The 62335-nt window shown below is 41.6% G+C and overlaps 1 protein-coding gene across 1 annotated transcript; it reads right to left on the bottom strand.

Moving 5' to 3' along the window:
- Positions 1–8607: 8607 nt before the first annotated feature.
- Positions 8608–60543, bottom strand: LOC144269760 (sodium/hydrogen exchanger 2-like). The gene is made up of 12 exons (XM_077825559.1): positions 60264–60543; positions 57342–57805; positions 52500–52750; positions 43517–43734; positions 35816–36012; positions 28417–28506; positions 22168–22238; positions 17871–18035; positions 16508–16613; positions 15077–15211; positions 10107–10173; positions 8608–8711 (listed from the first exon to the last, which is right to left on the bottom strand). The coding sequence occupies exons 1-12, from the start codon at positions 60541–60543 to the stop codon at positions 8608–8610; spliced, it is 2148 nt and encodes a 715-aa protein (XP_077681685.1).
- Between the last annotated feature and the right edge of the window lie 1792 nt (positions 60544–62335).

Consider the following 62335-nt stretch of genomic DNA (forward strand, 5'->3'; position numbering starts at 1 on the left):
AGATCCTGATTAAATTAAAGCTAAAGTGTCAGCTTCTCATTTGCATTAAGGCCATTTTATATGGATTGGTCAGTGTAAAAAAAGAGCCTTAAAAAGGAAGTAAATTAAGTTTATTTAGTCTGCTTTCAAGCCTTTTTCACTGCCAGATCACTGTGAAAGGGCCTTAGTGTAATGAGAAACAGGCCCCAAATCTTTGAAAAATAATTATAATCAGTAAGGTGTGATTAACTAAAAAATGAATTATGCATCTGGTTTAGTGGTACAGTGTTTCCCAGTGGAATAATACTGTACATGGAGGATAAAGACTGTGAAAGTCCAATTGTGCCACGTAGAAGAGGACTGAGGTCTTTGGTACATTCTTTATAATTCTTTTTCATAAAGGATCTATTTATTTACTTGTGTTTTGTTAAACTCCCCATACCTTCTATTGTGCAGATTAATAGGCAGAGAAGGAAAAGGATTGATGTTAGTGATGGGCGAACCTAACATATTTGGAGATCTGGTTTCATTTGGCAAAGCAAAACTCCAAGTTTGGATGCATATCTGGAGTTTCTAAGAATTGTCCAAAATATCGAGGTTTCCCACTTCATCTATCTTCACACTCTGCCCCTTCAGTTCTCCGCTTAATCTCTGCCTGTGCTATGAGGATATCCCCCTTCCTTCCCTGACAGCAGCACTTTTTAGCAGAGCCTCTGAGGACTACTCTCTTCCAAAAATCTTTTGAGAAGAGCCTCCTCACTCAGGCTTTCTTTGTCCCTAGGCCCGAGTACCAGCAGCAGGAGCGGAAATCTTCTGAGGGAGGCTTTGCTGCCTTTCCTCCAGCAGAAACAGTGCTAGCCTAGACCTTGTCTCTATGTAAGTGATTGTGCTCTGGTATTCTCCTGTTACTGATGCAGGATTTGGAGCTTCCCAGGTGCTATGAATCATTGCTGGGAAGTTACCATGCAGTTACCATGACCAAAAAGGAAGAGGAGGGAGACTTTTCTCAGGGGAATAGTCCAGGTTTTCTTCATGGCATGGACAAACACTCAGATTAGTTCTTATTTCACCTGGAGCAGGTTTTTGGGCCTGTTCTCAGCAGACGTGCAGTGGCTGTGTGGGCAAGAGAACCTCAGTCCAGCAAACTTCTTTCTCTATCTCTCCTTTGTATATATTTCTCTGCAACAAATTGTATATTAAAAAGACTCAGAAGTAAATATAACCAGATTTTTCTGCAGGAAATATTACATTTGATGCCGTAAAGTCCCCTCCCTCCCTGCCCCAAATACATTAGAAAAACAATAAGAATAACTTTGTTCAATTTCAACCCTGTTGTGTTAGATTCCCCTTAATAGTCTGGTGTTTGTGAGACTTGCTAGTCCAGTAAGGCATGGCACCTGACCTTCAGGACACAGCTAGTTTTCAAATGTTCCAGGACTGATTTCCTTATTCCTGAAACATTAAGTACCGATGAGTGGGAAGTGCAATCCCACATCTCATCACTAATAGTGATTGCACTGCCTCCCTTGCCGGCTTGTTCAACTGCCTAATGAAACTCTCCCTGTAGTTATAAAGTTTTTCTTAACATTTAATCTAAATCTTCCCTGCTGCTCATTCTGTCCCCATGGACTCCAGAGAATAATTGATCCCTCTTCTTTTTTTAAATATCAGTTTTTGTACTTGCGGTTACAGCATTTTTCCTCTGCCTTTTTCAGACTAAACATGCTAATTTCTGTTAAGCTTCCCTCTGACTTTTATCTTTCATTGCTGCTGCTCTCCTCTGAATTCTCTGCAGTTTCTTAATGTCCCTTAAAAAATGTGGCATCCAGCAATGAAATCAATGTTCTAACAGAGATCCAGCTGACACAGATCAGTTGCTTCCTCTATATGTAATATACCTATTATTACAGCCCACTATACACATAGTCTTATTTACAACAGCATCACATTGCTGACTCCTTTCTAAACTAAGGTGAACAGATTTTCTTCTACACAGCCAGGGAACAGAGTCAGACCATAGGTAGGCGGCCAGAAACATGTACTCTTACATTTCTGCATGTGACCCTTTTCCTGCTTCTTCTTCATTAACTAATTCAGTGCTGCCAGGCTGTGGAGGTGAGCTGAAGGTCATAGACTTTGATCGGTTGCATTTCATACCTGGTACTTTTTCTGGATTCCCTACTGTGAGAGGAGGAAAAAACAGACTCTGCTGAGAATTTTTTCCATTTGTCAGTCAATGGTAATGAAGAAATATTTAAAGCTAGTTTAAATTATTACCTGTACGCTGGGCTGAACTATCCAGTTACAATGATTATCTTTTAGTTACAGAAACAATTAGCAGGCAAGCAGCACTGTTTTGATAGAAGGAAAAATACAACCTTAAAGCTGCTTTGAATTTTGAAATATGTTATTTAACCAGGAATCAAATACTGTAATTCTTTTGTCAGTCCCCACTGGTAACCACTGAATACTTAGTCAGAGTGTTGTAAGACCCGTCATTCATGACAATGAGCAATTTTTAATAACATTTTAAAGAAACGGATGTTCTGTACAAATCTTATGGCAGAAGAACACTTTATTTTCGGTACCTCCAAAACAAGCCATGTTAATGTGGGCATTTAGATGTACAACTAACGGACTGGATGGATTACATTCTCTTCCAGTTCTGTCAGCAATTGCATGACATCATTTCTCAAATATAACCACCGTGGCTGCATGCGGCCACCAGGTGCTTTTCTTGCGTCCACAGTCTCCTGGACTGTGATGGGGGAGAGGGGTCAAAGTATTGGCCCCTCCGCCTCCCTGATGCTCCTGGATGCACCACCTTGGTATTGGTTGCTGGGCCACCAGCCGGGGTTGGGTGCTGCCCTCTTCTGGAGACACCGGGGGCACAGCACCGGAGAAGCAGGCAGCCAGTGAGTTCCACAACATCCCAGGGGCGGTGGGACTCAGGCTTTGGGCTTCAGCCCTGAGGTGATGGGTCGGCAGGCTCCAGCCGCACGACTTCAGGCTCTGTCCCCGGGCCCCATCTCCTGACTGCGCGGCTTCGGGCTCTGGCCGCGAGGCTTCAGGCTTCAATTCCCCACTGCCTCCCCTTAATCCCCATCCAGGGCTTAATTTGTCCCTAGGCTTGCCAGGGCTGAGTAAGTCTGCTGCAAAAAGTGATACTTATATGTTTGTTAATATCACTTTTCAAAGCAGACTTACTAGCTAGCAATAAATAAATTACAATGATTTGAATGTGCATATGTATTTCTTTTTTCCCAAAGCTAATTAAGTATTTTAGGAAAAAGTGTGAGAGTGGCCACCAGCAAGAGTCGGTGGCTGCACTCTGAGGCCACCAAAAAATTTGTCCTGAGAACCTGACCTAGATCTATTGTGCATATACTTGACTCAATGACAGAGATGGGAACAGAACCTAGGAATTCTAGCTCCTACCTCTCTGCTCTGATCACTAGGCCACATCCACATTTTTTCTGGGGAACAACAATGCTGCTTGAATAACTAAAATAAACTACAAGTTAAAATGCCTACAGGATATAATGTGTGCACATTTTGATGACTACATTATGGACTCACAAATGTCACACAACTGACTACATTCCTTTCAGCCCCTCTTGCAACATCCCAGAACACAGTGCTAGTAGGTCTGGTTACGATGTGGATGACTACCATATCATCAGCTTGTTTTAGTAAACTAAGTTGCTTCAAAATTTTAAATGAAATGGGAGAGGGAAACAGTAGGATAAGGAAAGAAGCAAAGGGTATAAGGAAATATCCTTATTTTGCTTATATTTTTACAGTAGATATTTTGTACAAGAAATACTCTGTATACTAAAACTAGATCCATCCCCTCCCTACAGCACACACTCATTGCGCTGGAAGAAGCGGTCAATAAACACAGAATTTTCCACAGAATTATACAGAAACATTTGTGCTAAATACTTGTGTACCAAGCACTGTGAAAACTCACAGTGTTCAATATCTCACACACAGTATCTGTAGTAGGCCTAGGAACTGAACATTACATTGTGGTTCAAAGCATGAAAGGATACTGCTTCTCTGTATCCTTAAGGATTTCTTTTATACTTCCTCCAGATACAATAAACCTGAGCTTCTTTATGTAGCAATGTAGATTTCTTTAATTCTTCATTAACATTAAAACATTTTAAAAGTGAGAAAAAGAAGGTTTCAGCTCCCTGAGGGCGACAGGTGTGATTGTGAAAACGCACGAAGCCAGCTGCCTCTGGTCTTTCTGTGTTTGCATTCTAAACTGCAAGCCCATCAAGACACGGACTGTCTTGGTATTGGTAACTTGTAAAGAACACGTTGGCACTTTGCAAAAATAAACAACGATACAGGAAAGCACTTAAGTAGCCGCTTAACTTTAAGCATATATTTAAGTTCCATTGATTTCAATAGAACTTAAGCATGTGCTTAAAATCAAACACAAGCATAAGTGCTTTGCTGAATAGTGATGGTTTCCTGATTCAAGACCATAACTAATAAGGATTTTTTTTTTTTAATTCTTGTGAAGGGAGAAAGCTGCAGTAATGACACAGTTAGCTGTGCCATCGCCAGGAAGTCTTACCTCGAGTTTTTGTGTTACTAAAAGTGTTCCCAATGGAGCTGTAATTTAGTTACCATATTGGGGGTTTTTTCAGGGTAATGGATCAATTAACTTGGCTGACACTGATAAGGCTACCTTTGAGACTGGGCATTTCCTGTATTCATTATAAATGCATTATTAACATTGTACAGGTGGCAGATTAGGTCATAGAGGTGACACAGTAAGTCACAGGACTGTTTTTAAAATATTCCATAGAACCCAATTTCATAGCATTCCTGGTGGAGAGGACCACACAGAAGAATCTACATGCAGACAAGTCCAAGTTCATAAGAATGACAAGTTTCTTACCTGAATATTTTCTTTCTTTCTGTTAGCAACGTCTCTCTGAGTTCATTACTAATGGATTAATGCCCCCACCTATGGAATCTGGAGGTGATCTAATGTTGTTGGAGGGTCCAGAACTAAGCTCTGGCCACTAGAAGAGTTTTTCCGCGGCTGTAGGAACACTGCAGCAACCAATTATTAGCACTAAGACAAATCAATATAAGGTATGAAACTAACCTTAAGACAATATAAGTCTCCCTTTAGAGAAAAATGTCCGTGTCTGTACTAGTCTTTATAGGCTACCAGGGTGGGTTGAATTTGGAGAAAAGCTGCTAACAAAAAAAATTATCAGATAAGAAATTTCTCATTCTGTTGCATAGCTTCTCACCTCATTCATCACTAATGGGAAGTAGAGAGCACTGAGTCACATGGGGTTGCGGGGGAGGGGGGGCGGGAAGGGAAGGATAAGCAGAGATAAATTATTATAGCAAAATAATAGGCAGGGATATAAGTTTTCCACCATATAAAACATGAGTTTTATAAACTAAGGAATTATGTGGGAACCAATCTAGTGGCACCTTCTTACCAAAGGATGCCCCTACAGAGGGACAAAAACTTTGCAAATCTTCCTTAGATGAGGCTCATACATTTTCCCCACAGTGACTCTACGGACTTCTGTGAATAATTTCCCAGGTGCCTAACATGCCAACTCGTGTAGGATTTTTACATTGTGCCTGCAGCAACTTTGAGGCTGTAAGACTCTGGCATTTTGGATTAAATGAAATGAACAGAGTATAATTGGCATATGTACTCCATAGACTTGAGATATATCTTCAGAGCTCTAGAAAGTCCCACTTATGGCACAACCTTCCAAGGGTTAGAACCGTATTATGGGAGAACTATTTCTCAGGAATTGTGGAAAGAGGAACTTACCTTGAACAGAAAGGTTTCTGAAGCTATAAGAATAATTTTTTCCTCATGACGAAGACAGAGTGCTTCTTGTAATGACATGGGAACTAATTCCAAAACTTGCCTTTTGGAGGTAATGGTGATGAGAAAGGCCAGCCACAGGCTTGTCTAATCTGTCACTCTGATTAAACCTGGCACCTGATACTCATATAGAGAATCCAATGTTTCTGTCTACAAAATGTCACTCGGGCTAGTACTCACATTTCTAAGGTGCATGGATGTAGGACTCCAGCCAAGCCTCCTGGAGAAACTCTAATGTGAATGAGATCACCAGAACTTTGGGATTATTATTATATTTGTATTACAATAGCATGTAGAGGTCAAGGCCCCATTGGGCTGGGTACTGCATAAACAAAATGCAATCCGTGCCCCAAAGAGTTTTCTGTTTCCCCTCATACCAGAAATGTAAATTTGACCAGATCAATGAATGAAATATCCTGATTGAGTTTTGTTTGGGTACCAAACTATATCAGAGGTTAATGGAGAATCCATGCTGAACTACACTTCTCTTCCGATGTCCAGGTTGTTAACTGTAGGTGTTCACAGTCTGAGTGAAGGAGTCCCTGCTTCAGGAAGTCTGGTGTTTTCTGCAGGTACAATGTGAGGACCGTGGCTGTCCAAAATGCCTTCTAGGCCAGTGGAGGACAAGAAGGAGGACTTAAACTCTCCACTTTCCACTTTTCTGCATCCTTTATGAGAACTGTCCTGAAAGGTAGGAGATTCTTCTCTACCCAGGACATTATTTCTATTGCCATGAAGAAGCTTTGACCTCGGGTTACTTCCTGGTTTCAGAAGGGATATAAACATTCATGCCTGAATTATAAGACAACCTCTACTGCGAGGTAGGAGGAGACTTCCTCTGCAAGTACCTTAATTGCCTACTTCATGGTTCTTGCAAATTCTACTGACGCAGCTGGTACTGGTTACTGTCATCAAAAAGATATTGAACTTGAAGGACCACTGCTCCAATCCCATATGGCCATGTTTGTGGGGTTTCCTTTTATTTCCTTTAAGACATACCCTGGTAGAGGTTTCAAAATCAATCAAAAGGATGCGTACCATGAGATTTGAACATTTGTCTTCTAAGTATACTTGTTTTCATAGTGAATATACAAAGATCTAGAGTGGACATTGAGCTCACTTTCAGCATGTTGTTTGTACTTACCTGCCCATAAAGTGGAATTCAGAGGTAACCTGAGAATGGCACCTAAATTTGGACTGCATCAAGTGTATACTTCTGTGTCCTCAGAAGGAATTTCTGCAGGTGCACTTTGAGAAACCTCCTTGAGATGCATCAGTAATCCTAGCCATTGGAGATAACTGGATACTGATGACCCCTCAGGCAATTACTTATGCAATGATGGATCTCTGCAAATCTTTACCATTATGGTCAAATAACGGCCAGAACTATGTCTGTTTTGACCACTGCGTGAGCAATTCTCTGCATTGATATCAAAAGCTTTTCTTGATTTTGACGAACTGGTGGCTATAAATCCTTTCCAGCAACTGTCCAGTTATGAATAGGTCTGTATCTCTGGGCAGGGTACTTATCTGTGTGTAGCATGTGACCTGTGCCTTGCTGTGAGAGCTACCAGGTACTGGTAGGGCAGAGGTCAGATCAGAAGGAAGCGTCTTGTACAGGAATTGTGAACTCTCTTACACAAATACTCCATTTGTTTTTGAAATGCTGAGGATTGTTAGTTTGGAGGAAATTTTATCTAGGTTTCCTTGGAAGCTTCTGCTCCAGATTTTTCCTCTCTACCAGGTGATAGCACCTTCTTGAATACCCAGGGTATTGACAGCTACCGATGGATTGCTATGCTAGCTTTGATAATGAGGCTGAGGCTTCTCTGCAATCTCAGTTACTAAACTCTCTAATGTTTCCTCCTATAGCTCCTCACCTGTAAGTTTGGAGGCACAAGATCCCTGTTTAGAATGATCAATGACTATTCATGCGTGTAACATGGCTTCCTTGTAGCCACCAGCTTAGAATCCATTGCTCATCACCAATCACGTCATGGGTTTGTCCAAAGCCAGAGGCAGGGCTGCACAGAAGGGACAGGCTTGTCAGATATGGGAGGGGCCGTGAGCATGACACAGAGCCTTGGGAGAGCTTCTGTACTGGAGAAAAGCCCCAGCAAACCCAGCTTCTGTGCTGGAGAACGCAAAGGAGAAGGGGTGTCACCCTGATTTCACCCCTCTTGTTCAATAACAACAATAATCGCTGCCTTGCAAAGGACACATTTGCTTGTTTTCAGTTTTGGGACCCAGAGTCTCTGGGGTTTGTGGGACTTACTCCTGAGTATCATGAAAATCCCTTGACTCCTAGTGGGAGCAAAGGGGGCTGCTCCTTTCCCCAGGGAGCTGAGGACCAGCTTCAGTTTTGGGGAGAGGGGAGGAGAAGGATTTTGGATCCTTCAGGATTTTCCCCCCTTTCCAGCCCAGGTCTGTTGCGGAACTTACCACCTATGCTGGCTGGATAGCTTCCTCCCCATCTTTAGACTCCCTCTGAAAGCTCAGAAGCTCCTCACTGGGCTTTTCAGTGTTGCAGTGGGAGCTCCTCAGAGCAGGGTAAGGACCCGACATGCTGGTCTAGCTCTGAGCCCCATGCCCTGGCAGTGTGAGGGTCAACTGGCTGGGAACTGGCAGGGAATAATTCACCTTCTGAAGAGCCCATATATGTTGCCTTGTGTAGGGAACACCACTTAGACTTAAGCCAGCTGTTTGCAGGACAACTCTGCCATGCCTGAGTTGGGGCAGAGAACTCAAACAGGGAGGTGCTGCATCAGTAGATCCAGGTGGTTGAAGCCACTGTGCTGCTCTTTATCTGATCCGGGAGGGGTGGAAGAGGAGGAGGAGGAAGTCATAACTGCACAAAAACAATTACAAATAGAGGTTTTAAAACAAAATGGTTGGGAGAAACTGAACCAGCAATTGGTTTCGCCACCAGATGCAGAAAACCTGGTGGCCTGGGCTTGAGGGCAGAGCTTAGTCTTGGAGCCTACAACGATAGCCCTGGACTGTCTCCGACTTCCATAGATGAGGGTATTGACCCATCAGTAATGAATGAGGGGGAAAGCTGTGCAACAGAATATAGCAAGGTGATATCCTACCAGCCTCTGGTTATGAAAAGGACATTGAGCATACAATGCTGAGGAAGATAAAAAGGGAAGAAAATTGAATAAAATGATAATAATGGGTGACTTCAGCGTCCCTCATATCACTGCTTAAATGTCACAAAAGGACACATCTTCTGTCTTGCTTAGCATGTTCATTCATTGACATTTAAGTGCCTAGGTACTAATCTGAGAATCCCTGCACAAGGACTGGGCATCTCATTTTGGTGCCCACATTCGAAACTTGGGTTCCCAGTAACTTTCCAAATCCAAGTCTTCATGTTATTCTCCTACAGATTCGCAGAACTTTTGTTCACCTACAGTTCTTCACTCGGGGCACATTCTCACTCCTCGCCTGTAGACTTTTGCCCCATAATGGAGGGGACAACACAAAGAGTAGTGGGAACTACCTGAACAGTTAGCTGTGAGTGAATACGTGTGTCCCACCCTATTATATCTGCCCTAGCTGTGGACATCAGAAATAGTGTTGCTCCATCTCTATCCTCAACCCCTCTCCTGTAACTCAGAGACAGTGGAAAGCTAGATATCTGGTGTCTGTGTATTTTAGCTGATAGTGCACACATTAAGGCTGCGTATTTTATTTTCCACTCTCTATACGCTAGGACTATTTTACTCTACATATTTACTATATATTTTTACTATATTTACAGCCCCCATTTCGGCTTGTGCGTGCTACAGACTGTGACCAAAAAAGTGGCCATGTTCCCAATTTACCTGTGAAAAACCCAGACTGGCACATACAAATTGGGTAGGTGATTGACTGACAGCCTCATCTGTGTGCACTAATAACTGACTGTGTGTGTGTAAAATAGCTGCCCACCCACTTTACTAAGTGCAATCAGTTCCTCAGGGAAAAGATTTCAGAGTAACAGCCATGTTAGTCTGTATACGCAAAAAGAAAAGGAGTACTTGTGGCACCTTAGAGACTAACCAATTTATTTGAGCATAAGCTTTCGTGAGCTACAGCTCACTTCATCGGAGTGTGCAAAAATGAAAATTTTGCCCCCCGTGCTCCAGTGAATCCCAACAACCCAACTAATGAATCACTGATGTAACACTATTTCTTCTTCTTGAATATACCATAGGGGAAAACATCAGCATGGTCACTCATATGTTTTCCCACTTACCACTTAAGGAACGGCGCAGTTTAGGCTTTGCGTCAGATCCATGATGTGCAGAATAGGAGTCATCCTTCTGTGATTATAAAAGGAAGTAGGTTAGGACTTTTATGGAGATAGCCTGTAAGTCTATAAATGATACTCATATTTCAGACACAAGCCATTCACGATTCCCATGCACTCTGTTTCCATTTGTTTTAATTTTGCCAAGAGAATACAAGAAAAACAAAAAGAAATGCTTCTAAAAATAGATTAAATACCCAGCATAGATTTCTGGGAGGAAATGTTTACCGACACTTATTTGTTTCATGTTGATGAAAGAGGTCTGAACTCTCAGGGAGCAATTTAGCAGATACGATCTGAAAGCAGCAGATCTGGAGCGATGAGGACCCAGCCAAGTGACTGAGCAGAAACTTGGCAAGGCCACATACATTTATTCCCTGGCTTTATGCCAAGTAGCCAGTGGAAAGCTTGCTAGGTAGCGAGCTCATGCTAATGAGCACTCTCTCCTTTTGCTTCCGCACTAATCTGCACTTCTCAGGAATTTCTATTAGCACAATGCAGCTAGAATTCTTTGATATTGTTTTAACAGGAAATAAGTCCTTTATGCAGCCATGATTTGGCTTGTATGTTCAGAAACCCATGCTGCCAAATCACTTCTGGCCACCTCCCAGCCCAGTTTTCAGTTTTGTTTTCTTTCTTTTTTCCCTTTAACCAGGGACCTGATGCCCTCAATCCATTGTTTGCAGTTTTGTTGACTATTTTAATAACAATGGCTTCCAGGGTTGAACAGCAGTGGCCTAGCTCCCTGGAAAGCCATCCCCAAGGATATCCAAGGACTCTCAGAGCGTGCTCCATTCAGTCCCTCTGACACAATTACTAAAGGCAATATGTAATTTATGGCCATGCCTTACAAGCAGCTCCAAATGAGCCATTTAAAGGGGAGAGGGGACTATATGTGTGTTGGCAAAAGAACAGAGGGAAGAGCTAGTACAAATTTCAAGGGCTACAGGTGCAAGTGTTTTCTGGGTGCTGAATAATAATTAGGTATTGTACTAAGGCTCTGAAACCACAACACCTATGAGATTTTGGGTTGGATCATATCCCACATGTGCAGTACAAAGAAACCCAAAACATGCACAGTAATATAGAGCGTGCATTGTGATACATATCTACAGCAAACGGTAATAGGAGACCTTATCCCTGAATGGTCAGCGCTCTTCAATGATTCTTTCCCCTGAGAGAGGGTGAAACTAAGACCTGAAATTGAACTTTTTTGAGAAGAAGGATGGTCTTTGGGTTAAGCCTCTGAACTAGCCCTCAGGAAATCTAGGTTAAATTTTTAGCTCTGCCACAGATGTCCTATGTAACCTCAGATAAATCCATTAATCTCTCTGTGCCTCCATTCCTCACCTGTGAAAATGGGGTGATTAAATTTCCTTTCTTCATCTGACTGGCCTGTTTAGACTGTAAGCTCTCCAGGGCAGGGACTCTTATGTATATGTATAAGTAGAGTGACCAGCACAATGGGGCCTGGCTCATTAATTGTTACTGTAGAACTACTCGAATTAAAAAGCAGAGCTGGTAGAAACTTTTTGCATGAAAAGCGTTTTGCAGGGGAAAAAATGGCCTTTACAAAAAACATGTTGACATTACTGACATTTTACATGAAAATTTCCATGATACTTTAACCAAAATGTTTCCAGAAATTTTTAATGAAATCTGTACAGACATTTTTGTTTATGAAAATCCACATTTTGTTATTGAAAATTGGGCTTTTGGTCAATGAAAATTTTTGAAAATGATTTCAAATACTGTTGTCATAAAAATATTACCAAAAAAATCAGAAAAAAAACAGAAAATGGATCAATTTCAAACCCTGTGAAATAGACACATCTTTGAAAATTTTCATTAAATCATTCACCTGTTTTTTATCTAGCTCTAATGAGTAATAACTTTTAAATGCATCTGCCTTTTATTTTTTCCTGAAAAAAGGTGCCAAGTGGTTGAAGACTCAGGCCCCTAAGTTGTTAAAAGAGTTGAGATATGACTCAAAGTTAATTTTCTCTTATTGGATTCCTCTGCTACATCAGGCAGCACTTTTCTACTAGACTGTAAATGGAAGACCGACATGCAAATTCCACCAGCACTGGATGCGTTAGCGTGATCCCTTGTACTTTGCTCCTACTTCCCTCTTAATTCTTCTGATCAGTCAGAGGGTATATACAAAACAAGTTTGTTTCAGGTTTCTTTTCAGATTTGGTCAGTGAGTATAATTGTAATAGTTCCACCTTGTGGTAAAATGCAGAATAGAATACTGCATGGAACAAGAACACATACTTTTCTCTGGTATAATGGTCCATATCTGTCTCAGATAAAATCCTGAGGGTCAAATTCTTCCCTGGAATCCACATAAAGCACAGTATGTGACCCTTAATTACACTTTAGTGCTCAAAAGTTCCTAGCTAGAGTTCTACAGGGTTTTCAATAATGAATCCTTTCTGCAGGAATATGGACTGTGTGTATCAACTTGACATAAAACTCTAAGCCTAAATGACATAATCTGAAAATATTTGGCTTTTTAAATCTATTTTTATCAATGCATTTTTAATTTAAACCAGCAAAAAAATCATTTGTGTGCAATCAAATGCTATAATTTGTCACTCCATATCATTCCAAGTTAATACACTGAGACTCTTTTAGAACACATATGAGACATCTTCCTAGAATTTTCAGACATTAATCACATTTCTTTCATTTCTGTTTGCTGTAAAAATGACATCAGAAAATTACCAAGAAAAGGCCCTGACTGTGCAAACACACAGGTGAGTAGTCCCATTGACTGCAAAGGATTTCTCTCGTGTGTAAAGTTACTCCATGTGTGTTTCTAGGATCAGGGCCTCAGTATTTATATTTGTTCTAATTACAGAGTCCAAAAATGGTGCAGTTATCACCAAAATGTGGTGACATGACAGTCACTTTAAGCATAACTTTGTTAACTTTAACTTTCTAAATATCAGTGTTAACTTTCAGACAGTTTCATATTACAATTAACATAATGTAAAGAGACGTGTTGCAGTGCTGTATACTACCCTGAAGTATGCTAAGTCCCCTGTCCAGTAATGAACTCTATCTGCATAAATCCTATTGCAGGATCAGTGCCTGGACTGTATCTTGGGGTACCTACTTCCTTCACAAGTTTGCAAAGTGAGCATGAATACAGTACAAGCCATTTTGCTGACTCGACCCATCGCTTACTCACCAGATACAACACAAATGTTCTGGCTTTTGCTCCCTTTACTAAAGGGCATAACAAAGTTCTGTCATCTTAAAGACCAATAGAGTTATTTAGGGAAAGAATCTTCCCGAGTTTAATATCATGTGCACTGCAATATCTAACAGACACAACAGAGGAGGTCTATGACGGTGTGAAAGGGTTAATCGCTGAATGTCCTTACTTAAAATATATAATCTTGCTCACAACATTAGCATTAGTTTAACTTAGCTCTTTTTCAATTTAATTATACCAAATGTTCTACAAGAAAATTCCATGTTGTCTTCTATCTATTTTTAATTATAAGTATCAATCAGCATGTAAATGATCAAATTAAATCTTTTTGGTTGTTTGCTTCTACAGCTGAAACACCTTTCTGTGAATGAAGGACTAGAAGTAGAGGCATTTGGTACATTACTTGATATCTTGATTGGCTCTTCAGTGACTGGATTTTCAACAAAGAAATCTGAGGGGAATAAAGCTCATGGGGGTTTAGAGGGTCTATGCTGTCCGGGAAATCACTAGCTAAATAATCATTAATCATTTAACTACCATACTTTTCTCCTCTGTTATATAATTTTATTCTTATACACATTAACAGCCACAGTTTGCCCTTGGACACTTGACAGCAATTCTGCAATGCATTTAAGCATGTGCTTAGTCCCACTGAGCACATGCTAAAGTGCTTTGTTCAGTAGATATGAACCGCTGAATTGGGGCTTTGGAAGCTAAATATTTTGGTCCTGATCTTGCTCATTTGCTTGAAGTCAATGTAAGTAATGGATGTCATCAAGTAGTCACAGTTGTTTGAATCATGCACAGTAACTAATAGTTAAAGTGAAATATTTCAGAGTAACAGCCGTGTTAGTCTGTATTCGCAAAAAGAAAAGGAGTACTTGTGGCACCTTAGAGACTAACCAATTTATTTGAGCATGAGCTTTCGTGAGGTAGCTCACGAAAGCTCATGCTCAAATAAATTGGTTAGTCTCTAAGGTGCCACAAGTACTCCTTTTCTTAAAGTGAAATAGTTTGTCAGTTTCTTTTTTAATTCAGAATATGTTAATGGTAAATCTGGCCCTAAAGTGGGCTTTTTAGGAATTAGGTATACTATATTTCCTTTGATTTGCTTTTATTTCTTGAAGGCTTCTCAAAACTGTAACTAGTTTAAAAAATAACGTCAAAGTTGTGATATAAAAGCCTTACAAAAATGGCTCTGTCTTTCTGAAAAAGTTGTAAAAAAAATATATATTTACAATACATCTGGATTGATGATAACTTGTGCCCCCAAGTTTCAGCTTGTTATGAAATCTTACCAGATCTCCTCCCCGCATGAAAAACAGGCCCTTATAACAGAAAAGCCAAGTGTCAATTCATTAAAACTGCTAAGTAAATAACTGTCCTAACACTGATAGAATATATGATAACAATTAGCTGAATTGTGCTACTGCTCATTCATTTGCAAGGGATCTGAATTTTTCAGGTAACCCAAGAGTTTTGTACTCACTAATATTCAGATGAAGGTTAATAGACACTTTTATTAAAAGGTACCAGAATCTCTTTTCTTTAAAATAACAACTTCCTGGAGTTTGGTGATAACATGTATATCTGTTAGTATGAGACTCCTCACCACTGAATATACAAGAGAGTGAAAAGGAATCATGCATCATGCCTCTTTACAATTAAAAGATTTCCCAGCCCTCCATACCTCCTTTCTAAAGTGATCAGAGTCACTTCTGTTCATATGGATTCGAAGGCTCCTGTGTCTGAGAATCAGGATCTCCTTTGCCTGCTCTGCTGTCCCACTTTCTCCAGGAAGCGTATGCCTGTTATATGCTGGCACCTGCTCACATAAATCATAAATCATATAGATCCAGCTCCCACTGAAGTCAATGGGAGTTTTTCCATTTAATGGGCTTTGGGTCAGCACCATATGTAACATCACAAAAATAAATTTCCCAGGTGTAAACTTCTATAGCCAAATTCTGCTCTCACTTCCCCTGGTGTAGACCTGGAGTATCTCCGTTGGCTACACTGGCCATACTCCAGCTTCAGACTGGTAGCAAAAACCAGACCTTGATTCTTTTGCGCCCACTTTTTAATGTTTCCCCAAAAGCCTTATCTTGTTGCATCTCTTAGCACAGCAGCAAGACAAAAGGTGGTAGCTCTGTGCCAAGATACCCATATTAGCCACATTCCTAATGATTTGGCATTTCATGCCTAAGCCAAGAAAGCAAAGGCTTTAGTTGCGTTTAAGAGATAAAGCTCCACATACCACCATATAAACAGTTCTTAGATAGTATAGTATACTATAGTATAGTATAGCATAGTGCAATTGTTCTGCAAACAGCAGGATTTCCTATGCACCCAAGGGTAAACATTTCATGGCAAAACTGTTGAATAGCTTTAAAACATTTTTCATTTAATTATTACTATAGGGTCAAACACCTGTTGCTGCTATTGGCCGAACTCTTTGCACACACCAGGAGCACCCTGCAACCCTCCACTCCCCTCTCACCACCCTCCCATCCCCTTCTCTTTCAGGGACTCCCTGAAACCCAACACCTTATCCCTCCATCGCCCCCTCCCCATACCAGGGGTTCTGTATGGCCCCCATTTTCCCCTCCCCCTATGACAGGAGCTCTGTGTGCCTCTCCATTGCCCCTTTGCCATATGCCAAGGGCTATGTGTCCCCCATGCCCTCCTTCCCCCATACCACAGTCTCCAACCCCATGCCGGCGGCTCTGTGTGCCCTCTCATTCCCCCTTTCCTCTCTTTACCTCCCTTGCCCCCAAACCATAGTCCCCCATCCTCCCACCCTGCCAGGGGCTCTGCATGCACATGCAATCCCTCTTCCCCCCACCATTCTCTCTCTCTCTCTTTCAGGGTGTCAACATTTTTAAATTGTATGGGGAGGATGGACAGAGCTAAAGTTACCACATTACAGACAGACAAACAGAGGAACAAGCTGGGTGTTAGTCTTCACTTTGCTTAGTCAACTATTCGCTCTCCATAGAGGGAGACCTTTAGTAGCACATCTAAATAATCCCAATATCTGTGCATGCTGCTGAAAATCATACTAATAATATTTTACAATTCATGTAACTACTGTACTGTAGCTTGAGTGGAAAAACCTTACTGTTCTCCTTATTTTGTATAGGTTCCTTGCCAATATTTTCTGTATATTCTCCAGCACATCTGGATTCAGAGAGTCCGATTCTTTGATCATTGTGGCAGACCTGTGGCTGTCACTGCAAAGAAAACACCTGGGTTCTTCATCAGTGCGTAGTGCATGAGATAAATTGCAAAGGCACTTAATGAAGCTGAAGTTACAATTAACAGCTTGTTTGTTGAGTAGATAGGCTAATACAAGGAGATTGGATTGGTGAACAGCAAGAACCATGAAAGAGCAGAAATGTCAGGGGGAGATGGGATCAGAGTCATGTTACTTTAATTTCTGACATAATTGCCCAAACTTGCCATTATTTTCTCCATAATTTTTCAATGATTTTAAAGTTTGCCACCAAATGCATGTAAGTGTTGATTGTTCAGGTCCAACCTCAGCACAACTCACTGGGAGTTACACACCTACCCCTGCCAGGAGTAGAGACTGAGAGCTTAGCTCCTCTGGCACTGCAATGGGATTGTTCACCAAAAGCATTTTCTTTATATCTGTCTGGGCTACACCATCTCTTCTCACAGAGCAGCCAGCAAGGAGGGGCGAAGGGAGCAGGGAACTCTGCCAGGTTTCCAAGTAACTGTTCCCTCCAGGCAGGGTGGGCTATGTGCGGGTGCAGACTCCCAACCCCACAGATCCTGAGTATCCGCTCGGAAGGGAAGGTTAGTCCTCGTCCAATGGACGCAGAGGCATCTGCAAGGAAACATGATCAACCTGGCCCCCTTATCATCTGCCCACAAGCTGCGCTGCTTAGTCACTCTGCAGCTGCTGCAGCTGCAAAAGGTTGACCTGCAGAAAATGCTGCTTTAAGATTTGATATGTGTGAGGGTCCCTTGCCCATGTCCCATTCCCTGCCTCCAGGTTATGCCTCCTCCACACCTGTAAGCGAGATTAACTATCTGCGTTAACACCCCAAGCAGACAACTAATCAGATCTGGTGACCCAGCTACTCCAAATCATACCACAATTTCCATTAGGATTTTAAAGGGTTCTGATATAAAGTTATTATACAACCATTACGTGCCAGGGGATTGGCTAGCACTTTAATCTTTCAAGGACCCTATCTCACAGTATGGATAAATCAAACATGGATTGACTGAATCTGGTTCAAATGGTTAAACAAGAAAATATCAACCAAATTTTACAATTTAAAAAAATATTTAGTCATTTATATTTTACCTAATGCCACAAACATGCTAATGTCTGTGTTACAAGCAGGGACACAGCCCACCTGCAGTCAGGACTCCCAAGCAGGGAATCAACCTCCCATCAGCCTTTCTGAAGTACTATTTGTGTCATTACACCAGGCTAGGAAAACACTTACAGCAAAGATGTATGGGACGGCTCATGAATTAACTGCCCTGCTTCTACTAGCTCAATGGCATGTTTCCTCTCTAGCTTTTCGTAGAGCAGCACAATACTTGATTTTGGCTGGTCATACTCTCGGAGTAAGAACTTCTGAAGATACTTGCCGTTGAAATATTCCAGTCTGTTCAGGAACAAAAAACAAACAAACACTGCTGTACTGATACTGTGATGCTCATGACTTGAAGAAAACAAAAATGAAACACTGCTGTGCTGAAACTTTGTTTGAACAAAATTGCACTGTCTCATTCTTTCCTCCCCAGGATACAGAACTGGTTCTGGCAGATTGGCTGTTGTTCCTTTAGACATCTGCTTTCCAGCAACTAGTGGGTCAAGAGCCCCGTCCGGCCCACCTTGCTTTGTGGGTGTGCAAAGAGCACAGGGTTGTGCTCTATATTAATTCTATAATGTGGCACATGAAGCAAGTTAGAGCTTCTCAGAATGCAATTTGTAATGCAATAAAATGCCTCCGAAGGGCCAAAATGATTCCGAACTCCATTACCGTTGCTTATTACATTCGATCAAACAGAAGTGACTGGGATCAGTCCAGCAGCTTCCAGAATCCCCTCTCGAAGCAGCTCCCAGCTCAGTACTTGAAGGAGATCTAGTTCACTTCACATACCTGTACAGATACTCAAGTTTGGCCATTGTTTGGCATCATATGTCTCTCTCTAGCCAGCAATTTAGCCTAGGTATTAAGGTTCAGGTACTAGGTACTGTACGTTCAGAAAGAGCCAGTCCTGAGTTGCTTAGCAGACAGCGTTTTCAACACCCTCTAGTGGTCATTCCAAAAACAGTCATTCTTAACAAAAGAAGGATCTGTCAGATTACACATACAAGAATCCTTACCATGAAATTAGGTGTGCATGTTTGTAGAGCAAATAGTAAAACATGGTAAATTATTACCAGTGCACTTTAAAGGTCTTTTTGTTTACAAAAACAAAATGCACACGTATATACAATTTACCTCATGTTTAATGAAAATTTGGCATTTTTGTTATGAAAATCTCAGTGGATGGTCCATGATTTTTCAATACCTCAAAGTAACACAACAGTCTTCAATCACTGTTCCAACCAGCATTGATCTTACATTATTTACAAGAAAAACAAGGAAAAGCTACATTTTCAGATTCATAACCCTTCACTGATCTAAACACAAGGATGACTTACAGCAGGAGCACTGGCAGGAAAGAGGAGAGTTGGACAAGCAAAAGGAAGGAGGAGTAAATATAATTAAACCTTAAATGTAAAGAACAGCTGTAGGTTCAACAAATGCAACTGTACAGATTCCTAATATGAAGTGATAAAAGATAACTAATAACAAATAACAAACAATAATGGTAATAATTAGGGCTGTCGATTAACGGCAGCTAACTCACGCAATTAACTCAAAAAAATTAATTGCGATTAATCGCACTATTAAACAACAGAATACCAATTGAAAATTATTCAATATTTTTGGATGTTCTTCTGTATTTTCAAACATATTGATTTCTATTACAAAACAGAATACAAAGTATACAGTGCTCACTTTATATTATTATTTTTGATTGCAAATATTTGCACTGTAAAAATGATAAACAAAAGAAATAGTATTTTTCAATTCACCTCATTTAAGTACTGTAGTGCAAAATCTCTTTATCGTGAAAGTCAAATTTACAAATGTAGATTTTTTTTGTTACATAGCTGCACTCAAAACCAAAACAATGTAAAACTTTAGAGCCTACAAGTCCACTCAGTCCTATTTCTTGTTCAGCCAATTGTTAAGACAAACAAGTTTGTTTACATTTACGGGAGATACTGCTGCCTGCTTCTTATTTACAATGTCACCTGAAAGTGAGAACAGGTGTTCGCATGGCACTTTCGTAGCCAGTGTTGCAAGGTATTTACATGCCAGATATACTAAACATTTGTATTCCCCTTCATGCTTCAGCCACCATTCCAGAGGACATGCTTCCACGCGGATGATGCTTGTTAATAAAATAATGTGTTGATTAAATTTGTGACTCAACTCCTTCAGGGGAGAATTGTATGTCTCCAGTTCTGTTTTACCTGCATTCTGCCATATATTTCATCTTATAGCAGTCTCGGATGATGACCCAGCACATGTTCGTTTTAAGAACGCTTTCACAGCAGATTTGACAAAACAAAAAGAAGGTACCAATATGAGATTTCTAAGGATTGTTACAGCACTTGACCCAAGGTTTAGGAATCTGAAGTGCCTTCCAAAATCTGAGAGGGACGAGGTGTGGAGATTGCTTTCATATGTCTTAAAAGAGCAACACTCCGATGCGGAAACTACAGAACTCAAACCACCGAAAAAGAAAATCAACCTTCTGCTGGTGGCATCTGATTCAGATGATGAAAATGAACATGCTTTCGTCTTCACTGCTTTGGATTGTTATCGAGCAGAACCCATCATCAGCATGGACGCAGCTTCCTCTGGAATGGTGGTTGAAGCATGAAGGGACATATGAATCTTTAGGGCTTCTGGCACTTAAATACCTTGGGACGCTGGCTACAATAGTGCCATGCGAACACCTGTTCTCACTTTCAGGTGACATTGTAAACAAGACGTAGCCAGCATTATCTCCTGCAAATTGTAACCAAACTTGTTTGTCTGAGCAATTGGCTGAAGTAGGACTGAGTGGACTTGTAGGGGCTAACGTTTTTCATTTTTTAATTTTTGAATGCAGTTTTTTTATACATAATTCTACATTTGTGAGTTCAACTTTCATGATAAAGAATTGCACCACAGTATTTGTATTAGGTTAATTGAAAAATACTATTTCTTTTGTTTTTTACAGTGCAAATATTTGTAATGAAAAATAAATATAAACTGAGCATGGTACACTTTGTATTCTGGGTTGTAATTGAAATCAATATATTTGAAAATATCAAAAACATCCAAAAATATTTAAATACATTGTATTCTATTATTGTTTAACAGCACAGTTAACCATGCAATTAATCGCAATTGATTTTTTTTAATCGCGTGATTAATCGAGATTAATTTTTAATCGCTTGACAGCCCTACTAATAATACCGCTGTATTTGTACCTCCTCATAAAAACACATATCTTTACATTTTATCACATGACTAGCGGTACTAAAATAGCATAGTAGTGACTCTGCTATGGTTAATTCTTTCATATTGCACTTGAGTATGTCAAATACTGGATCTCCAAGTCTGGATAGGGCATCCCATGTTTTCTGTCTTTGCCTTTAGTTTTTATTTTTAAAGGAAATGCATGGTCCATTAAAACCAAAACTAAAATTCTTAACAGGATCAAAAATGAGCTACAGTCTGTGTCCCCACATTCCCAGTAATACAGCAAAAAAAGTGGTCATGAAACACCCATATATATAAAATTAAAATAAAGAAGAAACAAAAATAATACAAATAGCCAAACCAAGAGATACTGAGCACACTGGAAGGACATCAATAGTCTAAGATTTAGCTATTTCTAGTGAGGTAAACCCTGGTTCAGGATAGCATTTTAGTCTTTACTTTGGTGCACGCTAGTCCCTCTTTGTTATTTGGACCATTTAAAACCAAAGTAAATGAGAAATATGATTTTTTGTCGCTTGTCCCAACTTTGTCTCACCAGTGTATGAAAGAGCCCAAGTGGTGAAAGCCCTTTGGCAGAGTCCCTGCTATATCAACCCAGTGCACCCTATCGGGAAGGGCTGGTTCCCTGGAAAGGAAGGGCTATAGCTCCCGCCCTGAAAACTGTTACAGATGTGCTTAATGTTACGCATGTGCATAACCCCTTCAACGTCAATGGGGTTACTCAAATGTGGCGAGTTAAGTATGTGTGTGTTTGCAGGATCAGGGTTCTAATCAGCACAACACAGGAATGTGCCAACAGACCAATCCTTGAAGCAACAAGTGTTATGTAGGGTGTTGACATGACACCTGGGCCCTTCATTTACAACATCTCCATGTTTTTGTTTTGACTGAGGGGAAAGGTTTTGGGAAGAGAAGAAAAGAGCCCTCTGTCAGTGAAGTACCACCATGTATGACATCCAAATTGGGGGAGGATGGGACGAGGAACAGTCTGTTCTGATTTGGTCCCACCTTTTGAGCTTAAAGAAAGAAAAGAAAAGCTGTCCCTCTTTGTTTGTGGCTGTCATCTGCTTTATGACACATGGATGAATGAAGCTCAGCTATCCCCAGTGGAACCGTACAGAAACAGAAACCAGACTCTTTTTTTTCAAACATGTACATAGTTGTATTTTTGGCAAATCCTTACTTGTCTTTCCAGTAATACTGTCCCCAGTGTCCAGATATATCTTCTATGCCAGCCAGCAAATGATCCAAGAACTAAACAGAAGAGAGGATTTTGCTATACACTGGTTTATTATTGCATATATAACGAACTCTGTTGGATAATATCAAAAGCCAGCAGACAAAATGGAGGACATTTTCAGCTAGGTGCAGTAAACAGTAAACAAGAACAGGAGCTGTCTGCATAATTCCCCATTCAATCATCCATGCTTATTCCTTGGTTCTAGAATATGAGTGATTTGGCTTCTTTCTTTCAAGTGTGCGCAAGCAGAGAATAATCACTGAGGGACATGATTTTTATGTTACATGTTTTTTATGATACATGCAGGTTGGCCAATGCCTTGCATGCCCTGCATAGTGCAACTTGAAAAACACTGGAAGTTCATACTGAATGTTTGGAGAGCAACGTGTTTCAGGAGAAAGACATATTTGGTGCATAGGTGCTGACTACACAGGGCTGGAGCTTCTCCTGGAATAATAAATACCCCCATGCTGCAAAATAAAATCAATGACTACATTGCGTCTTAAACACAAGCGGCTTATTTCTATATTAAATATTCTGAACAGGGAAATTTTCAGCCTTAAAAAGTCTCCTGAATGTCCCAAATTGCCTCCCCCGCTGTTGTCACCAGTACAACAGGCAGCAGACTCTGCTATGCCACTGTTCATTACCCCCATCATACAATTGTTCCTGTGCAGCTTCAACCAGCTCTAATTAGAGAAATCTCCTTTTGCACACAGGGATATGCTAAGCTTTCAGCAAGTAGATGTTAATCATGTGACAGTGCTCGCTAAACCAGCCTCCTCCAATCTTTGACTTCCCCTGAGGCTACAACACAGCAACCTAACATGGCTTCAGATGTGTCAGACTGCACCTTACTGGGGCTTCTCAGCGCAGGGGCTTCTCAGCGCAGGTCTACACTACAGAGCTAAGTCGACCTAAGTTACACAATTCCAGCTACGTGAATAACGTAGTTCAATGGTGGGCAATCTGCGACCCACAGGGCGCATGAGGCCCATCAGGGTAATCTGATTGGAGGCCACAAGATGTTTTGCTCACGTTGACCATCCGCAGACAGGTTCTTTGTTCCCAGCCAATGAGAGCTGTGGGAAGCGGCAGACAGCACGTCCCCGCAGCCCGCCGCTTCCCGCAGCTCCCATTGACCAGGAATGGTGAATCACAGCCACTGGGAGTGGTGGGGGGCCATGCCTGTGGGCGGTCAATGTCAGCAAAATGTCTTGCAGTCCGCAATTAGATTACCCTGATGGGCCACTGACATAGCTGGAGTTGACGTACCTTAGGTAGACTTGCTGCGGTGTCTACACCACAGTGGGTAGACGGGAGAAACCCTCCGTCGACTTACCTCATATCTTCTCGGTCAGGTGGAGTACTGGAGTCATGAGAGAACGATCGGCGGTCAATTTAGCAGGTTTTCACTAGACCTGCTATATTCACAGTCAGTGGATCAAGCACCGTACTTCAATCCCCTGGTAATTCTAGACAAACCCTGTCACATTAAACTAACTCAACTGAGCTAACACACCTGAGAGGCACACTTTTTTTGCCCATCAAACCAGGACCTTTAAAAGGTGGTTTGGGAGTGGGAGTCCATGACATTTGATGCCAGAGAAGTTTTCCTTTTCATTTCTCTCCTATTACATTTATAGGGCTTCATTTTTCCCTTTAGCTAGTGGTAGTCAATGCTAACGAGACAATACTTGGTCTCCCAGGCTGAGTTTAGTTTGAGTAACAAATACCCAACCCCACCTCTGTTGGATCATATTAAAGAAGTTCTGTATTAAAATCACAAATGAGTTTGATTCCCCATAGTTTAAATTCCAGGGTATTACTAATTAAGAGGTCTCTTGGTTTTCGGTACTGTTTCTCTCCCTCTATGTGTGATACTTGCAAGCTGCTAATTGTGTTAGTACATTCTAAGACAGAGTCTGTTCTCAAAGCAATTCTCTGTAACAACTACTCACACAGAGAGAGACTCAAAGCAATACTCTGTAACAACAGAAACAGCCCCCAAAGACTTCCCACCCTTTTGTTGTATTCATCTCGCTTTGTTAACAATTGTGATTAAAATAGAGATAGAGGATGTATGTGGATGGATGCTTGGTGTGGATAATAACTGAATGATCAGGGAGGTGCCAGCCTAAGAATCCAGTGTCCAACGGCTGAAGAAGGCGTCAAGTGGAAATAACCAGAGGACCTTTGGGGGCAGACTGGAATCCACCCAACAGCCTCAAGAATGGGAGAACCAAAGAACAAGATAACATCTGGCAGCACGGAGCCGTCAGGAGTGTGCTATCTGCTGATTGATTCAGCAACAGCATGATGAAGCAATTCCCATAGACTGGCATAGGAAGAAATTCCTATAAAAATGGACTCTAGAAAGTGAGAACTTCGGGTCTGATTCTGCAAACCAACTTCCAGGAGCATCAGATGAGCATCTGACAAGGCCCTGCTCCCTTCTCATGTCCAGGCCACTTGGCCAGTGGCTTGGCATGAGCAACTCTAAGGCTGGTAACTATGATAACAACCTTGCAGAACCTGTGTGTGTGTGTGTGTGAATGAATATGTGAATAAATATGAAATTGAATGGAATGTTATAGCTATAACTAACTGCTTACTATGATTCTTTCTGTATTCACAATAAATGTGGTATTTTGCCTTTTCCCCTTTAATAAGATCCTGCTGGTTTTTATTTTATTGGTATAACACCTCCCTCCAGGATTTTTGGATAAGTAAGTGAATTGGGTGAATCATATACCCATTATATCTTAGGGGATGTCAACAGATACTACATCTCTGGCCCGTCTTTACACTTTCTGCCTTCAGATCAGCAAGGATCAGAAGCCAGAATCATTAACAGGAAGGTATTAATTATTATTATTTGTACAGCACCAGCAGTATGGTGCTGACAGGCAACTGATCCCCAGGTGTAGGGTGGCTACAAGACATTCTGTACATTGGCTAGAAAGGTGTTGGGAGGGGAGGAGTGGGCAGGCTGTCAAGAGGGAGTGGCAGTTCTTTCTCAAAGGGTGCTGGCCTGTGGGGAGTTAGAACTAGGGAGAGCTGGCAGCTAGGAAACAGCAAGAAATAGGGATTGGTGGGGAAGGAAAAGTGGAGGTGGGGGAGAGCATGCTGCAACATGAAGGGTGGACAGCTTGCAGGGGAAGCTTTTAGTGAAAAAGGTGAACAATGGGAAGATGCCGGGGCAGCCAGGCCAAGCCAGCAAGGCAGGAATAGGAAGCTCTCCATTTGTGACTGTGCATCACCATTGCTGATGGAGTGAAGTTCACTCGGAGCCACTGTCACAGAGCGGTCACTGATCCACCAAGGCAGCAGATCGGCACATCTACTCATATTTATGGGTATCCATTTCCATTCTTGCATGCAAAAGTTCAGGCTGTCTAAGGACTGCAGAATTAGGCCCGCTTGTTATAACACTAACACTGCAAATATTTCGTTTTAAAAATCCTAAATTGTGTCTTTCAGTCAAAATGGTAAAAAGGGATCCCAGGCAGAGCATTACAATTATCCCCTCTAAAGAAATAAATTAAAGGAAGAAAGCTTCCTCTGGGTTCCTGAATGCCTGCTTTCTAGCTACCTGTATCGTTACCGTGTCTACTTAATTAGCACATAGCTATTTTCAGCTCACATTACCCAATAAACACATCTTTAGAGATGATTTACCATTCATGCTCTAACAAAAGAAGGAAGTGGTTCCTGTTTGCTATAGGAAAAGCCTCTTCAGCCTATTGAACTGTTCCATTAACCTTAGACAAAGCTCTGTAATACATACTAATTGGGAAAATGCCAAGCCTGTTTCCTACAAGTGCTTTCAGAGCAAACACCTGTGTTTTCATTTTATTTGTTGTTGTTGTTATTGTCAAAAAGAGAAAAGAAATATTCCTTAGGAATTAGTACTCAGGTAAAAATGCTTTGCCATAAAAAAATTCTATTCATAACTAATACTTTACCTTTGACAAAATGCTTCAAGGACACTGCCTAGTAAAATATCCCACCAGAGAATGACCAGAGAATGAACAAAGCCTCTCCAGTTTGTTTCATGGGCAAGTTTGGCAGCATTTTGTGTACTTTCACGAGCTGTTTTCCTTGTATACCAATTCCCCTATTTGTTTCATTTGTGTTTGTAATACCATCAGTATTGGCAGTGACACTCAGAAACAAGGGTACTACCTGGAATTGCTACCGACTCAGGTTTTTAAATGGACTAGATTCCAAATGATGTTTAAACATCCTATTTGTTGTGATATGTAGGACACAGTGCGCTAGATTCTGGCCCACACTGCAGACTCTCTGGCTGTTGCAGTGGTACAAAGGTACTCTAAACTATGCTAAATGGGCAGCTGAGCAGTTCCTTGGCATGCTGGAATCCTCTGTCCGAGTAGCTGGTGTAGCCAGTTCTACATCACCCCTACCTGGCCCCTTAGTGTGAGGGCATATCAGAGGTAGTAGGGAGCTTGTCCAAAGCACACTTCATTCGAGCAATCCCCAGCTGGCATAACAACCACATGGGAACTTAGACCAGCCCTGAGATTGGGCCAAGTGTAAAGCCACCATAGTCTCCTCCCCATTCCCTACAGCTGCTCTGAGCTGAAATTTGTCACAGCTGAGGATGTATCCCATTTTGTCCTAGATGCAGTAGATAAAGGAACTGTCCAGGGAGTGTAAACTTATGGGATCTACTGAGGACTCTGCCACTGATCTGCTGCTTGACTATGAGCAAGTCTCTTAGCCTCTCTGTGCCTGTTTCCTCTCTTGTTCATGTAGCTGTTTAAAAGTGACCTCAGGGAGGTTATCTTTATAATTGTAGTGTTTTCACCTCTCACATTTTAGAAACTGTTAATATTACACCAACTCAGATCTACCAGTGCTGAAACACACTAAATAAAGTTTTCCAATTACATAAAGGCTCATAGAAATGGCTGATACTTAACCTCAAATAGGAAGTGAGCCAAGTCCACCAAATTAAATTAGTTTAGAACTCTGTACTGCTGTGTTAGGGAAACGATGTACATTTGGTTTTTCGAGTGTGATAATCCCTTGCAATTTGAAGCTACAAATTAACATCCAATTAGATTTACCACTTCCTCGGGGCCCGGCCTTGCTCTGGGGCTCACGTGACAACTCTTTGCGGGCTATTTGTGCAGAACCTGTGCACACAAGCAGGGCAGCAAACAGCGTGGTAGCTGTTCTGCATAAACCAGATGAAGGGACTTCTCAGCCCCTGCCCAGCCTATGTTTGCAAAGCCTTTAAAGTGGGCATTTCCAATGTATATTTTTGTGTGTGGGGGTGAATATTTGTGCTTATGTGGGCTAAAGCTGACTTACAACAAATGCTGGACATGGAAAATTACTACACAGGAGCCCTTCTTTGTGTCAGGAGTATCTTCATCCCAAGAATAGGATTAATTGCTCTTACTTCTGTGGCATGAATCAAATGAGAGTCTTTTCAATGACTTCAGCGGGCTTTGGAGCAGGCTGCTGCTGAGGGATCGAAGCTGAGAGATGTAATTGCCATGTATACGAATATATCCATATACATTACCACTCGACTTGCTATCATGTCCCAGCCAGTCCCCGCAACTCAGAGCTCTGACCACGTTTGGGGCTGTGTTTTCCTTTGGTGTCAGCTCTTTTCTTTTGCAGGGTGTCCTTCTAGCATGTGGTGATTATTAGTGGCCAGCCAGAACCCCCACAGAAACACAAAAAACAGAGCTACAACTAAGCCTATATGCTAACTTCTTACCACTAGGTCCAGAGCTGGGGCTAGTGCCTGGTGCACAGGGCACCAATGCCGGGTCATTCCCCAACTAGGAAAGCGCCCCCTCCCCCCATTGCCTCCTTGATCCCTTCCAGACAGGCGGAAAGGACCAGGTCAGGTTAGACTGTAAACTCTTTGGGGAAGGTATAGCATCTAGCACAATGGCACCCTGATCAGGTCCCTGTGTGCTACTGCAATACAAATAAAGAATAGCAGAGCTTACTACCTTCATATGACCCTGAGCCTGAAAGGAATCTGCATTCAGAAACCCCCGCTGAACTAAATAAGACTCTGCAAGGGCCGAAGGGTCCTCACAGCCAATTTGCTTGGCAGGATCAGGGCCTATTAGCAAACCAAATTGAAATGCTGCAATCACACCCACCCTTTGGCTAGGCATAAATTGCTGAGCCACTTACCCGGATGTGAATCTGTTCTCCCACTGTCGGCGCACTTTCTCTTTTTCTCTTCACATCTAATAAGTCAACGAGAGGACGGATGGTCATTCCCTGCAGCATAATGACACACACACAAATCAGGCTTTCTTCACAACACAGCAACTTTTCAAAGGACCAGCACGTTTTCTAGTTATATATCTTTTATCCTGTGCTGAAAATTTGCTGTTGAACAGCATCACCCACGTCAACACAAAATTAGCATAGCAACGCAGTTCCCGAGGCACTGAATCCTGACTTGTTTCCAGGGAGAAGAGTTCTTTGGGCCAGTCTCTCTCCTCAGCTTTTTTGCTCTTTTCAATATGTGAAGCCACTGCCTGTGAAAAACTCTGTACCTGTTTGCAGCCCAAAAACTTTATTTACCAACGGACAAGCTATGTTAACGATTCCAGTCCTGTCACATATTCATAGATTTTAAGGCCAAAGGGACCTGCATTTCCTCTTGCATTATACAGGTCACAGAACCTCACCCAGTAATTTCTGCCTCAAGTCTATTAAAAAGCCACAATTAATTGATTTTTTCAGTTTGGTGGCCAAACTGAAAAAATCGGGGGGGGGGACATTTGGAGTCTAATTGAAACTGATTTTTTTATTTTTTTCTCACCTAAAGAATTTTTTAAACACATTTCAGGATAAACAAAATATTTTGTTTGATCCAAAAATATTTTTTTTCATTCTACTATGTTACATTTTCAGGTGGGTTTTTTTGTACCCTTTGCAAATAATTCAAACAAATCTAGCTAAATTTAGAAAGAAAATGTCATTTCCAAATGAACAATCAAAGCATGATATTTCAAAAATGTCAAAACATTTCATTGTGATTTAAAAAATACAATGCATTTTTTCATTTTTCATTCAGCCAAAACTATTTGCCAAATTCAACCTAAATCCATTAAACAGTTTTGGTCACCCTGAAACTTCCTGTTTTGGTGAATAAAGTATTCCAATGACAAATTTCATGCAGCTGTAAAGCCTAAAACTTCCATGTGAGCACTAGCATGTCTTGTAGAAAGAGGTCTAGTCAAAATTTAAACAGGTTAACAGATGACAGTGCTGAGCACTTTGCAGGAGGGACTCCACATCCTGCAGAGCCAAGCTAAGTGTTTGCCTGTTGTGAAGAGGGTCCTGGGTTCGTTAACTTTTTGATTTACTGTGTCATCTGTTATTAATCTTTACTGTCAGCATCTGTGATTTATCTATGACTCTAACTGGTGAGGGAGGGGGAAAAAAGTTTTTAAAAAATCTTTCCCTGGCCTCATGAATGAGAAATTCTGATGTTCTGCTGTGATTACAATCCATTATATCTCTTAAATTTGCCACTTTAAAAAATGGCTTTCCTATGCTATGCCTGCAGCAGAAATGATACAGTCGCTGATGCTCTCTTGAATGTCACAAGAGTTGGCACGGAGGACAGCTTTAATTGCAAGAACAATTAATGTGTCATTTTAACCACTAATGTCAATACAGAATTCATCAACATTCAGTGTAAATAATATAAATCTTACAAATTTAGAAATAACACAGATTGCAGATTAAGCAGCGCCTATGTAATTTGGCCTCTTGTCTTTTGCTGGATAATCAGCTGGGTTTGTTTTCATTTTAAACTGACAGTACTGAGTTCTGTGACCATGACTCCCAACTTCTCACATACACAGAAAGAGATTTCTATGGCTCTGATCCTGAGTGTTGTTTTATACGAGCAGGCCCCTGTGCTTGTGCAGAGCCCCATTGACTTCAACAGAGTTCTGGCGGGGGGGCTGAGGGTAGGGAGACTCCTGCAGCCACATGGATAAACTTGCTGGATCATGGCCTTCGTACAGATTGATGGCTGTATATAACCTGTGTGAAATGTATTACTGGTGTCAATCCAGTTGCTAGTGGACAAGTATCCACATCACACAAAAAAACCAAAACAAAAACCTTCACAATTTAACAGTTCCTCCTTAGCAATTTCACCAGGGAAGTCACGGTCTGAATAGGCAGAGAGAGTGAACTATAAATGGAGAACATGGCATTTAGTTTTTAAATGACATTGAGAGAAAAAACAGTGAAGCTCCTTTGTGGCATTCAGGACAAACCAAAGGCTCTTTTGAGGACTTTATGGTGCAAATGGCATACATCAGGCCAGTCTGGGAGCACCGAGCATCTTTCAATTGCCCAAAAAACTTCACAAAATTACTGATCACTCCTGCTGTGTAAATTTAGGAATGATGAGGATGCACTTGCCACAGGTTCAGACAGACCAAAATAGACATTATGACTGGGTTATATACTGCACCGCTATAACCATGCATGGCCACACCTAACTGCTTACATATAATGTTTTGGGTCTAGTAAAAGCATTGCCAGATAATCAGCTGGGGCTTTCCAAGAGAAAGAAGCAGTTTGTGTTCCCTCAAGATTCCTTGCACATCCTTTTACCCCTCTGCACCAGCATCAAGACCAACTACACTATGCCCTGCCATTTTTACTCAGTCTTTAGTCACACAAAAGCTCTCCCTGAGGTCAGGATTTGCACCATTATTAATACAAGCTGCTGACGTACATCAATAAAGAAAAAGCTTTAAAAACAACAGCACCGTGAATGTTATTTTTTAATAAATCATTTCTTTCTTCCCCCTTCCATCATAGGTGAAATGCATTATGAAAAATGCTGGGACACTGAAGTAATCATTCCAGGCCCAGTTCTGCATCCACTGATGTAACTGGTAACACTCCCATTGACTTCATAGGGTATGGGATCAATTTACACTCGGTGGTTTTTAAAAGGTTTTCTTTAATATCTGATCTATTGTTTTTATATTTTTTTCTATGCTGGGGCATGTCCAGGTTGTTGTTTCTCTAAGCCAGTTTAAATGTTTCTGATTCTTTTGGCTGTCTCTGCTACATGATGCCACAGGTACCAAGAATCTGAATCAAGCTAGTCTTCATGAATACTAAGTTTCTGCTGAATGACTCAAGGTCAAAGGGTCATTCTATTGACACATACCCACAGGGGAGTCCCACCCTTTTCATGGAGATGACATCACCATTTGAGCTCTGAGGTTACACAAAAGCCCTTCCACTATCCTGAGAATTATTTTACGAAGCTTCTGCGGAATGGAACCGCTGCCTTAGAGCAACCTTTGTCAGGGACTCAGTCCCTCTGCAGGAGCAGTCCTGCCAAGTGACCAGATCTTTTCAATTTCTCACCCACATTTGCATCTTAAAACTTGTCAACCTAAACCCAATTCCCCTTTTCCCACCCCCGGCCTCCACTCACTCCATTCAGTCTGCCAGATAGGATTGAAAATTATGTTCCACAATAGAGATCTGGCTGCCTGTCTGACTCAACTCCAGGCCTAGTCACATTGGTATATCAAGATCATTACTGGTTTTGCCCAATTGATCGTGTCAAATATGAGGAGGCACAGAAGCTTTGCTGTGTGGGGTTAATTGTAAAACATACCAGTGTGAATCTTTACCTCGTATGCAGCCTGAGCATGAGCACTGTGCTGGGGTACATGTGGAAGAAATTCTCTCCCACTGGGTGTGGATCAGCAGTGAAGCCACTGTGCATCTCTAAATGTGGCTTCAGAAGCCTCAACAGCTGCTTCACACCTTCTACAGGATGGGACGTGGGTGCGGGGAGGAGGGCAGCCATTGGATTGGTGAATCTGTATGGAGCTTGTGCACACAGGTGCAAGAAACCCCCATGGAGCTGTGTTAAATGGTGCCACCCCTTTCACTGACCTTTTGAATCTTGCCCCATATAGATACATGCAGCAGAACTGCCCTGGGATCTACTGTGCTGCTTTGCTCATCCAACTCTACCAGTGGAACAGGGGAAAGTGAGAAGATAAGTCTATGTTCATTCCAGGAAACAAGAATATCAGCACCATGTGCTTCCCACAAGCAGTTACGCGGAAATAAAGGCCCTAAACCTAACCCTGTACTTTTAAAAACAGGACAGTTTTGGGAATTCCCTGACCAGATAATCCCAAATTTGTACCACACACTCAGCTTGGGCCCTGACCTGACATACCAGTTTTCAAGATGAACTAACTGTGCAAGTGCATTTTAGGGAGGTATAAAATCTGGGCTTTAATCAGGAACCTTGATGCAACCATGGAGTCACTGCTGCTGCAGCATGATGACAACACAGGGTGCAGGACAGCAGAGAATCAGGGCCAAAATCGTTAGCAAACTAAAAGTGTCTAGCAATATTTTAACCACTAGATGGCACTTGAATGCCAAGAGATGTTCATTTTTCCTTAAAGGGAAGCACACAAGTTATAAACGGACCCCACAATCAAAGTAGGTCTTAATGACCTTCAGTATTAGCATACACTAAAATGATGGGAAATCTTTCACCTTCATTTACATATAAGAAAGGGGAATTAGTCATCATTTTAAAATAAAAGTGGGACATTGTAAAAAAGAGAGACCAACATATATTGAAACAGAATTATATAAGCAAGAAATTTCATATAGATAGAAGTATTTTGAAACTAACATTTTAAAAAAGATTGCCATTAGAATCCCAATGTAAAATTATATCATTTAACAGCATACGTGCTGGAACTTGGGGTGTGGGGAGTGCTGCCACACTCCCTGGCTTGAAATGGTTTTCACTATATACAGACTTTACCAATATATACCATACAAATTGTTCCAGCACCCCTGTTTAACAGAAGGGCCATTTAATTACTCTTAAAATTCTAGGGACCCGATCCCCATTCTATTCCAGTCTATAACAAAACCTCCATTGATTTAAATAGGTAGAGCCCTGTCTGGATACAAAATTTGTATCTGCATCCGATCCACAATCCGCAAACAAGGTACGCGGATATCCACAGATTTGCAGAGCTCTAGATATAAAATTTGGATCTGCATCCATCCACAATCTACAAACATGGTCCGCAAATTCAGATATCCACAGCTATAAAGCAGATATCCACAGATTCGGAGGAACAGAAGCAGGACTAACTTCAGTGCATGGCAACTAGTGGCAGATTCTCTAATTTACCTCACTTTAAGTAAACATGGAAACAAATTTTGAACCTTAATCAGAAGCATCTATGAAAAATTACATCATTTGTGAGATACAGAGATTAACAATTGTGCTGTTAGCTCACTGGATCCTTTTTCATAATTCCATTTCTTATCATTACAAAACATCTAGATAAAGTCAGAATGCTTCCAAACTCAGCTTTGTTGGCAAAGTTTCGATCTTTTTATCTTACTAGTAAGATAATATATTCGAGCCACCTTGGGCTGTAAGACAAGAGCATTTGGCTAACGTGTGTGGTATCATCTTATTTGTCATATTATTCTTGAGGAATAATAAACCCCTTAAAAATCCAGTCTTTCCATGAACTGGACTATAATGAACCATTATTTTGTTTGTGTCTGATTTTTCTTAGTTATCTAACTAGCTACACACCCCAATCCTTTTTCAATGCAAGACAATATGGCAATTTAAAGTTATCACAAAGGCAGGGCCTTCTTTCAGTGAAACATCATAAAGTGCTAACACCTCCCTTTTTGTATGTATGTGAAGCTATCTCTGACATATATACTAAAGCCAAGATTTTCCAGTGACTAGTGATTTTGATTGCCCCAGTTGTTGTGTGTATCATAAAGAGACCTGATTTTCAGAAGGTACTGAGCCTCTCAAAATCAGTACCACCCACTCAAAATCAGGCCCCTTTAAGTTGTCTCATGCCAAAAACTGAGATGTTCAAAATCATTAGTTACTTTTAAAAATCTTGCCCTTAGTGTTAAGTGGATTTAGAATGCTTCCCTTCCTTTGTTCTCTCCCCTGGTGTAGTGAGAATTGACCTTGTCTGGAGGAGGGTTTAACTAAAGTTCCATCTTACTACAAATCCAAATATGCCTGTCACAGGACAGCACTGACCTTTTAAGAGGGAAGAGGCTAGTGCACCTGTGACGGTCAGCTGATGCTCAGATGGCTTAAGAGAGGGCACCTGGGCCCTAGAGCAGAGGAGTCTGGGTGAGTCAGGGCAGACAGAGCAGAGGTGGGGCTTTCGCTGCCTGAGAGAATGAATGCAGAGAGCAGAAAGCTCTGCAGGTGCTCCATGAGAATAGGGAGACAGGCCACTAGCTGGATGGCCTGGGGAATGGGAGGAGCCGCTGGAGCAAGAGGGAGCGCTGGGAAGTGCCCCTGTGGCCCCTGTCCAGTGGCGCCATGGAACTGGGCCCATGCTCAGAAGGGGCCCCGGCCTGCTCTGTTTGCACTGCGCCCTAAAACCCTGGGAGCCCATTGGCTCTCCTCCCCCGCCCACCACTTGCTCCTCTCGTCCTCCCCACTGACTGGCCAAGGGCTCTTCGCCACCCCCTGGCCCCACCCACCGGCTTCTCTCTGCTTCCTGGCCAGACCCTAGTGCTCCTCCGGCTCCGGGAAGTCTCTGCTTCTCATCACCTGTGGGGCTCCACCTGTCTCCCTGGAGCTGAGCCGCCTGGGACTTTTGCAGAAGCCTGGCCAGTCTTGGCCAGTTAAGGGGGGCGGGCAGTGTGGAGGGCTTGGCTGGGCCCCTCCAGGCAAGTGGGTTCTGAGGGAGCCCAGCCAGGGCAGGCCCTCTAGTGGGGGACTCCAGGGGGTAAGCATGAGAGCCCTCCAGCCTAAAGCAAAACTGAGACTGACAAAGAGCCTCAGATCACCAAAGACAATGAAGCCAGAACCTTTTGAGTTATGGCACTGATGTTTATTTTGTGATTTGATATTAATAAATTAACCCATCTCATAGTCCAGAGTATGTTTGAGAAGTATTCTTGAGGAGCCCTGAGAAGAGGAAACTGAGGTAAAAGCTCCTGCAGGGTCATTGCATGCCAGGAGGGGGTGCTCTGAGATGGCAACTCTGTGACAATACCCAACATAACACCTGTTTTTCTCCTTAGTCGGGTATCAAATCCTAGAGTGTATTTTACTTTGGTGCTCATTCTGCTCCTTGGTAAAATACCTAAGGGCCTCGCTTTAAAGGCATATCTACATTAGCTTTTTCCTACTAACCTTTTCATCATTATTACCCCTGGTAGAGCTACACCGTGCAAAGATGGAATTTGTCAACATGGAAAAGACTCACGTAGACAAGGCCTAACAGTGGTACTCAGCAACTGTTGTCAACCACAAATATAAGACACATTCTCCCAACTCCTACCTCATTCAGTAAGAATTCTAACCTCCGTATGCCTGATACAAGGAAAGGTCTGATAGCTTTATGTTCAATTCTTTTGTCCAATTAGAGTCCACACTAAATCTAAAGTGTCAGTATCAGCCATGTATCTGAAACAAAAACACTGTCATGTACTGTGCAATAATTGGACTGATGTAGGCATTCTATCATATTGATAGTATTCTTACCTGTACAAACACAGTGAAGAGAATAACTATAGTTGTGGCTGCAATGAAGAGCTTCTTTCTCGGGAAGTCAGGGAGCAAGAAAACCAGAGAGAAACAGATGGCACCTCTAAGACCCCCATATGCTATAATAAACTGATCCTTGCTGGTAACGGTGTTCACATGTAATCGGTTCACGAAGAAAGTCAATACAAGAACCCCTATTAAAGCAGGAAAGAAGATGGGAAATTAGCAAGCAAGAAGAGAACTTATACAGCATTCATAATGGCAGGAAACAGCTTGAAAGAAGTGGCTATTACATTTGTGAACAAATTACACATAAGTAGGAATAGGGCAGGGAAGAATTTGGTAATATACTACGCTCCTCCACTGGCCAGATCCACTGGGTTTCTATCTGTCTGGTACTAGCCCCAGAATAGCTAAGAATCCAGACCCAGTTATGTCTGACTTGGAGGAGACAGGAAATAGTGTTGAATGGCCATGGTTTGGTAGGTCTCATATATATAAGACATTAGACTGATCTTTTGGTAATATCCGTTGTTGGATACTGTCAACCTTGTGTGATGTCAGGATCTACTCTTAAAACTGGGGTTCCTTTTAGAACAAGAATGAGGTTTTACCCAGAGTTTTAGTTTATGTACATAGCCATCACTGAGGTGTTCCTAAAATATACAAATTAGGTTAGTGAATAAGAGCTAAGTATTAACTGAGTATTTAATAAATAATAACTATTATAGTACAATACAGTGTATTAACATATTTGTTTTGACGGCAGTTTAAAAAAATATTTTAAAAGTCACTTTGTTTCATATTAACAGTAATGAACAGGTCCAAGAATTCATATTCATCAATATACTAATGTGGAAATTGACCCTGGGAATTGACTTAAACAGTAGTTGATTCATTCTGATTGGTAATTAATTATTGGATTTTCTGGGTGATAAATACTCTCTCAAGGGCAAACTGGCAATCTGGTTTATTTAAATAATTTAGTTACAGTTACCTTTTGAACTGCATTTAGTTTTAACCAACAGCCAGGGCACATGAAATATTATATATATATATATTATATATATATATAAATTACCTTAAACTGGTGTATTTGGCAGTCTCTAATTCATCGAGATTAATACTATGTGAACTTGAAGTTTATGAAAGGTGCCACAACAATTGATGCAATTTATAATCATTTGCAATTAAACAGAAGAAAAAAGTTACAGTTGGTCAAACTGTGGGTCTATTAATGACAATATCCCTGTTACAGAAACTGAGAAAGAAACATGTACATGGCTCTGAACTTCTAGGGCCTGATTCTGACTTCATTAACACCTGTGTGAATCAGGCCTTACTCCATTTACACCAATGGAACCTGTACAAATGAGATCAGAATCAGGCCCTTAACCACTAAACAGTGAGTATAATTAAGCAATAACAACAGAGAACCTGGACATTTCATTTCTTGAAGATTAATCTTCAAGATTAATGGCTGGTTTGAGAGCTGATAACATAAGAGGGTCATTAATTCTCTCCCCCGCCCCCTCACATCACTACAGCTTTTTTTTAAAATGTTTTAAAGACATCATCCACCTTATTTGTTGGGAAATAAACTTTAAAAACAACAATATACAAACACCACCCCACACGCTCTGATAACTAGCAATAACCAATTTCTATCACACAGAGGAACAATTCGGAGAAAACAAGAAATCTTGGAATATTCAGGAATAGCGAACATGATTAACTGGAACTGTGTTCATGATGTATTCCCAGCTCCCGGAGCACCTGGGAATTAAGGCCAAGAGGAGTAGATAATGACAAGGACTCCAGTTTTCATTTTTAATGTTCTATCTAACTGACAATAATACTTTTAGTTTGAAAAAATGCTACATAGAAACTTATTTCACAACTAGACCAGAGCCAAACGCAGCCAGTAATTCACATTCAAATTAATTTCAAGTGCCATCTTTAAGTAGGATTGGTTAGTAATAAATACATTTTCCAGTCATACAGTCAATTATCATTTATGTCCCTTAAATTAACTCAGGGTCTGTTTGGTTGAAGACGTAGCATATGATTAACTATTTGGGCCAAAATATTTCTCCTTTTGGAGAAGCACCATAACAAACTGATAGCAGAAAATTCTAACTTGTTTAAAGAATGGCAAAATATTGGTGTCCTAGGGGCTGCTATCACCCTCTCAATTGCTTCATTTTTCTTCACTTTTCAGACCTCCTCCAACTTATGCCAGTGTGACTCTACTCTGCTGGCTTCAGTAGAGTTATTCCTGATTTAGTGCAGCATCAGCGAGAGAATCAGAGTGGCTCTACAAGTGGGATGGGGGCCTGGAACCTGGTGGAGAGGGCCCAGCTGGTCCAATCAGATCAAAAACTTCTCGCCAGAAAGACCTTTTCACAAGAGCTTTATTCTCAGGTTTAAGGTCTTCAGGTTGCCAAAAAACCCCAGCTACAAACGTTCTTACAGAAAAGAAAAGAAACATGAGTAGTGGTAAGTAGCGAGAGGGGCTTGCCACCCCAAGTACAAACCCACCAGGCCCCCATGGGTATGCACTTGGGGGTGCTAGCCCAACCCCTGCCCGAGTTACCATGGCTACACTACTATTTTTAGCATGGTAGCTTGATGAGAGCTAGTGTGAGTATGTCTCCTTGAGCTGGGAATTGCACCCTTAGCTCCAAGCGCAAACATACCCTAAATATTGTAAATAGGTGAGCCAGAGACCAAAATGTTTAATGAAATTCAATCCTGCATGAATGTTGGCCTGGCGCCCTTTGAAGTCAATGGGAATTGCACCTAATTATTACAGGGCTGATTTTGGTGTCATCTCTTCTTTGCTCTTTCTGTTTACAATATTAAACCCTTTCCGGTCATGTGATAAGTAAATAGAGAATTTGAGGTTTACTGCCTATTCTTGGAACACCAGAGCAGTTTGTTAGGTACTTTAATGTTTGTTACTGTCATTGTTTGTCACCCTCCTGCCATGAGCTGTTTTCAAACAAGGGGAGTCCAAATAATTCAGAATGCTTTCTTCATTTCATTGAAAACAAACATTTTAAACAAAGGAAACCATTTTCTCATAGTAAAACACTCAAGGGTGTGCATAACTGACCAATAAATGTGCTTCCAGGTGCATTTATGGCACTCAGTCATTAACAGCAAATCTAGTCAAGTATTAATAGCCAATAAAGCACATCCTGCCATGTCTTGTTGATAATCACTGAGTATCCAATTTAAGTAATTTGTTGATGAGCCTATTAAACGTCAGGTCAAGTTTTAACCACAAAGGTATTTCTGGTTGCTTTAGTGGTTTGTAAACAGACACCCTACGAAGCAGCGTTCACAAATTCTAGGTGCCACCTTTCTTCTCAAAAATGTGCTATGCTTGTGAATACTTTGTACATTAATTTAAGATTAAAAGCATCTTTAATTTAAGATTAAAAGTTATAAAAAGCATCCCTAAAAGAGAAAAGAGACTGCATGGTAGCTACAAGCTTAGGGTGACCAGATGTCCCGATTTTATAGGGACAGTCCTAATATTTGGGGCTTTTTCTTGTATAGTTTCCTATTATCCCCCACCCCGGTCCCCATTTTTCACACTTGCTGTCTGATCAGCCTATATGGGCTCCAGGATTAAATCCCAGTATCAAGAGGCCTGATTCTCCACTCCATTGTGGGGTCCCTTCCACCTGTGCAAAGTGGTTGTCAAACACCCCTCCTTGACTTTGCACAGATGTCAGTGACTCCATGTGGTGCAGGGCAGTGGAGAATCATGCTCCCTGAATGTCAAATCAGTGCAAGTTACACTCCTTTACTACTTTCACCCATTTTCCTGACCATTTACAGACACTGGAAAATGTCTTTGGGGGTTGCACCTGTTTACATGGGGTCTGGTTTTTGTCTGGTTACTGTAAAAGCCAGCAAATATCTAGGGCACAGCCTTTTTTCAGGATTTAAGAAGATCATTTTCAACTCCAAGTGTGTTAGAAAAGGATTTTGGGCCTATCCCTACCCTCCCATTTAGAACCTGGTCTTGGTCTGCCCGCCCATGAGTGACTCTGTATTCTCAGGTGTGAGTTCATAAGCTAGTGACGGGGAGAGCAAGTTAGCCCTGGGTCTTGTTTAAATTGCCCATTTAAATGGCTAACCTTTCCCTAGCATGCCTGAGTTCTAGCTGTCATGGCTCTATATGAAAAAAGGTGTGTTGTTTCTCTAACAAACTATCTATATGAATTGAAGTGGTTGTGAAAGGTGCCTGACTCACAAACCCACAAATGGAAGTCCTCTTATTAGCTACAGCTTAGGAAATGCCCAGGCATTGGCAGTGTAAACTTCCTCACTTTAAGGCTTTGAGCCGCATTTACTTCATTAGAATTCTGGGCTGGTGAGACCCCAGCATTATTTAGGTGTCTGAAGTGCTCTAAGTCAGACAGTCAGAGCTGCTCAGAATTGCTGTATCATGGGGCACCCCAACATACTGGGACAGGCAAGGGACCCTGTGTTTCCCATAACTGCATGAGGGGAATTCTCCTATTGCTGGCCAAGGGGCTTTTATGGAGCAAAGAGTGGCCATAGTGAGAGGGAAAATCTCTCCTATATAAAACACTCTATACATTGTGCCCAGGTTGGTAAAGAAAGAAGAACAAAGACATAGAACAACAGGGCACAATACTAGGCTATATATTAAGTCTCTATATTTGCATAGTATTTGTTTATATAATGTCTCCAAACTCTGGGCTAGGAGCATGTGTTGTGTCCTTTATGGCAAGTGTCAAGGTTCCTTCCCCACTCTGAACTCTAGGGTACAGATGTGGGGACCTGCATGAAAGACCCCCTAAGCTTATTCTTACCAGCTTAGGTTAAAAACTTCCCCAAGGTACAAACTGCCTTTTCCTTGAACTGTATGCTGCCACTACCAAGCGTGTTAAACAAAGAACAGGGAAAGAGCCCACTTGGAGACGTCTTCCCCCAAAATATTTATTTATATTTATATTATATCCTTTATTTTTATGACAGCAAGGAAGAATCCCTAAAAAAATAAGGTTGGGAGTATCCTAGGGTTGCTGAGTAAAGGAGAGGTTTAGCCCTCTGCTTTAAAAATATAAGATGAGAGAAAAAGTAATCATGGGGCCTCCACATGATCATCAGGGGAGGTGTTCATCCACTATTTGTTACCCACTGAATCTTATTCTGAACATCGCAGTGCCCGGCTCTGAAGCCTAGTTTAATCTCCAGTTTTGTTCCGTTTCAAGGATACCATTTGCCCATTAACATTTCCTAGCTGTTCCTACGGGAGAATTTACAGCTGCAGAGGTCTTGGTTCATATCATTTCCCTCCTGTACTGCAGAGAGTGTGGATTATCCTCTGCAAAAAATATCTTGATGTAACTGCAGCTCCCCTCAGTTGCTTATGTTCTTAGACATGCTAACTCAAAACTTTACCAAACCCTGGGCTTCTCACATTTTTGCTGGCCGCCTCCATTTTAAGGCCCCAGTGCTCTTCTATGCAGGAAAAACCTGTATAAAAGAACAGAAACTCCATGGACATCAGCTCACAGGTTCCTTCCAATTTTCCCATTTAAGGGCAATGCTTCTCACAGAAGAGGCCAGGGGTTCTACCCCTCAGACCTGAGTACATTAGGGACTCCATGTGGAGATGCCTTGCCTCTCGGGTTGCCAATTTTTGTTGGATGTATTCCTGGAGGTTTCATCACATGACATAACCTTTAATTAAAGATTAATCTTTCATTCCTGGAGATTCTGGGCAACCCTACGTGCCGCTACACTGCTGTCTGGCCCCAAGCTCTTTGCTACTTCTAGCCCCAGCTACACTCCATGCCTTCCACGCTGGAGCCACCAAGGGACTATAAAGATACACTAAGAGGGGGGCAGGTGACACCAGTGGAGTCTATCTAAGCACCTAAAATAGAGATACCAACAAATAAATATGGTGAAAATTCCTGGTTATCACATACCCAGTGCAGGGAGCAGACCAGGAAGCTGACAAGGACAGGGGCATGTCCAGAGTGCTGTTGCATTCCAGCAATCTATAGCAGGTGTAAGTGCCTTTAAGGGCCATAATTACCTGACATAAATTAGAGCAGCACAGAGGGTGCTTGAACTTGTGTCGGACACTGAGGTAGCCCCAGGATTAGGGGCAGGAATGTAAAGTTGACACCGCTCAGTCAGACTGGAGGACTGGGGCAGAAATCTGTTTCTCTATATTTCTGGACAACAAGGAAGTTCGTCTCCACAGTAGAACTATTCCAAACATGTTTGACAGGGATTTTACTGACTGAAAACTAAAGTAGTAAAATGCGAAGCCAGCACTGAGTGCGGGTGGTGAAATCTGGCCTATGGTATATATGGCTCATACACCACAAGTCATGTGTTTTGTAGTGATGGTGACATGGAGGAAATGACTTCAGAACTGCTGCATCCTGCTAGATTTCACATTTTGTATCAATGCTACTAGCCATTTACTATTATTCCGTGGTGACGTTCAGATCTATTCAGGAAAGCAAGCCAAACTGATTCCTATCTCTAGGCTCAACTGGAGACATAGCTCATAATAATGGGCAGTGCACCGCTATACCATCTCAGTGGAAGACATTCTTCCACAGGGAAGCAGAATGGTCCAGGAGTTCCAGGACAGAGAGATCCTGTGTGCCAGATGTCACATCCCTTTATGGGATACAGCTTGCTCCTCCTGCATAGGTAGCCAGTTCTGCTGGACAGGGCACAGATGGATGGAGTCATGGACCTCCATCCTCCCTGCCCTCTTTGGGGCACAGTGCAAGCCCCAGGGCAGTAGGAGGGAGCAGTTCCTGGGCTACTGTCAGTGCAGGAACTGAAATTCTTGTTACCAAACAAGCAGGTGATGGGTTTCTCACATGCCTTCTGCCCACTGTACCCACATAAGGGCCAGGCAGAATCTGGCCTGGGTTTAAGTACAGTTACTGCTGTAGTTTTAAAATACGTCCATCCCACATCTACTGTAAGAGATGGCAACACATTGTGTATATGGACTCTGGATTGATCACCCAGCTACATAGATGCGCATGGGGATTCACATTTCACTGCAAAACACAGGCCTCTGCTTCTCCAGCTAACAATACAGCTCATTAGCTCAGCCAGCAGAGAGAACTGCTTATACATAACATCCAGTCCACCACCTTCCCAGCTAATGGCAATGATTCACATGCAACCAAGCCAATACATGACTTATTTCTTCCAGTTAAGACAGCATTTGCCCTTGAATACACTTTAGAACAGCTGAGTACTCAGGAATCCAAGCCAATCCTGAGGCACTCATCTGAATCAGTCTGCACCCAAGACCTACAACCATATTAAGAAGAGACAATAAGATTCACGCTCAAGATGATCAGCTCCAAAAACAACAAGATCACCCCCATTAGCTCAAGAACCAGTTTATCTTAACCAGTACACGAACAAAGGGAGTCAATCACATTTTCCATTGAAGGATGTGATAAAGTGAACTGGAAACATGGTAGAAATACAAAGGGAAGTACTAAATGAACCAGCAGTTAGAATTAAAGATTACATTTTGAATGTTAGGCAACCAGTACTTTTCAAAGAGTCCCTCCCCTCCTACACTTAAATGTGATACATAATAAACTCCGAAATTGCACATTTCATTCCCACAAAGAAAAATCAGCTTTTTCACCATACCTAGCGCTCTCCAAATAAGACAGAAAATGACGGTAAAGCAAATATAAGACCAACTCCACTCATGGTTGTCTCCAATGGTAGAGACCCCAAGAAAGATGAAGATAAGGGTATCACTAACACTGCTCCACATCTTCATAAAGTATTTGATTGTAGTGTGAGACTTTAGAGAGATGTTCGCCTCCACATAACGTTTCATGCCCATGGCACACGCAATAATACTGAGGAAAGAAAATAAAGCAATTATATATGGTACATAGCTTGGTTGGAGGAACATGCTAGATAGGCAAAAATTATATCATAGCCTTTCCAAGACAATGTAAGACTTAGTTTAGGGCAGATTCTGGTATGCTGAGACTCACTCAGTAGTACCTTACTCCCCAAGTAATTCTATTAAAAATCAGTGAGACTACTTGTGCAGAAAGAGACTACTCTGTGTGAGTAAGGGTATTTGGATCTGGCCCTTAATAAATAAATGCTAAGTTATTACATTTATTGTAGGGAGGTAGCGACACCTATAGCTAAGGTTGCCCAACTCTTTCCATTATAAGACCCTGTTTTCAGTTCCTTATAAGTTTGGCAAACTTTAACAATTTGGGCTGAAATTTTCAATCCTGGGTATTTGCCTCCAGCTGATGTTTTCTGGAAAATTTCAGCAAAAAAGGTTCAGCTGTTTCTCAGAATGAGGTTAGGGGGGAAAATACATTGGTTTGCCTATGTTAAAATATTCTTATAAATATTTCATTGAGAAGATCTAGCACCTCCTCCATGGGCCTCCTTATTTCTAGCATTTCCTAACTTTTGAGTGTTTTACTTTGCAACTTTGTAACATTCTTTTAATGTAGCTTTTTAATATCATTATTAATATATTGCATATGTCCACTTCCTGTAATCTGTTTGCCATCAGCAGTGCAACATTGACAGATTCTAATCAAGACTTAACCTCAATTTTTGGAATCAAAGACTCATAAATATTAGATATACAAAAGGCCTGTTAGATAATAACCAAGTTCATTTCCCTGTCAGGACTGTTCCCTACACACAATACAAATTGCTCTCTGCAGTACATTGTTATTTGTATTACCATGGTGCCTCAGGGTCCCAGTTATGGATCACGCCCCACTGTTCTAGGCTCTGCAGATGCACATAACAAAGAGGCAGTCCCTGCCCTGAAGAGGTTGCAGTCCAAGTGCAAGACAGAGACAATGGGTGGATGCTGAAAACTGGCAGTAGGGAGCATAAGGAAATGATGAGACAATACTGAAGAGACAAGAATTACAGAAAAGGAACGGGAGCAAATTCTGACATAAGTTACACCAGTGTAAATCTGAAGTAATTCAGCTCATTCAGTGGAGTTTACACCACTATGACACCAGAATATGGCCCATAAAATTCTGATCTCTCAAAAGCATAATAGTGGTATAATTTCTTTTTTAAAAGCATAAGTTCTTTAAAAAAAAATCTTGAGAGTATTTCCAGTGTTTTTCTGTATATCGTGTCTTTTTATAACTCCATTCCCGTGCCACCCCATGTGCCCACAGAAACCAGCTCTAACTCACAGATCAGTATGGCACATAGGATAATGCTGATGAGCTGAGCATTTATTGCCCTTTCATAGCTTCCACACATTCTCACAGAGGGCTGTGCTGAGAAGTAGCATGTGATGAGGTTGGCTGAGGAGAATGTCATGCACAAAGGCAATCACCCAGATTCTGCACGGTTCTCTGATGCTTTGGGAAGCATATCTGGTGAATTCTGGCCCTAAAACCATCATAATCCACCACAGGAAGATCATCCCAGGACAGAGGAACCTTCAGAATACAGAGACCTGAGGTAGCAGCTCCTGTGCTGCTGGCATGAGGGGTGTGAAGAGGGCTTCTTCAAATCTGGCTGATCCGGGGTCAGGGGCAGCCAACATAGCATATGAGTAGCCTGCAAGCTGTTCTAACTAACACCAGGGACTGGCCCGGCGCACAGCCAGCCCAGGATGGAGGAAGTGCATTTTACATTCCCATCCCCATCCTGAGCTGCTATGTTCTTTAGCCACAGCTGAGGAGCTGGCCCCTTAAATCAGCTGAAGGACTACAGAGACCTCAACTGATATCAAAGAAACCTTACTGAACATTCACTAGGCTGCCTGATGAACACAGAGCGGGCCTCCAACAGGACCACTGTGCTACTGAGGAAATTAGAGAGTGTCACTACAGCAGTAACATTTTACCTCTTCGTGTATTGTACATACCAGGTCATTTTAGAAGTGTGAAGCACTTTTTACCCTTTAATTAAAACTTTTACCCTTTAATTGTTCGTGGATAATTGGTTATTGAAACTACAGGATACATGTGGTTAGCCTAATTCATCATCTTTTCAAATCAGTATAATTTCAGCCTAGCAATCTCAGAAGGTCAAAGCAGTTGGAATCAAAGAGCCAAAGCACTGGTTGGGGGGGGGGGGTGTGAGGGTATGTTACTTTGACTGAAACGCATTGTACTAAAGGACTGGCTGAATGAAGGCAAGACAAATATCAATTTCTGAATTCTCATCACCATTGCTATTTTGACAACAACTCTCTGAAGCAAAGGGCTTCGTTTTCTTCTAATCTACATCCGTGTACATCAGGAATAACTCCCCTGAAGCTGCTAGCATTACACTGAGATAAATTGGTCTGATCTACATAGGATCTAGCCTATTGACTTTAAATTTTACTTTACTGGTGACTGCCACTCCATTGTTTTCCAAATAGCCATTGACTACTGCTGGTCCATTCTATTCATAATTCATGCTCTCAGCTGGTGGTCATTCGGCATATAATACAGGGACCACAGAATGACAAACTGACTCAGTGGGAAGCAGTATACACTGCCGAGGAAATTAGCGTTGGACACTGACTGCAAAAAACACATTCTAACTGGGTGTTTGGGCTTTATTGGCAAAGTCACAACTGTGTGCCAGCTCCCAGTGAATATACAGTTCAGCTATGGGCATGAAAAAGAGAGATAATGAGAACATTTCTGTCCAACTTTCTCCTCTTTCCCTCCCTCCCTCCCTCTCTTTGATTTTAATCTCATCATTTTTAAGTCTTATTTTACCTGTAATTTCCATCCTTTCTTATTTCATATGCGAGTCCCAGGAAATTGGCAAAAAAAAAAAAAACCACTACTTTTTTGCCTCTACTTCTAAACTGCAATGAAATGCAGTGAAATGAGGCAGGGAGAGGAGCTCATCTGTCCTTTCTGTGTTCACTGCCAAAACGTTGGGCAAAGTACATCCTAGTGTACAGTGGGAATAGAGAGGACCTCAGGAATAAATGTGATCATTTTCTGCTGGAAATTGTCAATTTTTCTAAATAGGGGAAATATGTGGCCACTGGGAAGCCTGGATGTGAAGATCTGTACTGAGCATTAATAATATGGGTAGGGAGCGCTATCTGTAAGGGCAGCAAATAGTGTGTTTCAACAACTGAACAGAAGGATGACAACAGCAACAATGGCCAAGGTTTCCATGAGATGAGATCTCACATGACTATTTTTCTGCAACCCATGGAAAACCAATGAGCCTGATTCTCCTCTCACCAGCCTCCTCTGTCCTCTGCTACTAGTAAAACACCATTAATTTCAACATAGTTATTCCTGGTTTGTACTGCTGTTAGCAAGAGCAAAATGAGACTCATCTTCTTGTGATCTTTCCCCCTCTGCTGGCTCAGCAGCAGCTAATTAACAAACCCTTATTGACCCAGCTGTGCAGATATTTACAGAGCAAAACAATGAAGTTAAACTACAACCGTGATGTTAATTTCAAAGCACAAAATAAAAATACTGTTAGTTTGGGGAGAATATTTTCAGGGTACTAAACTGGTATCACGAACAAGAGAGCAATACAAAAAATGTGCTTGACAACATCTTCTTGGAAGGTAGTTTAAAAGGCTTAAGAAACACAAATGAGCCATAAGTGTCTTTCTACTTCTTATATTTAAATCTTAAAATATACCGTTATCTGTAATCTCAATTTCTTATGACAAGGAAGTAGCTGTCCAAGCACCCATTTTGATCCAGAAATGATGCATTATTGAAAAGGAAAAAAAATGGGCTCCATGCTGGGTACAGTACCCCGTGACAGAAGGAAACACCATTACGTCTGAAAGCCTTCTCCTTCCATGCTGATTATGGAGCATATTTATTTCACTGTTCAGTCACATGATACTATAACAGAGCCTTAGTTTACCTTTTCCCCTGAACTATAATTGTTTCAGCAATACTGAAATATTGCTTTGTACTGGCCATCTAGGAAACAAAACCTGCAAAGTATAGACGATTCCTATTTTTACACAGTGTAGTATCATTGGTTTCAACATAGATCATCCAGATACTGCTGTATTGAACTGGTAGGTGGATGTTTAATGTTTCATTTTCTTTTCATCATCAGTATTATCAATATTGGAGTTGTCTATAAGGCAAATATCACTGGAGTCTAGGTGCACTTGACAGTCATTAGGGAAATACTAAATATCTTTACTTTTGTGTTTGTCAGCACTAGATGAGTCCATTTCCTGAGTCAGGATCAGAGCTAGCAACCACTGTCAGGGAAACGGTCTGGATGACCTCATACAGTCTTTTCCATCTATACTGCCTTTGATTCTAAAGTAAGATCTCTTTGTCCATTAGAAATACTGAATCGAGTTTTGCAGGACTAAATCAGTTCTTCCTCAGGCACAATTCTCATTGATGTTAGTGGGCGTTTTGGTGTCTGATTCAAGATTGAAGGATTTAGCTCACAGTTAATCATGTTCCTAAGGTTAAAGTCAACTTCTTCAAATTAAAAACTAGTATCTCTCAATTACTATATAAAGCTGTACTTAAAGAACCTTAATAGCTCCAGTTAGCTTCCCCAGAGACTTGTAGGGGAGTTTTGTAAAGGAAAGGTGTCTCCATTCCTTAGATGAGTCAGTTTCTTGAATTCTTTGTTAGACTGGCATTGAAACTAAAGTACAGTTATGATTTTGCAACATTTAAACAAAAATAATTTCTGATGTTTAAAAATCTTTATTAAAGGAGTCACATATTTTAACTGTAGATCAGATATCAATATCTTGCATTTATCCTCTTGGCTATCAACCTCCAATATTTTCAGAAACAAAATGTAGATATAGATAGTTCAACAAATACCAGGTTCCTCTTGTGACCTTTCAGTGCTGCCACTTCCCCATGCAGTTTCAGTTATGGAAAAGATCATCTCTTTCTGTATGGTCAAATGCCTTCTCCACTTCTAGGGAAGGCATCCTCAGCACCCTCTACATTGGGCTGATCAACTACAAGTTGAACAACATGCATTTATTTATCCCTCGGTTTTCTACTGACAGTCAGTAATCTTATGACTCCAGGTGCTGGAACTTTACAAAAACCACTGAATACCAAGAGACTTGTGATGAAATCACAAGAGTTGGGAATCTCCAAACATCCTGTATGTGTTGACTCCTGAGACTGCATGGAGTCCCAGTGGCTGAAGGGCTTCGCATTGGCACAGTGGTCTGATCATATGGAGCTCACTGAGGGATCAGGGCCAAAGTCAGGAATGCAACGTAGGATGACATTCAAGGGAAGCAGCAGAGGCACCAGTGAAGGAGCTCCCTACAGGTTCCCATGTATGCTTTAGCATAGTGCTGTTTGAAACACTAGAGAACCCTGAGTGAGCACCATCAGGGTCTACACTAGTGGTTCTCAACCAGGGGTATATGTACCCTTGGGGGTACTCAGAGATCTTCCAGGGGGTACATCAACTCAGCTAGATATTTGCCTCATTTTACAACAGGCTACATAAAAAGCACTAGCAAAGTCAGTACAAACTAAAATTTCAAAGACAATGATTTGTTTATACTTCTCTGTATACTGTACACTGAAATGTAAGTACAGTATTTATATTCCAATTGAGTTATTTTATAACTATATAGTAAAAATGAGAAAGTAAGCAATTTTTCAGTAATAGTGTGCTGCGACACATTCGTATATTTATGTCTGATTTGGTAAGCTTTTAAGTGAGGTGAAACTTGGGGGTACACAAGATAAATCAGATTCTTGAAAGGAGTACAGTAGTCTGGAAAGGTTGAGAGCCACTGGTCTACACGAACTACTTAATGCGCAGTATGACATTGCACTAAACAAATCACACCCCCATAGAGTGCATCACCCCACGTTGTAGACAAGCCCATAGTTACACTCATCCTAATTCATACGCACTATGCTACAAGCCAGATTTTGCTCTCAGTTACGCCACTGAAATCAGGTACAGTAACTCCTCACTTAAAGTCGTCCCAGTTAACATTGTTTCGTTGTTACATTGCTGATCAATTAGAGAACATGCTCATTTAAAGTTGTGCAATGCTCCCTTATAACGTTGTTTGGCAGCCGCCTGATTTGTTCACTGCTTGCAGAAAGAGCAGCCCATTGGAACTAGCTGGTGGGTGGTTGGAACCAGGGTGGATTGGCAGCTCCCTGCTCCCCTAAGTTCCCTGTGTGACAGCTGCCCAGCAGGCTATCAATTGCCGGCAGTTCAGCTGTCCCTGCCCCCCACTGCCATGTGCTGCTCCTGCCCTCTGCCTTGGAGCTGCTCCCGGGAGACTCCTGCTTGCTGTGCGGGGGGGGGGGGGTATGAGGGGGACTAATGTCAGGGTGTCCCCCTCCCCCCTGCTCCCCCCGCTTACCCCATCTCCATAGAGCAGGGGGGGACACAACAGGGCTCAGGACGGGGGGAGCTTGAAGGCAGCAGCTGCTGTCTCAACTTGCTGATCTACTTAAAAAGGCAAGGTACTTAGAGTGGTGTCAGCGTACTTAAAGTGGCAATGTGAATCTCTCTCTCTTCTCTACCACACATAGGGTGTGTGTCTCTATCTCTGTCTGCCATGCTGTCTCCCCTCCCTCCATTCGTGCTGCCTTGTAGAGTGTGAGGCAACATTAACAACAATGTATTAACCCTTGAGCCTCAGCCGAGTGCTAGTTCGTCATTTAGCAGGAAGGCATTCCCAGGGGAAATATCCCACCCTCTTCCACCCTCTGTCTTCACCACCTCAACCAAGCTTCACAATCATCATTGCTGTGTACAGTATTAAACTGTTTGTTTAAAACTTATACAGTGTGTATATACATATATATATAATATAGTCTTTTGTCTGGTGAAAAAAATTTCCCTGGAACCTAACCCCCCCATTTACATTAATTCTTATGGGGAAATTGGATTCGCTTAACATCGTTTCGCTTAAAGTCGCATTTTTCAGGAACTACAACGTTAAGCAAGGACTTACTGTATAATTCTACTGAGGTTAGTGGAATTATTCTTAATTTACATCAGTTTAACAGAAAGACGAATCCAGTCCCTGATCATGCATGATAGCATCAAGGTCAGTGGGTGTGCGCCTGTCTATCTGTCTACCTACAATCAAAGAGTCATTACGCACATCGCCACTTCATAATCTAAAAGAAAAGGAGTACTTGTGGCACCTTAGAGACTAACCAATTTATTTGAGCATGAGCTTTCGTGAGCTACAGCTCACTTCATCGGATGCATACCGTGGAAACTGCAGCAGACTTTATATATACACAGAGAATATGAAACAATACCTCCTCCCACCCCACTGTCCTGCTGGTAATAGCTTATCTAAAGTGATCATCAGGTTGGGCCATTTCCAGCACAAATCCAGGTTTTCTCACCCTCCACCCCCCCACACAAATTCACTCTCCTGCTGGTGATAGCCCATCCATCTATTCATAATCTAAGTGTAGGGAAAACTGGTAATCGTGGATACCACTGTGTGGTAACTGTTGGCGATGCTGTTTTGTGACACTCACGGTATGTGAAAGTATACCTGTGAATTGTGTTGATTTAGAAAAACTAAGCTAAAACACAAGGAGCCAGATCTTGCCCTGGGCTGAGCAGGGGCATGCTGGGGGGAGAAGATCACCTTAGCAACAGTAGGACAGGATAACGAACACTCAACAGAGTGCTATGGGACTGGCTGCTGTGCACTGAAGTGCTATAGCCCCAAGGGCTGCTGGCCAGGGATGCAGCTAGGTCTTGGCCAGGCACCATGTATGCTGGAGTGTATACAAAGTGGAGGAAAGTGTGCAATCTTCTTCTTTTTTTTTAAAAAGGAGAAGCAATGTGCAACCTATCACACAGTCGTCCTAGTCACCATGAGCAATCCTGCCTGCCCAATCATACCATCAGAAAGTAAAGGCAGGATATAGACCTAAATAAGCTAATCAGTAGGGATGGGCAAATCACTGGAGATAAAGTTAGAATGGACTCAAGTCTTGCCCAAAACCCAGATCAAACCCAATTTTTTCTGATGTTCAAAGAATCCAATCAACCACTTAGTGCACCTCTTCATATCTTGGTACTGACTGGAACTCAAAATACTACTAGAAAGCCTGTTCTGGCCCAGCCAAAACCACAAAGAACTGGAAGTCTCACACATACTGACCATGCACATTTTCCAGACCAAAGACACTAAACCAAGCTTGAATAAGCTTGCAGACGTTTGGATGCCTGACTGAATGGATGAACCATTTGAAATCTGTCCAGCTCTAATAATCAGGGCTATTTATGATTTCCAGTTTTAAAATACACAAGCTGGCTCCAATCTCTACACCCTGAAATTTCAACCTAAGTCCTTTAGCATTTCAAATCATTTAAAGTCAGATGCCATCTGTTTTGTGAAACACTGCTAAGGCCATTTCTTTGTCTTTTAAATCCTCAGAAAATGTGAGCGCATTTGAAGAATGCATATCACCATTTATGTGTAATTGTATAATGCATGCAATGTGGTTATGTCCCAGTACCATTTCAAAGGCTTTTATATTTTTTTGTTTCACTTAATACTGAGATGTTTATCATACATCTCACGCTAAGCAATGCTGATGTAATCATGACTGATTCTTTTCTGAATATAGCCAAAAGCATTAATTGCATGAATAAGAAAACTCGTGCATATACTTACGCCACAATACCAGAGAGGTGAAACATTTCTGCAGTGAGATAGGAAAGGTAACTGTACAGGAAGACAAAGAGGGGTTCAATTACACGGATATTCTTGGTAAATCGTGTGGTAAAGGCAGCAATCATCCCGAATAAAAGGCCTACCAATACCCCTCCTATTCCAACCACAAAAAATTTCCCAATTCCTGCAAACACATCCACAGTTTTGATTGTTGACATTTCGCAAAAGGATCTAAACAGCTTGTACAGCACCTAGAAGAAAAATAAAAGGAAAAAGAGAGAGAAAAACAACCATTAGCTAGAGATGACCACAGGCAACAGACACATCATTAAATGTTTGTGACACTTCTGCCTATGTGGTGAAATGCTTTCCTAGTGTTATGACAATAACACTCTGTTCTTTTTAACCAATGGGTTTTGCCTCATTTTTACATCATCTACCCTATGGCCCTGCAAGGATTTCCAAGAAAAGATAAAGCAGCCTAAACCTTGGCTCTTGAGGTTTCAATGGATGTGGCGAGTGGTGGGGGCAGCCTGCCAGGAGCTTGGTCAGGTGTAAAGGCATACAGTTCCCTCACGGCCTGCCCTAGACCTTTAGATCCCTGGGGAAAAACAGGGTTTCTCCATGGCCTATCACATGGGAGACAAGCCCCACCCTCCCCATGGAATGATACCTAGGGGGTGTTCTGCAAGGAGATCTTCATGGAGATTTTCTCCCTCTAAGTCTCCACTAAAGATTTGTTGTATGAAAGAAACTAGCAATAAGAATTTGTCTGTGGGATGGAACGTCTCAATTTAATGGTTCCAATTAGACTATGAAGCTCACCCCTTATTGATGTGAATGAACGGGAAGAGAGGTGAACTCCTACCTTTGCTGCTGATCCATGAAGGATTATAAATACAAACACATTGATATTGTATATCTATAATCAAAGCATTTAAATACATATTATTTCTCACTATCTTCCTTCTACTCACATGCCAGTGCAGTTAAAATCCTAAACATTAACAGGTTTCAGAGTAGCAGCCGTGTTAGTCTGTATCCGCAAAAAGAACAGGAGTACTTGTGGCACCGTAGAGACTAACAAATTTATTAGAGCATAAGCTTTCATCGGATGCATAGAATGGAACATGTAGTAAGAAGATATATAGATATATATATATACACATACAGATAAGTTGGAAGTTGCCATACAAACTGTGAGAGGCTAATTAGTTAAGATGAGCTATTATCAGCAGGAGAAAAAAACTTTTGTAGTGATAATCAAGATGGCAGTGGACAAGAAGGTGTGAGGATACTTAACTTAAGGAAATAGATTCAATATGTGTAATGACCCAGCCACTTCCAGTCTCTATTCAAACCCAAGTTAATGGCATCTAGTTTGCATATTAATTCAAGCTCAGCAGTTTCTCCTTGGAGTCTGGTTTTGAAGCTTTTCTGTTGCAAAATTGCCACCCTTAAATCTTTTACAGCTAGTGGCATTCTGTTATTTTCTTTGTTGGGCCTCTCCTGGAGTAGGTGACTTCTGGGTACTCTTCTGGCTCTGTCAATCTGTTTTTTCACTTCAGCAGTTGGGTATACCTGCTTTGTTGGGCCTGTCCTGTAGTAGGTGACTTCTGGATACTCTTCTGGCTCTGTCAATCTGTTTTTTCATTTCAGCAGGTATACCAACCTACTACAGGACAGTCCCAACAAAGAAAATAACAGAACACCACTAGCTGTCACCTTCAGCCCCCAACTAAAACCTCTCCAAAGCATCATCAAGGATCTACAACCTATCCTGAAGGACGACCCATCACTCTCACAGATCTTGGGAGACAGGCCAGTCCTTGCTTACAGACAGCCCCACAACCTGAAGCAAATACTCTCCAGCAACCACACACCACACAACAAAAACACTAACCCAGGAACCTATCCTTGCAACAAAGCCCGATGCCAACTCTGTCCACATATTTATTCAAGTGACACCATCATAGGACCTAATCACATTAGCCATGCCATCAGGGGCTTGTTCACCTGCACATCTACCAATGTGATATATGCCATCATGTGCCAGCAATGCCCCTCTGCCATGTACACTGGCCAAACCGGACAGTCTCTACGCAAAACAATAAATGAACACAAATCTGACCTCAGGAATCATAACATTCAAAAACCAGTAGGAAAACACTTCAACCTCTCTGGCCACTCAGTAAAAGATTTAAGGGTGGCAATTTTGCAACAGAAAAGCTTCAAAAACAGACTCCAAGGAGAAACTGCTGAGCTTGAATTAATATGCAAACTAGATGCCATTAACTTGGGTTTGAATAGAGTCTGGGAATGGCTGGGTCATTACACATGTTGACAAAAAGAAAAGGAGTACTTGTGGCACCTTAGAGACTAACCAATTTATTTGAGCATAAGCTTTCGTGAGCTACAGCTCACTTCATCGGATGCATCTTTCTGCGAATACAGATTAACACAGCTGTTACTCTGAAACCTACACATATTGAATCTACTTCCCTAAGTTAAGTATCCTCACACCTTCTTGTCAACTGTCTAAATGGGCCATCTTGATTATCACTACAAAAGTTTTTTTCTCCTGCTGATAATAGTTCATCTTAACTAATTAGCCTCTCACAGTTTGTATGGCAACTTCCAACTTACCTGTATGTATATATATATATCTTCTTACTACATGTTCCATTCTATGCATCCGATGGAGTGGGCTGTAGCCCACAAAAGCTTATGCTCTAATAAATTTGTTAGTCTCTACAAGTACTCCTGTTCTTTTTAAACATTAACAGTAACTCCATCAAGTCAAATTTTGGTTGTACATCAGGCTGTTGATGCAGCCAATGATACCAGCAGTTTTATACCAATCACTGAAAGCAATGAGTGCACTATCATGAGTGGCAACTCTGGTGTACCAACATTCTGGCATGCAGATAAGCCCTGACCCAACACCTGCTGAAATCAAGGCGAATTATTCCATCAACTTCAATGGGCTTTACAACAGACTTTATAACAGGAGACTTCCTGAAGTGGGGAGCTTTGCAGAGATGTTGGACCTAAATATCTTCCTGCAAGTACTGGCTATTGATTAAAATGGACAATTTCACGCTAAACTATTTCTATAACCCAAATTTGATGTAGAAGTATTGGGCATAACAGGTCCTGATTTTTTACTGTCCCTTTTATTTATAGGGAAATTAAATTGTTGAGAAATAGTCTTCAACTTAGTGTTTTCCTGACTAGAATTCTTCAGTATAAAAGAGTACCGTATGCAGTATAAAAGACACTGCATAATATAAAGTGATAGGCAGTGCCTGACTCCAGCTGCAGAATCTTATTTTGAACCCACTTGAAGAAACTGGTATGACTGAGTCAGCATATTAGATCCAATCCTGTATTCCTCAATGCCCAAACCTCACAAGAAACAAAGGACTGGGCACATTAGATAACAATAGAGACACTTCATCTGATAAGCTTTATTTATTACTATAATGTATTGAGTGCTGATAGTCTACTCAGCACTGTACAAATATGACGATGTTTCTCAGGGATCTCACTATTCAGGGGCTAAATTGTGCAGTCTTTACCCACCCTGGTGAACACTGAACTCAATGGGACTGCTCTTGTGTAAAAGCTCACCACTGTATACATGCTCACCGTTATGTGGACTCTATGACCTTGATCCACAACCTTCTGGCATCAATGGAAAGACCCCCATTGCAATCAGTGGGCTCTGGATCAGGCCCTAAGTGAGTTCAGAATGGGATTCTGCAGCTAGAGTGGAGAAGAGGGAAAATACCTCATTTTTAAACTAAATAAGTCATTTTTTAAATCAGGAACCAGGCTTGGATTTTGCTCCTCAGAAGATGAGACACAAAGGAAAGTCACTCTTGTTATTTTAAATAAAGTAACTATTAAGCGGATTGAGATTTAGTTCATAGTAGAAAGACGAAGAAGGTACATATTAACAGATTGTCCTTTCAAAACATGTCTGCTCCTGTTATGACAATGCAGCAAGTGTCCATCCAAACATTTTAAATAAATAACAATTTTAGGGCCTGATCCTGCAAGGTGCTGAGTTGGCTCCAAAGAACACTTTATAGATTCACAGGTTTTAAGGCCAGAGGGACCATGATGATAATTTAGTCTGACCTCCTGGCATAACTCATCCCTGAGAGCAGCTGATTTCAATGGGAGCTGAGGCAGCTCAGCACCAGAATCATGCTTTCTTGTAGCCAATAATAGTAGCAACAAGATACTTTTGTTTTACTTTTTAATTATAGTTTGGTCACTGGAAAGGTTCCCCTCCCTCTCCCTGCCTCCTCCCCCCACCCCTTTTGCCAATCTAATTCCCATATTGACGATGTTTCTGAAACAAAACCTGTTAGGCTTCTCCGCAAATTTACTTTTTCTCTTCATATCTTAGTGTCTTCATGTGCTCATACTGGCTCTAGGGGAATGTTACTAAGAACAGACTGTAGATACTACGCCGTTATAAATCATATCCTCCTAACCCTTTCGCACTGCAGTTAATGAGAGCTCTCCATAAAAATCAATGGGCCAAATTCCATGGGCCCTTTCTACACTAAAAAAAAACCTTACACTACTGTAATGACCACTGCTTGTAGCTCCACAACATCCCTGTAAGGTAGGGAAGTGCTATTGTCCCCATTATACAGCTGAGGAACTAAGGAACAGAGAGATACTAAGGGACTTGCTCAAGGTCATACAGGAAGTCTTTGGCAGGACAGGGAATTGAATGTGAGTCTCCTGAGTGCCAGGCTAGCACTAGCCACAGGACCATCCTTCCTCTGTACACTTAATACCAACATAAGAGATAGTACTTACCACTGTAACAGCATCATTTAGGAGTGATTCTCCAAAAACCAAAATGTGAAGCTTTTCATTGACATGTATCTCTTCAAACACAGATAACACTGCTACAGGATCCACTGCAGCAATCAGACTGCCAAACCAGAGATTATGGAGCAACGATATATCCTGCAGATGAAAGGATTTCACTTGGCATATCCCATACAGTGAGAAGCCAATCCCAAACACATTCCATATAGTTCCCACTACAGCATACAGAAGAATAGTCCCAATGTTCTCAAAAAAGGGACGGCTGGGCATGAAGTACCCTGCATCAAGGACTATAGGTGGCAGTAAATAGAGGAAAAAGATATCACTGTCCATGACTGGTGGGGACTTGTCGTTTAAGCCATAGATGATTCCTCCCATGATGAGCCCCACAAATATCAATAAACAGCTTTCAGGCACAACTGACGGCAGCTTGTTAAACAGATGAAATGCTGGTGAACAGTAAAAAGATTACATCATTATCCAGAATCAGCATAATATGTTGACATCATCATTTCATCTCACTTTTTTATAATACAAAAGAGGAATCGCTCCACGTTGTCATTTTTAGAAGAGAGCATTGTGGGGTGTGAACTGATGCTGTTTATCCTAAATAATAATTTTCCAACTTAATGCCAGTAGGATTCTTTAGGTGAGCATGAAGTGACTTTAAAAAATGCTGTAAATGTTGGTAAAATGAAAAGTTAATAAATAAATAGCATCCTATAGCACAAAGGTTCTCAAACTGGGGGTCGGGACCCCTCAGGGGGTCATGAGGTTATTATATGGGGGGTCGCGAGCTGTCAGCCTCCACCCCAAACCCTGCTTTGCCTCCAGTATTTATAATGGTGTTATAAATTAAAAAAAACTTTTTATATATTTAAGTGGGGGTCACACTCAGAGGCTTGCTATGTGAAAGGGGTCACCAGTACAAAAGTTTGAGAACCACTGCTGTAGCACCTTTCATTCAGGAAGATCCCAAAGTGCTTTACAGTTTTATATACTCTATTGAAACACAGCCACATCTGGGGTGAAATACAGCCATCTTGCTACACAACATCAGTAGACAACATTTTTTTAAAGAGAAGCTGAAGAATAGCATATAGAATTCAAAATATGAGGGAAAATTTAAAGTAGGTGGAGTATATTTACCTAAATTGGAATTAGGCTAGCACACCTCTAATTTTGCCGAAAGTGCCAGGAGATTTTTAATAACTACAATTGGCATATTCCTCAATTCATCACAACAAAAGGTTAAAAGCTATATATTTTAGATAACAGTACAGTAGGCACTGAAAACAATCTACCTAAGATAAATATACATGAAGGAATTCAGGATAATAGATGGCGTACGGTCTAAATAGCATACTCTCTTCAGCACCACAAAAGTAGAGAGCGACAGTTCTTTTTTTTAAAAATTGTGTTCCATGTTTCCAACGAATGTTCTTTGTCAGAGAAAGCCTTTTTATTAATTATAAAGGAGGGCATTTTAATATTCACTAATCATTAGCTCTTTAAACAGTTAGAATACAACATTGTGAAAAGTGAGCTCAGCACCTCCGGACAAGCAGTACATCCAGCTACTTTGCACAGATCTAAACTTTAAAAAGAAATTCATGCAACACAAGTCATGAAAAGAAATAAACCGAAATAAACCAAACTGAAATGGAAAAATTAGAAAAAAATCTTATTAATCATTATTTGTATTGTTTGTTTGTATTACCAGAACTGGGCTCCTAGAGTACTTGGTGGCATACAGACTTAAAACAAAAGAATATCTCTGCTCCAAAGACCTTACAATGTAAGTAAGCATCTGATATTTCATATTTCTGAATAATTAAATTAAGGTTAAGGGGCTTCTGCAGTACTAATGGAGCTCATAGCCTGTATTTATCATTTCCCTTCTTATACCATATTACTCTTAGGCCCAAATTATTCATTGTGATGGGCCTGATCCAACCCGCTCCTCATTCTTAACTCCCATTGACATCAGTGGAGACCTGTGTGCAGAAAAGTTGCGAAAGCAGGCACATAGTTCAGGATTATTATTCACATTTGTAATTTGTCACTCCAGTTATATAATTACACAATTACTCCCATTATCCTTTCTGGACTCTCCTCTCCCATGGATACGTGTGTGCAGTTCTTAAGTTTTGCATGTATAAACTTACACGTGGCTTTGGAAATGTCACTATCATTTGCAGCTGCAGTATTACAAGCTGACAAGCAATTTTGTGGGGTTTTTTTCCATTTGCAAATATGGCAATTTAATATACAGTACTCTATTGAAACCCAGCCCTGGAGAGCCGGGGAGCAGGGCTAGGTTCGCACACAGGAAAAGTCTCGCACTCAGCTGCAAGGTGCTTAGCATTTGCTTACAAGAAAGCCTCACAAACCCTGTGTGTCTGTATGTGTGTTTGGAGGAAAGGGGGAGATAAAGAAACAATCAGCCCAGAGGGCTATCTAGTTTGGTATCCTGTGAACAAACAGCCCTACCTGACGCTGCAGAGGTGAAATGCAGTCAGTCAGCTTGAGCAGCTCAGTACCATAAAGGGAAGAAGTTGTTCTCTTCTATCTAGCCCAAGATTTAAAAATATTATTGATAACTCACTTCCCACCTGAGCTTCCCCAGGTTATGAGAAGCTGGCTGGGAAGTGCATGTGTTGACTGTCTTTCCCAGGCCAGGGCATTCAGTCAGGCACTGGGCAGGATGGGGCATTCAGAGACTTTGAAAACCTCACAGACAGATTTAGGGGTGAGGAGGGTTTTAGGCAAGGACTTTCCACCCTAGCTGGGGTTTGACAAACAGATACCCAATGCAGGGAAGTTCTCAGAGTATCCCTCCCCTGTTTGAGCTCTGCCCTTCTCCTCTTCCTCCTGCTGTAGCCCAGAAGAAACCTGGCTCCTTACCTATTTTGGCCAGAGAAGCTAGCATGATCCAGAGCGTTATTTCAAAGGGAACCTGCACGTGCTGATAATCCAGGGAGAAGAAGACTGTGTGCACAGAGGATTCATTATCCTGGGCTTCCTGGGACCCCCAGCTGGCATTCTCTGTGCCACTGTCCTCGGGGGACAGCAGCAGTGACGGTCCCTGGAGTGCACTGACCACAGGAGCACCCAGCAGCAAGGACAGGCAGGGCCCCAGCATCCATCCTGCTGCAGCCTCCCATCCCAGCCTCTGCCTCTCCATGAGCCCTGGAAAGTTGGTGACTGGCTGCTTCCCAGCTCCTGGCTGCTGCTGCTGCTCTGACCCTGAGTGGCTGGGCAGGGCTCCAGCCTAACAGGCCCTGCAGGAGCCACTTGTGTGGGTGGGTGCGAAGGCAGGAGCCACTAAGCAGCCCAGTGAATCCCAGCCCTGGAGAGCTGGGGAACAGGGCCAAGTCCGCACACAGGGAAAGTCTGCACTCAGCCACAAGGTGCTTAGTGTTTGCTTACAGGAAAGCCTCACAAACTCTTAGTATGTGTGATTCTGTGTGTGTATGGGGGAAGGGGCGGGGAAGATAAAAGCAGGATCCTTACTGTTTTGGGCCTCAGCCACCCAAATTCCACTGCCTAAATGGAGAACAAGTGTAACTGTTCCTTCTGCACCCCCCCAAACCCCAGACCTAGAGGCAACATAAAAACCTGGATCTTCAGGCACTGCTGGAGGTGACTGGTTTCGGGCCCCAGTCCCCCAGGTCTAGTACTTACACAGAGAACTGGTACAGATGACACCTTTGCCCGATGCATCTTCCCTTTGGTGAACCAAATGCAAATCAGAGTATCCAACAAAAATAACTACAACCAGCTAATACAATCACTTAATTAAGCATGCAACTGGAGGGTCTAGGATGGAGGGCATCTCAAGAATAAATTCCAGCAATAGTTTGTTGTCTTCTGCTGTCAGGAGCAGAAGAGAGAGCTATTTCTGTGTTTACTTTTCATGCACGGCACTCAGCTACCACAGGGACGGGGGTGGGGAGCGGCATGTAAAATGGGCATAGAGAGAGAGATGTTATTAACTACCATATCTGAACTTCAGGGGCTTTTGATTACTTGGCCATTTCTTCTCAGAACAGTTTCTTATACTGCAGTGGCCGGTGTGGCCACTGGGAAGGTTCAGGGATAGGTATCCACTGACTTTAGGGGATACTCTCGCACTCATTTTGAGAAGCAGAGTACTTGTTTGACACATTATCAGACACATTAATAATATAGAGGGCGAAACACAGAAGGCCAAATCCCTCCATGATTTCACCAGTGATGTTTCACCAGGGATGAATTTAGCCCATGCAGCACAAGCAATTAAAATATGGGGGCCCCAGGCTGCTGCTGGACTAATCGATGACCCATTTTTTTCTTCAGATGCCCAAAGGACACCAAACCCAAGCTGCTAATGACATATTGGTGATCCATTTTTCCTATAATGGAGAGCTAGATGGAAGACCAAAATCACACATGTATGTACTCTTTGTTTGTCAATAACACACCATGTCCCAATTTCTGATATTATTTTGTAGGGCAGAAAAATAAACAGGAATCTTGTGAAACAGTGATACATTCTGAAAGGCACCCTCCCGCCCCTCCATTTAACATTATTTATCTGCTTTTATAATGTGCCTTTAACAGGAATTTCTACCTTGACTAAAGAAAATGATGTCTTGACCTCTGGGCAAACTGAGATTTCAAGAGTTTTGGAAAAAAATTCTCCTTTTGTGTGGAAAAAAATGACAGGAGGAAATCCTGACAGGGTTCCCTTTATGCATTTCTCCATAATCATTCCTTGGAGTGGGGAACAAGGCCCCTCACAGTTTGGAACAAATGGGGGTTAAGCATATGTGCACTGTTCCTTTAAATATTAAACAGGAAGTTTGGTGGCAGGGGGCTGAAGTGATCTAGGCAGAATCTTTATAGTGAAACTCACAAAGAGGCAGAAGAGTCTTGAGAACATGCTAATAAATTTCCTTGTTCAGTGTCGGAAGAAAGTGACTCTGTGATCATTT

Source organism: Eretmochelys imbricata, chromosome 9, assembly GCF_965152235.1.
Source record: "Eretmochelys imbricata isolate rEreImb1 chromosome 9, rEreImb1.hap1, whole genome shotgun sequence".
NCBI classification, from domain to species: Eukaryota; Metazoa; Chordata; order Testudines; family Cheloniidae; genus Eretmochelys; species Eretmochelys imbricata.

Bases quoted from the DNA above. Each gene is read 5' to 3' on its own strand.
- LOC144269760 (XM_077825559.1), bottom strand. From the start codon at position 60,543: ATGGAGAGGCAGAGGCTGGGATGGGAGGCTGCAGCAGGATGGATGCTG. The intron at 57,806-60,263 runs GTAAGGAGCCAG...ACTGTTCACCAG, and splicing joins AGCTTCTCTGGCCAAAATAG to CATTTCATCTGTTTAACAAG. The intron at 10,174-15,076 runs GTATGGAGGGCT...TTATAATCACAG, and splicing joins CTGATCACTTTAGAAAGGAG to AAGGATGACTCCTATTCTGC.